The sequence below is a fragment of the Oncorhynchus keta genome, chromosome 14, assembly GCF_023373465.1.
Source record: "Oncorhynchus keta strain PuntledgeMale-10-30-2019 chromosome 14, Oket_V2, whole genome shotgun sequence".
Classification (NCBI taxonomy): domain Eukaryota; kingdom Metazoa; phylum Chordata; class Actinopteri; order Salmoniformes; family Salmonidae; genus Oncorhynchus; species Oncorhynchus keta.
The window spans coordinates 12,258,063-12,330,151 of NC_068434.1; the positions used below are offsets into that span (position 1 = coordinate 12,258,063).

The 72,089-nt window shown below is 45.0% G+C and overlaps 2 protein-coding genes across 7 annotated transcripts; one reads left to right on the plus strand and one right to left on the minus strand.

Moving 5' to 3' along the window:
* The first annotated feature begins 15,415 nt into the window (after window positions 1–15,415).
* LOC118371126 (hematopoietic prostaglandin D synthase-like) lies at window positions 15,416–26,120 on the plus strand. 3 transcript variants are annotated; one of them, XM_035756447.2, is made up of 5 exons: window positions 15,416–15,670; window positions 17,704–17,784; window positions 18,793–18,902; window positions 20,704–20,802; window positions 25,853–26,120. In XM_035756447.2, the coding sequence occupies exons 1-5, from the start codon at window positions 15,538–15,540 to the stop codon at window positions 26,015–26,017; spliced, it is 588 nt and encodes a 195-aa protein (XP_035612340.1). In that variant the 5' UTR covers window positions 15,416–15,537; the 3' UTR covers window positions 26,018–26,120. The 3 variants fall into 3 exon arrangements, with proteins under 3 accessions (XP_035612340.1, XP_035612341.1, XP_035612339.1); XM_035756446.2 differs by having other exon boundaries at window positions 15,426–15,670; window positions 17,692–17,784; XM_035756448.2 differs by lacking the exon at window positions 17,704–17,784 and having other exon boundaries at window positions 15,418–15,670.
* Window positions 26,121–26,248: 128 nt separating this feature from the next.
* LOC118371132 (SWI/SNF-related matrix-associated actin-dependent regulator of chromatin subfamily A containing DEAD/H box 1A-like) lies at window positions 26,249–51,640 on the minus strand. Of its 4 annotated transcripts, none has more exons than XM_052461116.1 (20): window positions 51,594–51,611; window positions 51,451–51,507; window positions 51,198–51,351; window positions 50,100–50,178; window positions 49,261–49,940; window positions 45,676–45,872; window positions 45,052–45,142; window positions 42,562–42,661; window positions 42,277–42,336; window positions 41,876–41,951; window positions 34,060–34,195; window positions 31,446–31,577; window positions 29,412–29,507; window positions 29,022–29,142; window positions 28,461–28,576; window positions 28,093–28,281; window positions 27,802–27,920; window positions 27,332–27,514; window positions 26,919–27,024; window positions 26,249–26,770 (listed from the first exon to the last, which is right to left on the minus strand). In XM_052461116.1, the coding sequence occupies exons 3-20, from the start codon at window positions 51,264–51,266 to the stop codon at window positions 26,660–26,662; spliced, it is 2,661 nt and encodes an 886-aa protein (XP_052317076.1). In that variant the 5' UTR covers window positions 51,267–51,351; window positions 51,451–51,507; window positions 51,594–51,611; the 3' UTR covers window positions 26,249–26,659. The 4 variants fall into 4 exon arrangements, with proteins under 4 accessions (XP_052317076.1, XP_052317075.1, XP_052317078.1 ...); XM_052461115.1 differs by lacking the exon at window positions 31,446–31,577 and adding an exon at window positions 31,739–31,870; XM_052461118.1 differs by lacking the exon at window positions 31,446–31,577 and adding an exon at window positions 31,739–31,870 and having other exon boundaries at window positions 26,915–27,024.
* Window positions 51,641–72,089: the final 20,449 nt, after the last annotated feature.

Sequence of the window (72,089 nt, forward strand, 5' to 3'; positions counted from 1 at the left end):
GAGGAGAAGGTGTGATGGTGTGGGGGTGCTTTGCTGGTGACACTGTTTGTGATTAACTTAGAATTTAAGACACACATAACCAGCATAGCTACCACAGCATTCTGCAGAGATACACAATCCCGTCTTGTTTAAGCTTAGTAGGACTTGTTGTTTTTTCAACAGGACAATGACCCAACACACCTCCAGGCTGTGTAAGGACTCTTTGACCAGGAAGGAGAGTGATGGAGTGCTGCATCAGATGACCTGGCCTATACTATCACCCGTCCTCAACCCAATTGAGATGGTTTGGGATGAGTTGGACCCGCAGAGTGAAAGAAAAGCAATCAATCAGCCAACAAGTGCTCAGCATATGTGGGAACTCCTTCAAGACTTTTGGAAAAGCATTCCAGGTGAAGCTGGTTGAGAGAATGCCAGGAGTGTGCAAAGCTGTCATCAAGGCAAAAGGTTGGCTCCTTTGAAGAATCTCAAATATAAAATATATTTTGATTTGTTTAACACTTTTTTGGTTAATACATGATTCCATATGTGTTATTTCATAGTTGATGTCTTCACTATTATTCTACAATGTAGAAAATAGTAAAAAATAAGGGAAAACCCTTGAATGAGTAGGTGTGTCAAGACTTTTGACTGGTACTGTATATATTTATATAAAATATTTTGACAACCCTGTTTGTAAGCTTTTAAATGATATCAACCTCAACCGTTTCTGTTTTCTAGTGATGAAGACATGCTATGGTAGGGTTTGCAAAATGGGTCAACTTTGAGCACCTCCTATCTCCTGAATGTTTTGGTATTAAGGTCCCAGAAAACAGTTTCTGACCACTTCTTCCATGGGCAAACATGTATGCAAAGTTTTGATTTAAATCAACATAGATTCTGTCAAAAAGTGATTGGATTCATGTGGATTTACCAATCAACTAAATCCACAGATCTCTATAGTTGTACTTTGACTGGTCACGATGTACTCTAGTGCAGGCCTACTAGCAAAGATGTTTTATAACTAACCCAAGATAGAACATAGCCTGTCGTTTTCAATGGGAGCAAATGAATCATTGTGTGCAGAACAAGCAAGGAAGTGGGCAGAGTCAAGCAGGAGCTCGTAAGATCCTATTGGCACGTTCTAGCATGTAGTTTTCCCATTAGGGAACGCCTAATCTGTGAAGTGCACATTTGCAATAGCTAAATTCACCCTTGCACTCCTTCTAAACAATGTAATTCTTTGAAACTTTTTGCAAAAGGTAAAGTCTAAAAAATGTTGCCGACTTTGTTTGTAACATGTTTTTGTTTTGGGAACAGAAAACTGTACTGAGATCTAATGTTTCATCAATGACAAAATGTGCAGAATGTCTGGGTGGAAATGCCAACCAGATGTTTCTGATTTATACATCCGGTTGGACATCGGGCTCATTGTTCTAGCTGAGCTACTAGTCCATTTCACCCATCTCCTGTTCAAAGGTATCATTTTAGCTCTTTCATTTCAGCTCTCTCATTTCCTGTCAAAGTAAAAAATATTATATAGTATATATTATATTAGTCTTTCACAAGATCACAATCTTTCACAATGAACAAGTAATTCACAATAATACTCAAATTAGGTATGGTAATCGAGACTAGTCTTTCAGGGTCAAATACTTAAGTAGGCATAGCAATAAACTCAACGTTTATTTGTTCTGTAGATACAGGACAGTTTACATAGCACAACTAAATAGTAGCCATACATTCAGTAATGGCAGTGTAGTGGAATACAGGGAATACTTGTACAGTGATGCAATAGAGGCAGCAGTGGTGTGGGTGTAGAAATGCAAAGAGTCATCCTGTGACAAGAACATGGACAGAATAGATACTTTATTGTCCATTGATTAGAACGGAAATGTGAATTCCGCTTTTCCCAACACCCTGCAGTGCAGCACCCCTGGGTGGAGAACAATTGTGGGGGGGTAAGTGTCTTGCTCAAGGGTACAAAGGCAGGAGATGATGCATGGGAGAGTTCCAGCTGCCAGTTCAGTGTTGTGTCGCCCTAGGTTTGAATCACTGTAGTCATGGCAGCAGACCCATTCATCACTCCTGTAAGAGTCCTAGAGCAGTGCTTCCTTATCCTGGTCCTCCTAGGAACCCAAAGAGGGGCACATTTTTGTTTTTGCCTTCACACTACACATCTGAATCAAATCATCAAAGCTTGATACATTGATCACTTGAATCAGCTGTGTAGTGTTACGACAAACATAAGAATGTGCCCCCCTTTGGATTCCCGGGACCAGAATGGAGAAACAAGAGGCTGGAGAGGCAGAACAGATGCTGGAAGGTTGCTGGTTAAAGCCCAGGGCCGGGCAACACAGAAATGGGAGTGAAACGGAACTGGCAGGTGGAAGGCTGCTGGTCATTGATCACATGTACCATCTCTTGACATTGTGCCCTTGAGCAAGGCACCTAAACCTCCTTGTTCTCCGTCCAGGGGATCTGCACTGCTGCTGACCCTGTGTCAACTTGCTTGTATTTCTTGCTGTTGGGAAAGGGAGAGGACACATTTTCCTTCCAACCAATGGGTTGTAAGGTGGTATTAAATTCCTCCTTGAAGTCCTCTACATCTCTATCCTGCAGATCTAGAGAGGGATAGACAGCCCTGAGAACGTAAGCCGGCTCCCCATGTAGTCCACTCCAGGAACAAATACGTCTATCATCAAAACAATTACAAATAAAACGAGAACCAATTACATTCCCCTGCACAGGCATTTGTTGAAATATATCAGCACAATGTTGGTGGGACACATTTCACTTTGTTAATGACCCACAAACCCCCAAGATGAATATAAATTGCTAGCCTAGGTAGCCGATAGTGGCTAATGAATTGCCAAATCGTCCTCTAAGTTACTTGACCTCATGCATGCCACTTTCCTCCCCCCAGATTTCAGTCCTGAATAGCTCGTAAATAAGATCTACATTTCAATTTAAAAAAGTGTGGTATTGTTCTCAATCCACCCTTGATTCAGAATAGACCATTTTCATAGTAATGGCGTGCTTGGTTCAATAGTTATTAATGAGAGAAAACTGAATATCCAATGTATACCATGGCATTGTTGAATATTAGTTTCTGATTGGCTTGAAGGACATTCTAGAGAGAGCATTATTTCCCTATAATGCATGGGATAATTCAATGGCTATGAAGTTCATTCTTGGTCCGTGTATGTTTTGTTATTTTGATTTCCGAATCAAAACAGAGAATTGAAAAACAGCTTGTTTTATGTGTTAGTGTCAAAATTGGACATGGAAATAATGGAAAACAAATATCAATGAAATGTATTACATTTTTTTCATACCCGGAAGTACACACCCCCTCATAGGATATTCAGAGTTTAGGGGGTGTGTCTACAGCCTAGGTTGGCAACACAAAGAAAGGATTAGACTGTGTGAGTGTGACAAGGAAGATAAAATACTCATGTTAACTAAGATGAAGAGCTTATTATGAAGTTAGCATGCCAATAAACTCAACTACAACTGAACAAAGTTGTCTTGAAATAGTTGGCTAGTTAGTACTAACTGGCTACTGACTCACTAGCAGGCTGGCTAGCTTGCCCTACCTGGTTACTGGCTATAGTCATGCAAGTTAGTAGAAGTTTTGAAACTGCAGTTGACTGTGGTATGTTGGATGCAGTGATTGTAGATTAAGAGTAGGTATACTGCACTCAAACTACAGTTACACTGCAAAGTACTGCAGTAAAAAAGTCATTTTGGACGCAGAAGTTGCAGCATACTGTAGTTATACTGCACTCTTTCTTAACGTAACAAAATGTGGAAAAAGTCAAGGGGTCTGAATACTTTCCAAATGCACTGTAGCTCTCGTCTAGCAATAGATAGTTGTTTTGGCTGTATAGCATCATTTAATAAGATTACCAACGGTTAGCTAGGATATATCAGTCAGCAAACCACTGTTTCTAGGCAGTCATTGAAAATAAGAATTTGTTCTTAATTAACTGACTTGCCTAGTTAAATAAAGGTAAAATAAAAATAAAATAAATAAATACAATTTACGGTAACAGCAGTTCATTAATAAGTCAACGCACACTAAATCTTATAATTGAGAAATCTTGCCCTTTCTTGGTACTGTGGCACGGTATGGGCAGCTTTAAATCAATTAATTAATGGATAATAGATTCATAAAATGGAGTTAGAAGGGTGGCCTACTTTGAAAGGACAGGAAGTGTTGGCTGTGCACTTCACTAGGCATTCCACATTTAACCCCACCCACATTTGAACATTCAAATATCATGTAGTTATGGGGTTTTATATTGAAAAACAACTCATTAAGCCATGTCCATGTTCCCCATTGCTCCATTTGAACTCGGAAAACAAAATATCAAAACATACATGGTCAGTAATCTTACCTCAGGAAACTTGATTTCATTTGTCCATGAAGAAGGCTAATTATCCTGACCGCTGTAACGACATTAGACACAAATGTTCTGTCAATCTTCAAGATCAACATAAATTCCTGCACTTTGGCTGTTAAGTCTCATGAATTATCACAAAAGCTCTTTATCACTTGACTGTCATTCAGAAAAGGATTTCCTTAATCAGACGCTGGTGCAGGATAATGTCTCCACATAACTAAACAGACGCTGGTGCGGGATAATGTCTCCACATAACTAAACAGACACTGGTGCGGGATAATGTCTCCACATAACTAAACAGACACTGGTGCATAACTAAACAGGGATAATGTCTCCACATAACTAAACAGACACTGGTGATAATGGGATAATGTCTCCACATAACTAAACAGACACTGGATAATGTCTCCACATAACTAAACAGACGCTGGTGCGGGATAATGTCTCCACATAACTGCTGGTGGGATAATGTCTCCACATAACTAAACAGACACTAAACAGACGCTGGTGCGGGATAATGTCTCCACATAACTAAACAGACGCTGGTGCGGGATAATGTCTCCACATAACTAAACAGACGCTGGTGCGGGATAATGTCTCCACATAACTAAACAGACACTGGTGCGGGATAATGTCTCCACATAACTAAACAGACACTGGTGCGGGATAATGTCATAACTAAACACATAACTAAAACAGACTGGTGCTGGTCTCCACATAACTAAACAGACGCTGGTGCGGGATAATGTCTCCACATAACTAAACAGACGCTGGTGCGGGATAATGTCTCCACATAACTAAACAGACGCTGGTGCGGGATAATGTCTCCACATAACTAAACAGACGCTGGTGCGGGATAATGTCTCCACATAACTAAACAGACACTGGTGCGGGATAATGTCTAAACACATAACTAAACAGACGCTGGTGCGGGATAATGTCTCCACATAACTAAACAGACGCTGGTGCTGGGATAATGTCTCCACATAACTAAACAGACGCTGGTGCGGGATAATGTCTCCACATAACTAAACAGACTGGTGCGGGATAATGTCTCCACATAACTAAACAGACGCTGGTGCGGGATAATGTCTCCACATAACTAAACAGATAATGCTGGTAAACAGACGCTGGTGTGGGATAATGTCTCCACATAACTAAACAGACTGGTGCGGGATAATGCTGGTGGGATAATGTCTCCACATAACTGGTGCGGGATAAACAGACAACTAAACAGACGCTGGTGCGGGATAATGTCTCCACATAACTAAACAGACGCTGCGGGATAATGTCTCCACATAACTAAACAGACGCTGGTGCGGGATAATGTCTCCACATAACTAAACAGACGCTGGTGCGGGATAATGTCTCCACATAACTAAACAGACGCTGGTGCGGGATAATGTCTCCACATAACTAAACAGACACTGGTGCGGGATAATGTCTCCACATAACTAAAACAGACACTGGTGCGGGATAATGTCTCCACATAACTAAACAGACACTGGTGCGGGATAATGTCTCCACATAACTAAACAGACACTGGTGCGGGATAATGTCTCCACATAACTAAACAGACACTAATGCGCTGGTGCGGGATAATGTCTCCACATAACTAAACAGACGCTGGTGCGGGATAATGTCTCCACATAACTGGTGCGGGATAATGTCTCCACATAACTAAACAGACAGCTGGTGCGGGATAATGTCTCCACACAGACGCTGGTGCGGGATAATGTCTCCACATAACTAAACAGACACTGGTGCGGGATAATGTCTCCACATAACTAAACAGACGCTGGTGCGGGATAATGTCTCCACATAACTAAACAGACACTGGTGCGGGATAATGTCTCCACATAACTAAACAGACGCTGGTGCGGGATAATGTCTCCACATAACTAAACAGACGCTGGTGCGGGATAATGTCTCCACATAACTAAACAGACGCTGGTGCGGGATAATGTCTCCACATAACTAAACAGACGCTGGTGCGGGATAATGTCTCCACATAACTAAACAGACGCTGGTGCGGGATAATGTCTCCACATAACTAAACAGACACTGGTGCGGGATAATGTCTCCACATAACTAAACAGACACTGGTGCGGGATAATGTCTCCACATAACTAAACAGACACTGGTGCGGGATAATGTCTCCACATAACTAAACAGACTGGTGCGGGATAATGTCTCCACATAACTAAACAGACGCTGGTGCGGGATAATGTCTCCACATAACTAAACAGACACTGGTGCGGGATAATGTCTCCACATAACTAAACAGACACTGGTGCGGGATAATGTCTCCACATAACTAAACAGACACTGGATAATGTCTCCACATAACGGGATGCGGGATAATGTCTCCACATAACTAAACAGACACTGGATAATGCGGGATAATGTAATGTCTCCACATAACTAAACAGACGCTGGTGCGGGATAATGTCTCCACATAACTAAACAGACGCTGGTGCGGGATAATGTCTCCACATAACTAAACAGACGGGATAATGTCTCCACATAACTGGTGCGGGATAATGTCTCCACATAACTAAACAGACTGGTGCTGGTGCTGGTGGATAATGTCTCCACATAACTAAACAGACTGGTGCTGGTGCTGGTGCGGGATAATGTCTCCACAGACGCTGGTGCGGGATAATGTCTCCACATAACTAAACAGACACTGGTGCGGGATAATGTCTCCACATAACTAAACAGGTGCGGGATAATGTCTCCACATAACTAAACAGACGCTGGTGCGGGATAATGATAAACAATGTCTCCACATAACTAAACAGACGCTGGTGCGGGATAATGTCTCCACATAACTAAACAGACACTGGTGCGGGATAATGTCTCCACATAACTAAACAGACACTAAACAGACGCTGGTGCGGGATAATGTCTCCACATAACTAAACAGACACTGGTGCGGGATAATGTCTCCACATAACTAAACAGACACTGGTGCGGGATAATGTCTCCACATAACTAAACAGACGCTGGTGCGGGATAATGTCTCCACATAACTAAACAGATAATGTCTCCACATAACTAAACAGACACTGGTGCGGGATAATGTCTCCACATAACTAAACAGACACTGGTGCGGGATAATGTCTCCACATAACTAAACAGACACTGGTGCGGGATAATGTCTCCACATAACTAAACAGACACTGGTGCAGGATAATGTCTCCACATAACTAAACAGACACTGGTGCAGGATAATGTCTCCACATAACTAAACAGACACTGGTGCAGGATAATGTCTCCACATAACTAAACAGACACTGGTGCAGGATAATGTCTCCACATAACTAAACAGACACTGGTGCAGGATAATGTCTCCACATAACTAAACAGACGCTGCGGGGTGCTGGTGGGATAACATAACTAAACAGACACTGGTGCGGGATAATGTCTCCACATAACTAAACAGACACTGGTGCGGGATAATGTCTAACTAAACACATAACTAAACAGACACTGGTGCGGGATAATGTCTCCACATAACTAAACAGACGCTGGTGCGGGATAATGTCTCCACATAACTAAACAGACGCTGGATAATGTCTCCACATAACTAAACAGACGCTGGTGCGGGATAATGTCTCCACATAACTAAACAGACACTGGTGCAGGATAATGTCTCCACATAACTAAACAGACACTGGTGCGGGATAATGTCTCCACATAACTAAACAGACGCTGGTGCGGGATAATGTCTCCACATAACTAAACAGACACTGGTGCGGGATAATGTCTCCACATAACTAAACAGACACTGGTGCAGGATAATGTCTCCACATAACTAAACAGACACTGGTGCGGGATAATGTCTCCACATAACTAAACAGACGCTGGTGCGGGATAATGTCTCCACATAACTAAACAGACACTGGTGCGGGATAATGTCTCCACATAACTAAACAGACACTGGTGCGGGATAATGTCTCCACATAACTAAACAGACACTGATAATGTCTCCACATAACTAAACAGACACTGGGGATAATGTCTCCACATAACTAAACAGACACTGGTGCGGGATAATGTCTCCACATAACTAAACAGACACTGGTGCTGGTGGATAATGTCTCCACATAACTAAACAGACACTGGTAAACAGACGGGATAATGTCTCCACATAACTAAACAGACACTGGTAAACAGACACTGGTGGGATAATGTCTCCACATAACTAAACAGACACTGGTGCGGGATAATGTCTCCACATAACTAAACAGACACTGGTGCGGGATAATGTCTCCACATAACTAAACAGCTGGTGGATAATGTCTCCACATAACTAAACAGACACTGATAATGTCTCCACATAACTGCGGGATAATGTAACTCCACATAACTAAACAGACGCTGGTGCGGGATAATGTCTCCACATAACTAAACAGACACTGGTGCGGGATAATGTCTCCACATAACTAAACAGACGCTGGTGCGGGATAATGTCTCCACATAACTAAACAGACGCTGGTGCGGGATAATGTCTCCACATAACTAAACAGACACTGGTGCGGGATAATGTCTCCACATAACTAAACAGACGCTGGTGCGGGATAATGTCTCCACATAACTAAACAGACGCTGGTGCGGGATAATGTCTCCACATAACTAAACAGACGCTGGTGCGGGATAATGTCTCCACATAACTAAACAGACACTGGTGCGGGATAATCTCCACATAACTAAACACGGGATAACTATAACTAAACACTGGTGCGGGATAATGTCTCCACATAACTAAACAGACACTGGTGCGGGATAATGTCTCCACATAACTAATAACTAAACAGACTAAACAGCTGGTGCGGGATAATGTCTCCACATAAACTACTGGTGCGGGACAGACACTAAACAGGCTGGTGGATAATGTAACTAAACAGACACCACATAATGTCTCCACATAACTAAACAGACACTGGTGCGGGATAATGTCTCCACGGGATAACTAAACAGACGCTGGTGCGGGATAATGTCTCCACATAACTAAACAGACACTGGTGCGGGATAATGTCTCCACATAACTAAACAGACACTGTCTCCACATAACTAAACAGACACTGGTGCGGGATAATGTCTCCACATAACTAAACAGACACTGGTGCGGGATAATGTCTCCACATAACTAAACAGACACTGGTGCGGGATAATGTCTCCACATAACTAAACAGACACTGGTGCGGGATAATGTCTCCACATAACTAAACAGACACTGGTGCGGGATAATGTCTCCACATAACTAAACAGACACTGGTGCGGGATAATGTCTCCACATAACTAAACAGACACTGGTGCGGGATAATGTCTCCACATAACTAAACAGACACTGGTGCGGGATAATGTCTCCACATAACTAAACAGACATGTCTCCACATAACTAAACAGACACTGGTGCGGGATAATGTCTCCACATAACTAAACAGACACTGGTGCGGGAAATGTCTCCACATAACTAAACAGACGCTGGTGCGGGATAATGTCTCCACATAACTAAACAGACAGACACTGGATAATGTCTCCACATAACTAAACAGCGGGATAATGTCTCCACATAACTAAACAGACACTGGTGCGGGATAATGTCTCCACATAACTAAACAGACACTGGTGCGGGATAATGTCTCCACATAACTGCTGGTGGGATAATGTCTCCACATAACTAAACAGACTGGTGCGGGATAATGTCTCCACATAACTGGTGCGGGGATAATGTCTCCACATAACTAAACAGACACTGGTGCGGGATAATGTCTCCACATAACTAAACAGACGCTGGTGCGGGATAATGTCTCCACATAACTAAACAGACACTGGTGCGGGGATAAACAGAACTGTCTCTCCACATAACTAAACAGACGCTGGTGAGGGATAATGTCTCCACATAACTAAACAGACGCTGATAATGTCTCCACATAACTAAAGAGACGCTGGTGAGAGATAATGTCTCCACATAACTAAACAGACGCTGGTGAGAGATAATGTCTCCGCATAACTAAACAGACACTGGTGCGGGATAATGTCTCCACATAACTAAACAGACACTGGTGCGGGATAATGTCTCCACATAACTAAACAGACACTGGTGCGGGATAATGTCTCCACATAACTAAACAGCTCGACATCAAATATGTATCAAACTATTGTGCACATTTATTAAAAGAACCCTGTAAACGACCGTATCAATATTTTTTTATTAATCGTATTGAAGTTACTCAATCATATACATTGTTTTGGATGTGTGTGCCCATGAAAACTGTTTTCACAGCGTAACATAGGGAGAGAGAAAATGTTACAGTTCACTTTAGAGATCTCCATACAAAACAGAGTCCAACAGCAATGTCCGGGAATCTGACGTGATTAAGGTCAGTGTGTAATTCAGTTGTTAAATGCTTAGTATATGATATAACAGCAGTATCATAAATGTAAGGAAAGAATAGTAGTGTTCATGTCACATGGTTTTTGCCAAATCTGCGAAGACCAAGCATGAGAAAGGGTTGATTCAACTCATACATTTTATTGAATGTATCTATAGTGAACAAAAATATAAATGCAATATGGAACCATTTCAAAGATTTACTCAGTTACAGTTTATGTAAGGAAATCAGTGAATTGAAATAAATTCATTTGGGCCTAATCCAGGGTTGCCCAACCCTCTTCCTGAAGATCCTCTGTCCTGTAGGTTCAGCCCAACCCTCTTCCTGAAGATCCTCTGTCCTGTAGGTTCAGCCCAACCCTCTTCCTGAAGATCCTCTGTCCTGTAGGTTCAGTCCAACCCTAATTTAGCATATCTGATTCAGCGAGTTAAGGTCTTGTTGAGCAGCTAATTAGTAGAATCAGGTGTGTTAAATTAGGGTTGGACTGAAAACCCACAGGACGGTAGATCTCCAGGAAGAGGGTTGGGCAGCCCTACCCTAATCTATGGATTTCACATGACTGGGAATACAGATATGCATCTATTGGTCACAGATACCTTAAAGAAAGGTAGGGGTGTGGATCAGAAAATCACCATTTGCCTCATGCAACGCGACACATCTCTTTCACATAGAGTCGATCAGGCTGTTGATTGTGGCCTGTGGAATGTTGTCCCCACTCCTCTTCAATGGCTGTGTGAAGTTGCTGGATATTGGCGGGAACTGGAACACGCTGTTGTACACGTCAATCCAAAGCATCCCTACATGCTCAATGGGTGACATGTCTGGTGAGTATGAAGGCCATGGAAGAACTGGGACATTTTCAGCTTCCAGGAATTGTGTACAGATCCTTGCGACATGGGGCCATTCATTATCATGCTGAAACATGAGGTGATGGCGGCGGACGAATGGAACGATAATCATGGCATCTCTGTGCATTCAAATTTCCATCTATAAAATGCATTTGTGTTCATAGCTTATGAATGTTCAATTCTCTGGCAACAGGTCTGGTGGATATTCCTGCAGTCAGCATGCCAATTACACACTCCCTCAAAATGTGAGACATCTGTGGCATTGTGTTGTGTGACAAAACTGCACATTTTAGAGTGGCCTTTTATTGTCCCCAGCACAAGGTGCACCTGTGTAATAATCATGTTTAAACAGCTTTTTGATATGCCACATATGTCAGATGGCAAAGGAGAAATGCTCTCTAACAGGGATGTAAACCAGTTTGTGCACAAAATTGAAGAGAAATATGCTTTTTTGTGCATATGGAACATTTCTGGGATCTTTTATTCCAGCTCATAAAAACATGGGACCAACACTTTACAGGTTGCATTTATATTTGTATTCTTTATCTTAATGAATTCACATGAAAATAAAAAGGCTAATTATTTTTAATGACTTTGTAGCAGCTCTATTATAAGAACTTGTATCCCAGTATATAGAAAGACCCATGCACAGAATACCCCTGTTGTCCACTTTTTAATCCACTAGATGGCAGTCATGTGCTACCACCACTACTGAATGTTGAAAGATGGATTTAGCAGTTTCAAAGGGTAACGGTGAGCATAAAGCCCATTTTCCTGTTGTTGTTTTTGTAGCCTAGAGTAAAACAAAGTGAAACACACCAATCCCATTCCTAATTTAAATGTAGTAAATCTCACTCGTTTGCCCCCGGTCACAAAAATAAGCCATACAGGTTGACCAATTTGCAACTTCAAATCAAATGTTATTCACATTTTTTAAATTGATTTTACCTTTATTTAACTAGGCAAGTCAGTTAAGAACAAATTCTTATTTTCAATGACTGCCTAGGAACATGCGCCGAATACAATAGGTGTTGTAGACCTTACAGTGAAATGCTTACTTACGAGCCCCTAACCAAAAATGCAGTTTCAAAAAATACAGATAAGAATAAGAGATAAAAGTAACAAGTAATTAAAGAGCAGCAGTGAAATAACAGTACCAAAATGTTCTTGCTGCTCCAACAGGATATCCTAACGATAAAAGTGTACACCGCTAAAAGTAGAGACTGGGTTAAAAATCTCTCGTAGGGTGTTTGACATATATTTGGTGGGTGCTACGGTGGCCCAAAGGTTCCATGGCCACAATAACACTAAATGAGGGAGTACAGGAGGGGGTTGAGCATGCACCCTTCTGGGTTCCCTGTATTGAGGATCAGCGTAGTGGAGGTGTTGTTTCCTACCTTCACCACCTGGGGGCAGCCAATCAGGAAGCCCGGGAAACCGTTGCAAAGGGGGCAGGGTTCAGACCCAGGGACTTATACTTAATGATGCGCTTGGATGGTACTATGGTGTTGAAGGCTGAGCTATAGTCAATGAATAGTATTCTTACATAGGTATTCCTTTTGTCCAGATGGAATAGAGCAGTGTGCAGTGTGATGGTGATTGCATCGTCTGTGGATCTATTGGGGGCGGTATGCAAATTGAAGTGGGTCTAGAGTGTCACGAAAGGTGGAGATGACATGATCCTTAACTAGCCTCCCAAAGCACTTCATGATGACAGAAGTGAGTGCTATGGGGATATAGTCATTTAGTTCAGTTACCTTTGCTTTCTTGGTTACAGGGTCAATGGTGGACATCTTGAAGTAAGTGGGGACAGCAGACTAGGATAGGGATAGATTGAATATGCCCGTAAACACTCCAGCCAGCTGGTCTGCACATGCTCTGAGGACACGGCTAGGGATGCCATCTGGGCCGGCAGCCTTGCGATGGTTAACACGCCTAAATGCCTTACTCACATTGGCCACAGAGAACAAGAGTCCTAAGTCCTAGGGAGCGGGCCGCGTCGGTAGCACTGTGTTATCCTCAAAGCGGGCGAAGAAGGTATTTAGCTTGTCCGGGAGAAAGATGGCTGGTTTCCCCTTCATAATCCGTGATTGTAGATCCTGCCACATACGTCTCGTGTCTGAGCCGTTGAATTGCGACTCCACTTTGTCTCTGTACTGACGTTTTGGCTGTTTGATTGCCTTATGGAATAACTACACTGTTTGTATTCAACCATATTCCCAGTCACCTTTCCGTGGTTAAATACGGTTGTTTGCGCTTTCAGTTTTGCTCAAATTCTGCCATCTATCCACGTTTTTGATTTTGTCTAGGTTTTAATAGTCACAGTGGGAACAACCTCCCCTATACACTTCCTGATAAACTCTGTCACTGTGTCCGTATATAAGTCAATGTTATTTTCAGAGGCAACCTGGAACATGGATTCCGATTGTCAGACCAGCGTTGAATATACCTTAGCACGGGTACTTCCTGTTTGAGTTTCTGACAATAGGAATGGAGGAGCAGGATGGAATCGTGATCTGATTTGCCGAAGGGAGGGCCTTGGAGCCATCCCGGAAGGGGAAGTAACAATGGTCGAGTTTAATGTGCAAGTACTCCAGGCAATGTGTTGATAGAACTTTGGTAGCTTTATCCTTATTTGTTTTGTTAAAATCCCCAGCCACAACAAATGCAGCCTCAGGATATGTGGTTAGAAGTTTGCACAAAGTTCAATGTAGTTCCTTGAGGGCCGTCGTGGTATCGGCTCGAGGGAGAATATTCACGGCTGTGATGATTACCGAAGATAATTCTCTTGGGAGGTAATATGGTCGGCAATTAATTGTGAGATATATTCTAGGTCTGGTGAAGAAAATGACTAGTACGTTATCACAATCACACCATGAGTAGTTAATCAACATACACACCCACCTTTCTTCTTCCCGGAGAGTTCTTTATTCCTGTCTGCATGATGTACCGAGAACCCAGCTGGCAGTACAGCCGGAAAGAGCCTTGATTCAGTGAAACAGAGTATTACAGTTCCTGATGTCTCTCTGGAAGGAGCTCCTCGCCCTGAGCTCGGCTCCTTTATTGGCCAGGGACTGAACATTAGCGAGTAATATACTCTGAAGTGGTGGCTGGTGTGCACGCCTCCTGAGTCGGACTAGTGGTCCACTCTGAATACCTCTTCTCCACCGGATACATCTTGGGGCAGCCTCTGGCATAAGTTCAATTGTCCTCAGGATGCAATTAGGGAAAGTCGTATTTCTGGTTGTAATGCTTGTGAGTTACCGTCGCTTTGAGTTATTTATGTTATGTAATAAAACAAAAAACGTTCTGAGCTAATAATGTAAGATATAATACACACAAAAACCTAAATACTGCAAAGTTGCTTAGGAGCTAAAAGCAGAGCTGCCATGTCTGTTGGCACCATTTTTATTCATGTGCAAGCCAACTTTGTTCAGTTGTAGTTGAGTTTGTTCTATTGGCATGCTACCTTCATGATAAGTTCTGCATCTTAGCTAACATGAGTATGTGTATCTTCCTGTCACACTCACATAGTCTAGTCCATTGTTGTTTCTGCCAACCTAGGCTTTTAATACACCTCCTAAACGCATTAATATTCTATGAAGGGGTGTGTACTTCAGGATATGAACAAAGCAAAAAAAGAAAATCAAAACATTGAATACATTGTGTTATTTGTTTTCTGTTATTCCATGTCCAATTTTGACACAATAAATGAGAAAACAAGTCGATTTAAGGGTTTTGTTTTTAAAATGCAGAAAACGAAAACGAGTTGTTTTTTTCGAAGTCGCCTTATTCATACACATATGGGTCACCAGGTCTCAGTTCGGGGGTGGATCACTTATCCTCACTCAAAATTGCACTGGATAACCTTTCAAACTGCATTCCAACTCCGCAGGAGCAATGACATCCTACAAGCTCACCTATTTCAACATGCGAGGTAGAGCAGAGCTGCCTCGGTATATCTTTGCCTATGCTGGAATAGCCTTCGAGGATCGACGGGTAGAGTGGAGTGACTGGCCATCGATTAAGAAGAGTGAGTAATGTTTTAGTAACCAGATCACTTCAAACACATTGACAAGACAATTAGCTACTGAGCAGTTATGAGCTAATAGAGGAGCTATAAGAAAAAAACGGTATGCGACTGTATGGATTTTATGATCCCGACCCCTATTTACCCTGGTATGGCCCCGATTTCCAGTGTTGTAGGTACCAACTCGGAGGAAAGTTTGAATCAACGTGGAAAAGTTACCAACGTAAGGGAAGTTAGTATTTTCACCCAACTTTTAACTTAAATGCAATAACATGGTGACATTTTTGTTGAATTCACGTTAGTTTACAACTCAACCAAATGTACATCAAAACTAAAACGTTTAACTGACGTCTGTGACCAGTGAGACTCGGTCTCAATCTCGTTGTCGGATACATTTTTACTCGGTCAGTAGGTTTTCATGAGAGTGAAGTCATATCGTATATATAAAAGAATCAAGACAGCAGTGATAGAAACATTAAGTTTCGTTACAATGTTATAATTTTCCTACGGATAATGTGTTCATTAGACATGGTGGGATATTTTTTGTGTTAGTAAATGTAACAAGCGAGAAATAGCGTTGGAAACAATTTTTTTGCGCAATTTTTAAAAATAATAACCATCATATCGAAGGAAAGCATATATGGTGTGTGGTCGGTCGTACACTACGACTCGGGAAACGATGCAGTTTATTAGGCTATAGATACACAGTACATTATGAATTTGACAGGGTGTTGAACGTGCACGCTTTGACTTTGATGCTGATTTCCAATAAATATCGAGGGACTTATTCTGGTGACATGATGGTCGATGCTTGACTGCCGCCGTTTGACAAATACAAATATTCTCGCTCTTATCCATAATCTCATCATGCAGACTCCCTTCCTGCACTGCGTCTGCGAGCTGTTGACTAGAGCGCATGTGCATAGACAGACCAGAGTCGGCATATTTGGTATTTAACGCAACCTTTTTGGAGGGACAGAACTATCCGTAGAGCTGAAAATGCGATGGAAACACATTGAACATTAGATTTGTATTCGGTACAAATCAATTTGGTGGAATCACACCACTGGAGGGAAATGTGCATATTTTCGTTATGCTGATTTTAGAATATTCGCATGAAAATCTGTCGTCAATTGGATGGAAACCTAGATACTGAGGACTCCTCCAATTTCTTCCAGAGACCAGCCCAGTAAAAAAAAACTCATTATCAGCTCCCAATTCAGCCAGTGCATAAAACCGTTAGTCAGTCAAATATCCTCACCCCTTAAATTACGAAAAAAGATTGCAGTATAACTGCAGTATGCGGCAAATACTGGTCCAAAATAATGTATTTTTACTGCAGTAATTTCAGTGTAACTGCAGTAAAGCTTCAGTTCAACTGCAGTAGTTCTGCATTTACTACGTCCACAATACCACAGTCAACTGCAGTTACTAAACGGCAATCTTTTTTTGTAAGGGTTTTATCACACAATATCTTATCGCCTATTGAAACCTGGACCTGGACTTTACTCATATAGCATTACTGCACCTGGGAAATAGTTTGAAAGTGCCACACTCACTATTATTAAGGGAGACCGGGGGAAGTTGTAACATGTTTGGTCTTTTTATCTTTATAGACCTGTTTGTGTCAGTGAGTATTTGTAAAGTGACTCTCTATTTGTCCCCAGCATGCATTTCTTTCACCATTCTGAATGCATAAAGAATCCATATATTCTTTTGAAATATGAACACAGAAATACCGGACATTTTTACCTCTTATGGCAGCGATTTTACAAAATTACAATCATGGTCTTGAATTGGACTCACATTCTTCTGGTCTTGAATTGGACTAACATTCTTCTGGTCTTGACTCTGTCTCGGTCCCCTTGCCCCCCTCACGATCTTTGGTTTTGACTCCGATTCGATTTGCTCCGGTCTCGAATCGGTCTCACTTTAGGTGGTCTCAAACACAACACTGATATTTTCCATCTTCTGGTTAGAAGTGTTGATGACGAACAACAGCATACTTATTAACACTCTCTCAGCCTTTCCATTAGGAAAGCTCCCAGTGCTAGAGGTGAATGGACTCCCTCTGACTCAGAGTCTGGCCATTGCACGGTTCCTGGCAAAGGAAGCAGGTAATAATAATAATATAGACTAATACATTTAAATTGTAAAGTGCTTTTCATTAGTGTTCCCAAAGCTCTACATAGGCAGAAATACAATAAAAACATTTTGAATCAAGGCAGGAAATAGCAAGAATAGGCTAGGTGCTAAAAAGATGAGGACTATAAGAAAGTCTAGAAATGTGTTTCATGGCCTGTTTTTAAAAGTTCAGATTGATGCAGTGACTCTCAGATGACCACGGAGAGCATTCCATAGACTCGGGGCAAGGGAGCAGAAGGCTCGGTCCTCCGTTGTGACGGAGATGTGTCTTATATTAGAATCCTATATTTGAAAGATAGCCAACTACTGTATGCTAGTAATGACTAGTATTCCCCAACATGCACAGCTCCGATCTTAAAGGCCCCCCACTGCACATTTTTATCTCGATATCAAATCATTTCTGGTCAACAATCAAGTACCTTACTGCGATTGTTTTCAATCAAAATTGTAAAAAAAAAGAAAGAAAAATAGCTTCTTAGCAAGAGCAATTTCTCAAGCAATAATTTAGCTTGGACTGGTCTGAGTGGGGAGGGGAAAACTAGCTGTTATTGGTAGAGAGGTTTGGATCTCTTTCTTATTGGTCTATTAAAATGATTTACCACCTGGGGATGTCTCCAGGCAGGCCACAACTACATCCCCCCCAAAACAGGCTGAAATGTCAGGCAGTCTTTTCAAACAGCTCTTACACTAAAAGGGCATTATCATTCATTTTCACAGTATTGCAGCCTCATAGTGTGGAAATATATACACACAACACAGGAAACTGCATTGTATCTTTTAACAATATATTGAATAATCTTGTTATGGTGAAACAGGGGAAGTAGCAAGAAGAGGATATTCCAGAACATTCTGTTCTCCTCTTGCATTTAATGAAATTTAAAAGGCAAGAGAGGAACATAAAACGCTTGGGAACTCAGTAGCCACTGTGCTTTTGTAACAACTGTTCATTCCCTTCCTGGCATAACTGTTTTTTCCCCCAGGGCTTGTGGGTAACAGCAGACTAGCCGAGGCCCAGGCAGATGCTCTGGTCGACACTCTCAACGACTTCACCCTCTTAATCCCATGGAGAGAGGACAACCCACAGATCAAAGTAGGAAAGGCACGGACACCCAATCCCAAATCGACACTTACAGTGCATTCGGAAAGTATTCAGACCCTGTGACCTTTTCCACATTTTGTTACGTTACAGCCTTATTCTAAAATATATCGTTTTTTTTACCTTATGCACAATACCCCATAATGACAAAGAAAAAAAATGCTTTGTATACATTTTTTTCTAATTTACAAAACTGGACATATCACACTTACATAAGTATTCAGACTCTTGACTCAGTACTTTGTTGAAGCGCCTTTGGCAGCTGTTACAGCCTCGAGTCTTCTTTGGTATGACGCTACAAGCTTGGCACACCTGTATTTGGAGAGTTTCTCCCATTCTTCTCTGCAGATCCTCTCAAGCTCTGTCATGTTGGATGGGGAGCATCGGTACACAGCAATTTTCAGGTCTCTCCAGAGATGTTAGATCGGGTTCAGTCCCTGCCGCTAAAACACATCCCCACAGCATGATGCTGCCACCACCACGCTTCACCGTAGGGATGGTGCCAGGTTTCCTCCAGATGTGACGCTTGGCATTCAGGCCAAATAGCTCAATCTTGGTTTCATCAGACCAGAGAATCTTGTTTCTCATGTTCAGAGTCCTTTAGGTGCCTTATGGCAAACTCCAAGCGGTCTGTCATGTGCCTTTTACTGAGGAGTGGCTTCCGTCTGGCCATTCTAACATAAAGGCCTGATTTGGTGGAGTGCTGCAGAGATAGTTGTCCTTCTGGAAGGTTCTTCATCTCCACAGAGGAACTCTGGAGCTCGGCTAGAATGACCATCGTGTTCTTTGTCACCTCCCTGACCGGGCGGCCAGCTCGAGGTAGAGTCTTGGTGGTTCCAAACTCCTTTCATTTAAGAATGATGGAGGCCATTGTGTTCTTTGGGACCTTCAATGCTGCAGAAATGTCTTGGTAGCCTTCCCCAGATCTGTGTCTCAATACAATCCTGTCTTTGAGCTCTACGGACAACCTCATAACTTGGGTTTTTGCTCAGACATGCACAACTGTGGGAGCTTATATAGACATGTGTGCCTTTCCAAATCATGTCCAATTAATTGAATTTACCACAGGTGGACTCCAATAAAGTTGTAGAAACATCAAGGATGATCAATGTTAACAGGATGCACCTGAGCTCAATGTCGAGTCTCATAGCAAACGGTCTGAATACTTACGTAAATAAGGTATTTCATTTTTATATAAATGTGCAAAAATGTATACAAGTTTTTTGCTTTGTCAATATGGGGTATTGTGTGTATATTGTTGAGGAAAATGTTCTATTTAATCCATTTTAAAATAAGTCTAACGTAACAAAATGAGGAAAAAGTCCAGGGGTTTGAATACCTTCCAAGTGCACAGTATGCCCAATGCAGTTATGAAGATCTGAGAGGATTTGATATTGGAAAACCTCCATCTAGTGCTAGCCTATCAGAAGGCAAGGTAGAGCTATTAGCTCATTCTCCCAGATCTCAACAAGTGCATAGGGTCTAGTGGTCCATTTAGGATTGGACCAGAGATATGTTCATGAAGTGTTTGACAATGCCTTGACAATCATTCATAACATAATCTGAGTCTAGGACACTGTACACTCATGACCACTCCTCGAATAAATAGCATTCTCAATGGAAAATCTCCATTTCCTTTTTTCCAGGACAGATGTTTTTTTGTTGTCAGGGAAACCCATCCCAAGAAATCAAGTCATTAATAGTGACTTTAGTTTAAACCACAGTAGGGCTCAACCTCTGCATGCTGAATGATTCACAATGCTCACCTGAGTGAGAACCCTGTTTTGTTCTGCAGACACAGAAGATTGACATGCTTTTCCAAAGCCACGCCCCCAAGTTACTGGACCATCTCCAGTGTCATTTGGGAGACAGGAAGTGGTTAGTGGGTGATTCGGTAAGTTGAAAGGAGGGGGGCTCTCCACTGTAATTCAGTCCCATAATTTTGGCCAATGACATCGGTTTGTTAACATGACTCATGAGACATCTAAATAGTGTGAGGAGCTATAGGACTATGGGCTCATTGTAACAGCATCAATGGAACAGAGTTATTCCCATGTGTTGGATGTTTGGTACCATTCCATAGATTCCATTCCAGCCATTTACAATGAACCTGTCCTCCTAAAGTTTGGACACACCTTCTCATTCAAGGGTTTCTCTTTATTTGACTATTGTCTACATTGTAGAATAATAGCGATGACATCAAAACTATGGAATCATGTAGTAACCAAAAAAAGCGTTAAATAAATCTAATTTGAGATTCTTCAAAGTAGCCACCCTTTGCCTTGATGACAGCTTTGCACACTTGGCAAGAACAGCTAAAATAAGCAAAGAGAAACAACAGCCCATCATTACTTTAAGACATGAAGGTCAGTCAATCCAAAAAATGTCAAGGACTTTGAAATGTAAAAAAAAATATACAAATAACCTGGAATGAGTAAGTGTCCAAACTTTTGACTGGTACTTTATACTCAACAGTGGATATTAAAATGTGTCTGTGAGATCTATATCCTCTTGAGACTAGGGGAGCAGTATTTAGATTTTTGGATGAAAACCATACCCAAAATGAAACTGCCTATTTCTCATGCCCAGAATCTAGAATATGCATATAATTGTCAGATTAGGATAGAAAACACTCTAAAGTTTCCAAAACTGTTAAAATATTGTCTGTGAGTATAACAGAACTGATATTGCAGGCAAAAACCTGAAGAAAATCAATGGGTGCACCAAGAGGATATCATATCGAGAGAGCGAGTTGAAGTCGGAAGTTTACATAAACTAGTTTTAATGACTCCAACCTAAGTGTTTCAACCACAACGACATATTGTACAGATATTGTTTTACGAGAATTCTGAAAAACTACACACCATTTATTATAACTTTACGGAGTAAAACTACACACCATTTATTATAACTTTACGGAGTAAAACTACACACCATTTATTATAACTTTACGGAGTAAAACTACACACCATTTATTATAACTTTACGGAGTAAAACTACACACCATTTATTATAACTTTACGGAGTAAAACTACACAAAACCATCAGATAATAATTGTATGATTCTAATAAATTTCATACAGTCATAAGGTTTCAGAGTGGAATTATTTCATCATTATCTTCCAACATTTAAATTACTTTAAACTCTCTGGGATATGTGGGGCGCTAGCACCAAATTCAAATAAATTACTTTAAAAATCAAACTTTCATGAAATCACACATGTAAGATACCAAATTAAAGCTACACGTGTTGTGAATCCAGCCAACATGTCAGATTTCAGAAAGGCTTTTCGGCGAAAGCAAACAATGCTATTATGAGGGTAGCACCTCTGTAAACAAAGAGAGAAAGCATATTTCAACCCCGCAGGCGCGACAAAACGCAGAAATAAAAATATAAATCATGCCTTACCTTTGACAAGCTTCTTTTGTTGGCACTCCAATATGTCCCATAAACATCAGAAATGGTCCTTTTGTTCGATTAATTCCATCGATATATATATCCAAAATGTCCATTTATTTGGCGCGTTTGATCCAGAAAAACACTGGTTCCAACTTGCGCAACTTGACTACTAAATATCTCAAAAGTTACCTGTAAACTTTGCCAAAACATTTCAAACTACTTTTGTAATACAACTTTGGGTATTTTTTAACGTAAATAATCGATAAAAGTGAAGATGGGATGATCTGTGTTCAATACAGGAGGAAAACAAACTGTAGTTAGCTTTCTGGTCACGCGCCTCTAACAGTACACTTGAAGTGACCCTCGTTTTGAACAGGGCTACTTCTTCATTCCACAAAGAAAAAACCTCAACCAATTTCTAAAGACTGTGGACATCCAGTGGAAGCGGTAGGAACTGCAAGAAGGACCCTTAGAAATCTGGATTCCCAATAAAAACCCATTGAAAAGAGTTACCTCCAAACAAACAAAAAAATCTGAATGTTTTTTCCTTGGGGTTTCGCCTGCTACAAACGTTCAGTTACTCACAGACATGATTCAAACAGTTTTAGAAACTTCAGCGTGTTTTCTATCCAAATCTAATAACATATCTACTAATAATATACATATCTTATCTTCTGGGGATGAGTACCAGGCAGTTGAATTTGAGCATGCATTTTATTTTTTTAAACCTTTATTTAAATAGGCAAGTCAGTTAAGAACAAATTCTTATTTTCAATGACGGCCTATGAACAGTGGGTTAACTGCCTGTTCAGGGGCAGAACAGTCATATATGACAGACAGATTTGTACCTTGTCAGCTCGGGGGTTTGAACTTGCAACATTCCGGTTACAAGTCCAACGCTCTAACCACTAGGCTACTCTGCCGCCCCGTCACATTTCATTCGGACGTGAAAATACTGCCCCGTCACCAAGAAGTTAACAGTGTGAGAATCTCCCTAACCCGGAACGACGTTGGGCCAAATGTGCGTCGCCCCATGGACCTCCCAGGATCTCTGGTGGCACAGCTAGCACTGCCTTAGACCACTGCGCCACCCAGGAGGCGCTAAAAATATAACTGTTTGGCCATAATGTATAAACATGTATACGCAGGGCCCCGCTGTAAAAGAGACCTTGGTCTCAGTCTGTGTTCCTTGTTGAAATACAGGTATAACGAAAAAGGGGGAGGCTTGCAAGCCGAAGAACATCAACCCAACCGTGAAGCACGGGGGTGCTTTGCTGCAGGAGGGACTGGTGCACTTCACAAAATAGATGGCATCATGAGGATGGAACATTATGTGGATATATTGACACAACATCAAGACATCTTCTTGATGTATATATACATCAGTCAGGAAGTTAAAGCTTGGTCAAAAATGGGTTTTCCAAATGGACAATGAACCCAAGCATACTTCCAAAGTTGTGGAAAATGGCTTAAGGACAACAAAGTCAAGGTATTGGAGTGGCCATCACAAAGCCCTGACCTCAATCCCATAGAATATTGTGGGCAGAACTGAAAAGGCGTGTGCGAGCAAGGAGGCCTACAAACCTGACTCAGTTACACCAGCTCTGTCAGGAGGAAGGGGCCAAAATTCACCCAACTTATTGTGGAAGGCTACCCAAAACATTTGACCCAAGTTAAACAATTTAAAGGCAATGATACCAAATACTAAGAGTTTTTGTAAACTTCTGACCCACTGGGAATGTGATGAGTGAAATAAAAGCTGAAATAAATCACACTATTATTCTGACATGTCACATTCTTAAAATAAAGTGGTGATCCTAACTGACCCAAGACAGGTAATTTTTACTGATTAAATGTCAGGAATTGGAAAAAAAAATGAGTTTAAATGTATTTGACTAACGTGTGAGTAAACTTGACTTCAACTGTGTGTGTGTGTGTATATATATATATATATATATATATATATACACACACACACACATACACGGTCAGGGTCGAATTGCTGCAAAAAAAACATGACCTTTCTTTGGCCAAGAAACAAGAGTAATGGACATTAGACCGGTGTTAATCAGTCCTTTGGTCTGAGTCCAAATTTAGATTTTTGGTTCCAACCGGCGTATCTTTGTGAGACACTGATTAGGTGAACGGATGATCTCCGCATGTGTGGTTCCCACCGTGAAGCATGGAAGAGGTGTGATGGTGCTTTGCTGGTGACACTCAGTGATTTATTTAGAATTCAGGGCACACTTAACCAGCATGGCTACCACAGCATTCTGCAGCAATACGCCATCCCATCTGGTTTGCGCTTAGTGGGACTATCATTTGTTTTTCAACAGGACAATGACCCAACGCACCTCCAGGCTGTGTCAGGGCTATTTGACCAAGAAGGAGAGTGATGGAGTGCTGCATCAAATGACCTGGCCTCAACCCAATTGAGATGCTTTGGGATGAGTTGTACCGCAAAGTTAAGGAAAAGCAGCCAACAAGTGCTCAGCATTTGTGGGAACTCCTTCAAGACTGTTGGAAAAGCATTCCAGGTGAAGCTGGTTGAGAATGCCAATTGTGCAAAGCTGTCAAGGCAAAAGTGTGGCTACTTTGAAGAATCTAAAATATATTTATATTTGTTTAACACTTTTTTGGAGAACAAAGAGAAACACAGAGACTGACAGAAAGCGTGACAGCAGAGACCGACTGCACAACAGGGAGGTAACAGAGGCTCAGTTAGTGGTGAGTTGTATTTGTCTTACTCAGCTGGTTAAAAAGAGAGGACTACGTTTCATAAGTTACTGGTAAAGTAAAAGTTGATAAATGCTGTAGTATAGTGTACTGGAAGGTGTGGGGGCGCGCAACTTACTGTATGATAGAGAAATGAACATTCTCTGGAAATAGTTCTGGTGGACATTCCTGCAGTCAGCATGCCAATTGCATGCTCCTGCAAAACTTGACCATCTGTGGCATTGTGTTGACAACTGTGCCTTTTATTGCACCCAGCACAAGGTGCACCTGTGTATCGATTCTGTTAACTCAGCTTCTTGATATGCCACACCTGTGAGGTGGATGGATTATTTTGGCAAAGGAGAAATACTCACAGGGATGCAAACAAATGTGCACAAAATTTGAGAATAAGCATTTTGTGCGTATGAATTTTTTTTAGGATGCATTTAAGCTCATGAAACATGGGACCAACACTTTACAGGTTACATTTATTGGTGTGTTTAGTTACAGGATTACCTCACACCCCTTAAACTATTCAGCAATCATTTGAAAATTAGTTTCCATAATTTGACTAAATAAAATAATCCACCTGTCGAACAGAAAAATTTAGATCTTTAGAAAATGTCTCATATCTGCAGTCATTTTGTTGTTGTTGCGACATTGCTTTTGTAGAATTAACCTGGGTGGGTCAATGGAAACCTGCCAATTGTCCTGTGAGTTGACAGGATAGCATACAGATCTGGGACCAAGCCATGTCAGTTTCCCCAACTGCCTCGCTCAATGTGGCCACCATAGTCTGACATACCTTACCTTATTCTATTTGGTGCAGGAGACCTGGGCTGATCTGTACTGCCACGTGTGCTTCACTACCTTCAGTGTGCTGAGCCCGGGCTTTGCTGATCACCATCCTGCCCTGTGTGGCCTGACTGACCGGGTGGAGGCCATCCCGAACATCGCTAAGTGGATCCAGTGCAGACCTACAACAGAGTTCTAAAACCTGAGCCCAGTTCAGTAGAGACAAAACACGATAAATGTTCTGAAGCTTAGAATTGGTCCAATAATTCTCATTTAAATGTTTCAGTTTCAAATGTGTTTGCATTTCCGTGCTTACTGAACACAAACCACAACTTACCCTGCAATGAGGAATGTGTATGCAGGAAGTACTGATGTGAGGCACATTACTGTAGCAGTATAGCCAGACATGACAAAATGAAGATTGCAAATGTACTTTAAAAATAAACCATTAAATATTAAAATCTTTATTTACTGTTTCGACAAACCCTGTTGATGTCGCAACAAGGACATACAAAAAAAAAAAAATACAAACGGCCAAGTAACAGCTTCGGCATGGGTTTTACGGTACAACCGCAACAAAAACGAGCATTTCTTAAATGGACAAGTTCAGGTTAGTCCTTCCCCGTTTTGGCCCTTTTGCTTTCGTTCCTAATGAATACATCCCTAGTTCTGCACAGAGCAGAGTGGCCTCAACGACACTGTCAACAGGGGCAAACAATCCATTCATATCATCTCTATTCCAGACTGTTGGAAGTGGACAGCTGTGTCTCATGGGTGGGTATGAGCAGGGAGACCCACAAAGTTCCAGGAGGAGGATTCAAGTATCCGTGGCAAGTTTCAGTCAATCGGTGGCGCCTGGGCGGTGACGCTCCAGGCTGGATCCCAGATCCTCACAGGCCCAGTGATGCTTTGAGCAGAGAGGCCATGTCCTCGGGTATGGTGCCCTCGTCACCTGGGTACGAACACAAAACGATTAAGTGATGATTCCATTTCTCAACATGTGATACTGATTTATTACATAAAGAAGAGACCATGGACACTGGACTTCCGGGTTGAGTGTGTCAAGCGCGCGTCTGTATGTGTGCTAGGTCCTTACCCACCTCGGCAGCAGTCATGTCCTGCTCCAGTTTGAGTTTCTTCTGACCCAGCTGCAGCATGCAGCCCTCTATGGTGTCCTTCTGGATCAGCTTGATCACCTGGACTGTCCTGTAGGAGGACATGGACAGACACTGACCACCAGTCATTCATCACAAGAGTATTGTAGTATTGTCTCATAACTTACCAGGTTTTTTTTGCGTGACCACATGGTAACTCTTATCATCACTACTTCTAGACTTGTCTCTAAGCAAGCCATCTCTCACAAGTGACCCTAACCCCATAATGCAGCCCAGCCCTCTCCGTCCGTCCACATTATGTGGTTTGGGTCAGTAGGGGGGGCCCCGTCTCACCTGGGCCCCCCCTTTCCTGTCTGTGTCTCACCTGGTCTGCCCCCATTTCTGTGTGTGTCTCTCACCTGGTCTGCCCTAGTCTGTGGCAACGGTCCTCAGCCTGTTTGTCGTTGTAAGGGTTGTAGTCGATGTCATGCATGATGACCACGTTGGCTGAGGTCAGGTTGATACCCAGGCCTCCGGCCCGCGTCGACAGCAGGAACACAAAGATTTCCGGGTCCGTGTTGTAGTCATCAATCAGCACGATCCTGCACCAAACACAGGTGGGTCCGGGGAAAACAATGGCTTTCTGCTGTTTCTGTACCGACACTACAACTACATACACTACTACTACTACTACTACTACTACTACAACATACACTACTACTACATACAACATACACTACTACTACATACAACACTACATACACTAACATCGGTCTCTGAATATAGGCCAGTGCCAGTTAAGAGCTTTTTGTGATGAATTACCTTGGCTCCAGTTGCACTCTGCCAAAAGACTTACAATGTTGGACGGAAGCCATTGAGTTGAACCCACCTGTCTGCTATGGGCGTGGAGCTGTCCAGTCTGATGTAGCGGTGGCCCAGGTGTTTGAGCAGAATCTCTAGGATGTCCAGCATCATGGTGAACTGACTGAAGAGCACTACTCGGTCTCCCTGCAGAGACAGCACGTTGAAGTCTTTGAAAAGCGCTATCATGTATTATTGTTATTAGAGCACAGTAAAGCACAGATCAGGACTGTATTCAGTGATGTGGAGACACCGTGACATTTAACCCGGCGCTAAAGCATGGCCCCTCTTCCTCGTCTCACCCTCTTCCTCTCATTACCTTGGTCTTGAGCGTGGCAAGTAGTGTCTGGAGCAGGTGAAACTTCCCAGAGTCCAGTACAAGGTCTCTGTCCAGCTGGTATTTGTCCAAGGACGAGTACTGCTGGCACAGCCTGTGGAGCTCAAAGTCAGACATCACAGCCATGTCCTCTTGGATCAGCACTGGGTCTGCATCAAAATGGGTCGGCTCCTAGGGGGTGGGTGGGGCATAAAGAACAATTATAGAGAGAAGAGCCAGGAGATGAATATAAACAGAGAGAGCAGCTTTAACAGGTACGGGTGGTAAACAGGGTTACGTAGGAGAGGGACTTTTATCTCTTTTATTTACTGAATAAACCAGAACAAACACAAAATGAATGAAGCAACAACCTTGATCATGAGGCTACTCATGGCCTCCAGTCTCTCTGTGGTGTAGTACTGCCGGTGGAGCAGAGGGTGGTTGGCCATCTTCCTCAGCTGCATCATCACGTTGCACAGCTCTCTCTCTACACACGTGAAAAGAATGAGAGCGAGTGGGTGGGTGAAAGATTTGATTGAATTGAACAGAATTAAATGTATAAATTAATGTAACTGATCTATTCAATTGCTTTACTGTACTACAATTGCATTGCTTTGGCAACACACAGTACCCATTGGTGTGTGTGAGTGAGAGAAACAGTTGAGTTAAATTGAGGACACAGGATGTAAGACACCGACCACACAAAGCGTTATCCCTGATATCTCATCTGCCATCACATTGTGCTAGTTACGAGGCACCAATGTGTCACGACACTGCTGGAACACACAGTAGGGTGAAACTGCCACTAGATCCTGACTTTGTGTCTATTTGACATTTTCCCCACTAATGGTTTGAGTTCGGAACAGGGAGGGGAAACCGATCTGTACCTAGGAGAATGTTCATCCCAGAGTTCCCTACAGTTCAGTACGTACTCTCTCCGATGGCAGACTTCTTGAACTTGCCCACCATGGTCTGGTAAAGCTGCTGCTGCTGCTTCTCACTCATCGGGCAGAATACCAACTTCCCCTCCTTCGCTGGCAGCAGCTTAAGAACCTGAGACACACAGACACATTTAAAGTTTAACGTTTATTTAACTAAGCAAGTCAGTTAAGAACAAATTATTATTTACAATGACGGCCTACCGGTTAACTGCCTTGTTCAGGGGCAGAACAGCACATTTTTACCTTGTCAGCTCGGGGATTCGAACCAGCAACCTTTCGCTCTAACCACTAGGCTACCTGCCACCCCACACAGATATCTTTAAAATGTAACATTGTGAACCATCCAACATTTCTAAGTTCCCCCAGTCACTGAGTCCTTACGTCACTCTTGACTCGTCTGAGCATGAAAGGTTTCATGATGAGTTTAGCCTGGGCGATGCGGCCCCTCTCGAAACGACTCTGCTCCTCATGGGATTTCTACAACAAAACAAAATATAAACACCATCAAAACACATCCTACAGTACGAGTTTGACTAAACATGAGGGGAGTGGGACCAAGGTCCGTATTCACAAATACCTCATTTAGACAGCATTGTTGGTATGTGGCCTGTGAAAGGGGATGACCCCCCCCCACACACACATTCTAAGCCTTTTATATCTCCCCGTATGCTGTATGCATTAATTAGTTTAAGCAGGTCTTCAGAACAATGAGACAACAGGACCGAGTCACCCTGGTCGACAGGAAACACCCTGGTCGACAGGAAACACCCTGGTCGACAGGAAACACCCTGGTCGACAGGAAACACCCTGGTCGACAGGAAACATGACAGCACCAAATTAACTCAATCGTTTGTTCAAACAAAAATTTACGACACACTTGCTGATCACAGTCAACACACATTTTATAGTAAGAATGGAATTTAATATTTTTCCCATCAACTTGAGTGTCATGGGAACCTGTCAAACAAAAAAAGTGCATTCAAAAAAAAAATATTTAAACTTTAAGCAGTTAAGAACAAATTCTTATTTACAATGACAGCCTACCGGGGAACAGTGGGTTAATTGCCTCTTTCAGGGTCAGAACGACAGAGTTTGACCGTGTCAGCTCGGGGACTCGATCTATCAACCTTTCGGTTACTGGCTCAGCGCTCTAACCACTAGGCCACCTGCCGCTCCAATTAGAAACAGAGCGCATGCCCTCTTCCTGAGAGTTTGTATGTGCGTTGGAAACAACAGGTTTCTAATCATGTAAAAAATGTCAATCTGACCTGGATGACCTCTGTAGGAGCATTTGAAAAAGTTGTGTCATCTTTGTTTCCTACCATCACTCTGCTTTGTTAGATACAGTGTCCGAGATACTGTAACCTATAGCTTCTGGCTCCAGGAGGAGAGGACTAGTGCAGCAGCTTGCATCTTTATTTCCTACCATCACACTGCTTTGTTAGATACAGTGTCCGAGATACTGTAACCTATAGCTTCTGGCTCCAGGAGGAGAGGACTAGTGCAGCAGCTTGCATAATTGCGCATTATTCCTTGGATAAATATTAGCTGTAATACTGAAGTAAATGTATCATCACCAGCCAATGTGATCACACCATCGCTCTCTCTCTTTTCAAAGTCCCCACCAGCTATTTTGGCCGAAGACCGATACACTACAAAATCGCATGCACATTACCCAGAATTTTAAAGCTAATTATAAGGGCCTTTAAATATTTATCTGTCAAAGTCGAGAAAACATTTAAAAAATGGTTAAAAGGCAAAGCATTACTGTGACAAGCATGAACAGACCAAAATACCTACATTTTAATGGAGAGTAAATGCATTCTAATGAATTGTGTCTGAGAACTTTGATGTCAGATAAGAATGTTCATGATTTTACGAGGGCCAAAGCCAGTAAGATGAAAGGAGACATTTTATACTGAGGCGTTGGTGGGACTTTTAAACATAATACCGCAATCATGATTACCTCAGTTGGAGGAAATAAAAAGTACCGTTTCAGATAAAGATAAGGTGGTAAAAAGCTGAAGTTGGCGGGTTTTTGTCTTGGCATGATAATGTCTCAGAGTAGGAGCACTGAGCAAGAGTTAGTTGTTACGATTTAAAAGGGCAAAACGGATCCTAGATCAGCACTCCTACTCTGAGACGCTTTGTGAAGACAGGCCATGGTCTGAGTTTGGTACAAGCTTGGTTTGAAACCCAGTTTTGATCTCCAATCCCCATCCGCTCGATCCAAGCTTCTGCCAGCCTGACTAGTGTTGTAAAATTCCAGTAAATTCCAGTTTGTCTATAAATCGTGGTTGGAAGAGATTTCCTGCTTATTCCCTCCAGATTACGAGAATATTGTGTCTTCAAATCTTCCAACCCTGGAAATTTGGGGAAAGTGACCAAAAATGTCAACCCTAAACCTGACCTTACCATGGAGAACATCTTGGCTATCTGCGTGGTGCTGCTGGAGAACATGGAGGGCATGATGAAGTTGAGCAGCGATATCAGCTGCAGCAGGTTGTTCTGCACAGGGGTGCCGGTCAGGAGCAGCCGGTGCTCAGCCTGAGGACACAGAGAGAGAAACACACAGGCAGTGAAATCGTGGTTGGAAGAGATTTCCTGCTTATTCCCTCCAGATTACGAGAATATTGTGTCTTCAAATCTTCCAACCCTGGAAATTTGGGGAAAGTGACCAAAAATGTCAACCCTAAACCTGACCTTACCATGGAGAACATCTTGGCTATCTGCGTGGTGCTGCTGGAGAACATGGAGGGCATGATGAAGTTGAGCAGCGATATCAGCTGCAGCAGGTTGTTCTGCACAGGGGTGCCGGTCAGGAGCAGCCGGTGCTCAGCCTGAGGACACAGAGAGAGAAACACACAGGCAGTGAGAGAGAAACACACAGGCAGGGAGAGAGAGAAACACACAGGCAGGGAGAGAGAGAAACACACAGGCAGGGAGAGAGAGAAACACACAGGCAGGGAGAGAGAGAAACACACAGGCAGGGAGAGAGAGAAACACACAGGCAGGGAGAGAGAGAAACACACAGGCAGGGAGAGAGAGAAACACACAGGCAGGGAGAGAGAGAAACACACAGGCAGGGAGAGAGAGAAACACACAGGCAGGGAGAGAGAGAAACACACAGGCAGGGAGAGAGAGAAACACACAGGCAGGGAGAGAGAGAAACACACAGGCAGGGAGAGAGAGAAACACACAGGCAGGGAGAGAGAGAAACACACAGGCAGGGAGAGAGAGAAACACACAGGCAGGGAGAGAGAGAAACACACAGGCAGGGAGAGAGAGAAACACACAGGCAGGGAGAGAGAGAAACACACAGGCAGGGAGAGAGAGAAACACACAGGCTGGGAGAGAGAGAAACACACAGGCAGGGAGAGAGAGAAACACACAGGCAGGGAGAGAGAGAAACACACAGGCAGGGAGAGAGAGAAACACACAGGCAGGGAGAGAGAGAAACACACAGGCAGGGAGAGAGAGAAACACACAGGCAGGGAGAGAGAGAAACACACAGGCAGGGAGAGAGAAACACACAGGCGGGGAGAGGAGAAACACACAGGCAGGGAGATCAGAAACACACAGGCAGGGAGAGAGAGAAACACACAGGCAGGGAGAGAGAGAAACACACAGGCAGGGAGAGAGAGAAACACACAGGCAGGGAGAGAGAGAAACACACAGGCAGGGAGAGAGAGAAACACAGGCAGGGAGAGAGAGAAACACAGGCAGGGAGAGAGAGAAACACAGGCAGGGAGAGAGAGAAACACAGGCAGGGAGAGAGAGAAACACAGGCAGGGAGAGAGAGAAACACAGGCAGGGAGAGAGAGAGGAACACAGGCAGGGAGAGAGAGGAACACAGGCAGGGAGAGAGAGGAACACAGGCAGGGAGAGAGAGGAACACAGGCAGGGAGAGAGAGGAACACAGGCAGGGAGAGAGAGGAACACACAGGCAGGGGAGAGAGGAACACAGGCAGGGAGAGAGAGGAACACAGGCAGGGGAGAGAGAGGAACACAGGCAGGGAGAGAGAGGAAACAGGCTGAGGAACACAGGCAGGGAGAGAGAGGAACACAGGCAGGGAGAGAGAGGAACACAGGCAGGGAGAGAGAGGAACACAGGCAGGGAGAGAGAGGAACACAGGCAGGGAGAGAGAGGAACACAGGCAGGGAGAGAGAGGAACACAGGCAGGGAGGGAGAGGAACACAGGCAGGGAGGGAGAGGAACACAGGCAGGGAGAGAGAGGAACACAGGCAGGGAGAGAGAGGAACACAGGCAGGGAGAGAGAGGAACACAGGCAGGGAGAGAGAGGAACACAGGCAGGGAGGGAGAGGAACACAGGCAGGGAGGGAGAGGAACACAGGCAGGGAGGGAGAGGAACACAGGCAGGGAGGGAGAGGAACACAGGCAGGGAGGGAGAGGAACACAGGCAGGGAGGGAGAGGAACACAGGCAGGGAGGGAGAGGAACACAGGCAGGGAGGGAGAGGAACACAGGCAGGGAGAGAGAGGAACACAGGCAGGGAGAGAGAGGAACACAGGCAGGGAGAGAGAGGAACACAGGCAGGGAGAGAGAGGAACACAGGCAGGGAGAGAGAGGAACACAGGCAGGGAGAGAGAGGAACACAGGCAGGGAGAGAGAGGAACACAGGCAGGGAGAGAGAGGAACACAGGCAGGGAGAGAGAGGAACACAGGCAGGGAGAGAGAGGAACACAGGCAGGGAGAGAGAGGAACACAGGCAGGGAGAGAGAGGAACACAGGCAGGGAGAGAGAGGAACACAGGCAGGGAGAGAGAGGAACACAGGCAGGGAGAGAGAGGAACACAGGCAGGGAGGGAGAGGAACACAGGCAGGGAGAGAGAGGAACACAGGCAGGGAGAGAGAGGAACACAGGCAGGGAGAGAGAGGAACACAGGCAGGGAGAGGAACACAGGCAGGGAGAGGAACACAGAGTTAGGAGCAACCGGTGCTCAGCCTGGGTACACAGAGACAGTCAGTGAGAGCGTCAGACAGAGCCAGGCAGTGTTGGGTACACTAACATTGATGGCCACGAGGTGGCGGTAACGGAGGGACGTCATGTTCTTCAGCATGTGGCCCTCGTCAAACACGGCGTACTTCAGTTTGAGCTTGCGGAAGAGACTGCGGTCGCTGTAGTTGCCGATGGCCAGGGTGTATCTGCAGAGAGGAATGACAGACATCAGCATCTATAGTTGAACGTTCATTCCCCACGTCGGGCCTACATCAAAGTGGAAGGGCTTCAGGCATGCAAGCACACACTATGACCACTAGGGGGGGACAATGAATTTCTATCTATTTTACAATCAGATACTGTCGGCTTTTGTGTGAAGCTGTCTAATGTCTGTTGTTGGGGGCCTGCGCTGCTGCCAGCAACGGTTTGTGCCTCCGTGGGTTTCTTTCACATGGCTAGGCATTGGACCTGTACTATCATCACTGTACCTCACCTCGCAATGTTAGCATTTCACCACCATCTCATTTAACATCTCAAAGTACTGCCATATTGGACTTCACAGCTGTTGCTTGCCATTCTCTGCCATTTTCCCAACTTAACAACGATGGCATGGTGAGCATGATGATGATGATGATGATGATGATGATGATCAGGAGCGGTTATTTTAGAATTTACATATTAGGTGAAGAAAAAATATTCTTTCAGTTTGCGATTTTTCCTGTTAGGGATCATGCGAATTTTCGCAGCTTTTTGTTAAAAATTGCGCAACATTTCAAAGTCCTGCTACTCATGCCAGGAATATAGTATATGCAAATGATAAGTATGTGTGTATAGAAAACACTCTGAAGTCTCTAAAACTGGTTAAATCGTGTCTGTGGCTATAACATAACGTGTTTAGGAGTAAAAATCCCTCGAAAAACTGTTCACCAAAAACACAAAAAATATATTAATCCGCCAGTCAATGTATTGTTTAAGGCGACAGAAAATAAACGAGGATGCCCTGTAAACGCCTACAGCTTCCACACGATGTCGCCAGTACTGGCATTTCCAGTCTACTTAATCCTTGGTTATATGACGTTTTGGCCTTTCCTGTTTTAGTCTCACCACAGGATGTTGTGAAATTGAAAACAATGGAGGATGATTTCAAGACTTGCTGCTATCGAATACAGATCGCCCCGTGATCAATTTGATAGATTATTAACGTTTATTAATAACTAAAGTTGGTTTAGAAAAGTAGTTTGAAGTGATTTGTAAAAGTTTATAGGCAACGTTTGTAATTTTAAAAAGTGATGTTGCGTCTTGTAAAATGGAATATTCCTGGATCAGACCGGTCTAAGGAAAACAACATTTTGGCTATACAATGACGGATTTAAATCGGCAAAAAGACCCAATTGTGATGTTTAAGGGATATATAGGAGTGCCAAGAAAGAAGCTCGTCAAAGGTAATGAATGTTTTATATTTTATTTCTGCGTTTTGGGTAGCGCCGGCTACCGCAAAATCTGTTGTTTTGGGGGGTGCATGCTATCAGATAATAGCTTCATGCTTTCGCCGAAAAGCATTTTACAAATCTGACTTGGTGGCTAGATTCACAACGAGTGTAGCTTTAATTCAGTACCTTGCATGTGTGTTTTAATGAAAGTTTGAGTTTTATCGAAAACTATGGGTGGCGCTCTAAAATTTCCGCTGATTTGATCCCGCCACAGGAACCAAGTCCCTAACGTTTAAACATTCACGCCCCTAGCACGCGCACACTAAGCAAAGTCAAGATGTCAGGGCCTTTAAGTTCCAGTGAATTCCTGGTACTTATCGAATTGACTCATCATGTGTGGAGGCTTAATGTCAGCTAACAGGATTGGAGAAGACCGTACCAAGGGTGTACTCAGTGCCTTCATTTCCCATATGGCCGCCTCGTACACTGGAACCATCCCAAATAGCACCCTTTTCCCTTTATCGTGCACTACTTTTCACCACAGCTCATAGGGCTCTGGTCAAAATATGTGCACTATAAAAGGGAAGAGGATGCCACTTGGGACAGCCACAGCATGTAAAGCTCTTTAATATCATCCGGTTCTGTACTGGTGGTGCCCCGATCGCGCAGCTGAATCAACTTTAGGACACGGTCCTGACGCTTGCTCGACTTTCTTGGGCACCCTGAAGCCTTCTTCACAACAATTGAACCGCTCTCCTTGAAGTTCTTGATGATCCGATAAATGGTTGATTTTAGGTGCAATCTTACTGGCAACAACATCTGTGTAGCCCTTTTTGTGCAAAGCAACGATGACAGCACGTGTTTCCTTGCAGGTAACCATGGTTGACAGAGGAAGAACAATGATTCCAAGCACCACCCTACTTTTGAAGCTTCCAGTCTGTTATTCAAACTCAATCAGCATGACAGAGTGATCTCCAGCCTTGTCCTCGTCAACACTCACACCTGTGTTAACGAGAGAATCACTGACATGTCAGCTGGTCCTTTTGTGGCAGGGCTGAAATGCAGTGGAAATGCTTTTTTTTGTGATTCAGTTCATTTGCATGGCAAAGAGGGACTTTGCAATTAAATCGCAATTCATCTGATCATTCTTCACAACATTCTGGAGTATATTCAAATTGCCATCTCATACAAACTGAGGCAGCAGACTTTCCACCAGACACACAACTGGAGCTTATCTACATCCAGTGTGACAGTGCTTTGAAGGGGAAGTACAACCACAAAAAGTTTCCAAACATGAAAAAGCATGCTCGGAGTATGCTGGTTATATTCAGGTCGTGTGTGTGAATAAACTTTCTCAGTCATTTAAAGCATGGGCAGGGCCACTACAACAAATTTAACAAAACACTTGTCAGCTGTTCTGAGGATCTCTATTTCAGAAATGACACCAGACTTTAACACCCTTTCCAAGAGAGCTGACCAGACCCATTGCTCACATTAAGACTGAAATCACCAAGAGTGGGATAGGCCAGGCCAGGGTATTCTTTCCAAAACAGTCTTTAAAAAAATATGTGATGGTTATTGCAGTGAGAATTATCCAGCAATGCACTCGGATACTGGATTTGTCCCCATTCATTTTACATTACAACGGTTCAGATTGTACTTTATTTGGGCTGAGATTTGACAACTGTTCAGTAATCTGCTTTAATATTGATTTATTTTTTATTTAACCAGGTAGGCAAGTTGAGAACAAGTTCTCATTTACAATTGCGACCTGGCCAAGATAAAGCAAAGCAGTTCGACACAAACAACAATACAGAGTTACACATGGAGAAAACAAACATACAGTCAATAATACAGTAGAAACAAGTCTATAAATGATGTGAGCAAATGAGGTGAGATAAGGGAGGTAAAGGCAAAAAAAGGCCATGGTGGCAAAGTAAATACAATATAGCAAGTAAAACACTGGAATGGTAGATTTGCAGTGGAAGAATGTGCAAAGTAGAAATAAAAATAATGGGGTGCAAAGGAGCTAAATAAATAAATAAATAAATAAAATAAAGTACAGTAGGGAAAGTAGGGCTAAATTATAGGTGGGCTATGTACAGGTGCAGTAATCTGTGAGCTGCTCTGACAGTTGGTGCTTAAAGCTAGTGAGGGAGATAAGTGTTTCCAGTTTCAGAGATTTTTGTAGTTCGTTCCAGTCATTGGCAGCAGAGAACTGGAAGGAGAGGCGGCCAAAGAAAGAATTGGTTTGGGGGTGACTAGAGAGATATACCTGCTGGAGCGTGTGCTACAGGCGGGAGAAGCTATGGTGACCATATAAAGAGTTATAGACCATCTACATATCAACATGAAGCCAAATGTTGTGTATGTGATTTACAATGTTCTTTATTTAGGGTGGAATTCCATAATATACTGTCATAAACAGGCCATTCAATATGAACTCAAATACTTTACATTTTTTGCTCTTATTTGCGGCACTCAGATTGTACATCAGGATCAGAGACGATCTTTATCAGATGTTTGCTGTTTCCAGTCATAAACATGAGTCTGATTGTGGGTAGAGATAATACAGTGAAATAGTTGTTCTGCAATCTTAGCAGCATACGTACACCTATATATAGTACACTACTACTTGTGTGTCAACGTGAACAAAAGGCTTCATATGTTTTGTCTCACATATAGTATGTGTCCCTTCACTTTGTTTCAAAAGCTGAATGTGGCCCCTTGAGCCAAAAAAAAGTTGGCCCACCCCTGCCCTAGACATTGATCTTGGGTCAGTACACCCCTTGCAAGCTGTAGAGTGAAGTAGGCCCTAGATGCTGATCTTGGGTCATTTTGAAAATAAATAAATAACACACATTAAAAAGGTTTTGTTCAGAGAAATGGGGGCAAATAAAACCACCCGCAGGGAAAATTCTGCCTGCAGTCCACCAGATGGGGAACCCTGCACTAGGGGTTATTGTGGTTCCACTGACAGACAGACTGAAACCTATCTGACAACATGGTGTGCATGTGTCTGTTATATACAACTCTAGTTCCCAAAAGTTATTTAAAGAAAGCATGGGCGGCGCCATTAAGTACTTTGACCATTTTGAAGTAGTCAACTGGGTGGGACTTCATATGGGTTAAGGAAGGATCACATGACTCCATCCAGGTCCTCAGGAGGGATCAGCCAATGATTTATACTTGTTCGCAAACATTCCATAACGGCAGGTGGCAGTAAATCGCCAACCTCGTCTTTATACCTGTTCAAACAACACACTCCAGGTGGACGACTTCAAAATGGAGATGGCCTCATTGGCACTATCCGAACATTCACAGACGCCATAATCGGACAGACAAAGATGAGTCGTCTAAGTCTATGGTGTGTACATTTGAAGTCTGAAGTTTACATACACTTAGGTTGGAGTCATTAAAACTTGTATTCAAGCACTCCCCAATCCACAATCTTGTTAACAAACTCTAGTTTTGGCAAGTCGCTTAGGACATCTACTTTGTGCATGACAAGTAATTTTTCCAACAATTGTTTACAGACAGATTTCACTTATAATTCACTGTATCACAATTCCAGTGGGTCAGAAGTTTACATACACTAAGTTGACTGTGCCTTTAAACAGCTTGGAAAATTCCAGAAAATTATGTCATGGCTTTAGAAGCTTCTGATAGGCTAATTGACATCATTTGAGTCAATTGGAGGTGTACCTGTGGATGTATTTCAAGGCCTACGTTCAACCTCACTGCCTCTTTGCTTGACATCATGGGAAAATCAGAAGACATCAACCAACAAAACGTAATTGTAGACCTCTACAAGTCTGGTTCATCCTTGGGAGCAATTTTCAAATGCCTGAAGGTACCATGTTCATCTGTACAAACATTAGTACGCAAGTATAAACACCATGGGACCACTCAGCCGCCATTACGCTCAGGAAGGAGACGCATTCTGTGTCCTAGAGATGAACGTACTTTGGTGCGAAAAGTGCAACTAAATCCCAGAACAACAGCGAAGGACCTTGAAGATGCTGGAGGAAACCGGTACAAAAGTATCTATATCCACAGTAAAACGAGTCCTAAATCGACATAACCTGAAAGGCCGCTCAGCAAGGAAGAAGCCACTGCTCCAAAACTGCCATAAAAAAGCCAGACTACGGATTGCAACTGCACATGGGGGAAAAATATTTTACTTTTTGAAGAAATGTCCTCTGGTTTGATGAGACAAAAAAGAACTGTTGTGCGCCACTCAAACCCAGAAGCTCTGGTGATGCAGTGCCTTAGACCACTGTGATACAGCCTGGAATCAAACCAGGGTCTGTAGTGACACCTCTATCACTGTGATGCAGTGCATTAGACCACTGTGATACAGCCTGGAATCAAACCAGGGTCTGTAGTGACACCTCTATCACTGTGATGCAGTGCCTTAGACCACTGTGATACAGCCTGGAATCAAACCAGGGTCTGTAGTGACACCTCTATCACTGTGATGCAGTGCCTTAGACCACTGTGATACAGCCTGGAATCAAACCAGGGTCTGTAGTGACACCTCTATCACTGTGATGCAGTGCCTTAGACCACTGTGATACAGCCTGGAATCAAACCAGGGTCTGTAGTGACACCTCTATCACTGTGATGCAGTGCCTTAGACCACTGTGATACAGCCTGGAATCAAACCAGGGTCTGTAGTGACACCTATCACTGTGATGCAGTGCCTTAGACCACTGTGATACAGCCTGGAATCAAACCAGGGTCTGTAGTGACACCTCTATCACTGTGATGCAGTGCCTTAGACCACTGTGATACAGCCTGGAATCAAACCAGGGTCTGTAGTGACACCTCTATGTGATGCAGTGCCTTAGACCACTGTGATACAGCCTGGAATCAAACCAGGGTCTGTAGTGACACTCTATCACTGTGATGCAGTGCCTTAGACCACTGTGATACAGCCTGGAATCAAACCAGGGTCTGTAGTGACACCTCTATCACTGTGATGCAGTGCCTTAGACCACTGTGAGCCTGGAATCAAACCAGGGTCTGTAGTGCTATCACTGTGATGCAGACCACTGTGATACAGCCTGGAATCAAACCAGGGTCTGTAGTGACACCTCTATCACTGTGATGCAGTGCCTTAGACCACTGTGATACAGCCTGGAATCAAACCAGGGTCTGTAGTGACACCTATCACTGTGATGCAGTGCCTTAGACCACTGTGATACAGCCTGGAATCAAACCAGGGTCTGTAGTGACACCTATCACTGTGATGCAGTGCCTTAGACCACTGTGATACAGCCTGGAATCAAACCAGGGTCTGTAGTGACACCTATCACTGTGATGCAGTGCCTTAGACCACTGTGATACAGCCTGGAATCAAACCAGGGTCTGTAGTGACACCTATCACTGTGATGCAGTGCCTTAGACCACTGCGCCACCCGGGAGGCACTAAAAATAGAACTGTTTGGCCATAATGTGTAAACATGTATACGCAGGGCCCCGCTGTAAAAGAGACCGTGGTCTCAGTCGGTGTTCCTTGTTGAAATAAAGGTATAATAATAATAATAATAATAATAAAATAACCATCGTTATGTTTGGAGGAAAAAGGGGGAGACTTGCAAGCCGAAGAACATCATCCCAACCATGAATCATGGGGGTGGCAGCATCATGTTGTGGAGGTGCTTTGCTGCAGAAGGGACTGGTGCACTTCACAAAATAGATGGCATCAAGAGGAAGGTAAATTACGTGGATATATTGGAGCAATATCGCAAGACATCAGTCAGGAAGTTAAAGCTTGGTCAAAAATGGGTCTTTCAAATGGACAATGACCCCAGGCATACTTCCAAATGGACAATGACCCCAGGCATACTTCCAAATGGACAATGACCCCAGGCATACTTCCAAAGTTGTGTAAAATAGCTTAAGGACAACAAAGTTAAGGTATTGGAGTGGCCATCACAAAGCCCTGACCTCAATCCTATAGAACATTTGTGGGCAGAACTGAAAAGGCGTGTGCGAGCAAGGAGGCCTACAAACCTGACTCAGTTACACCACCTCTGTCAGGAGGAATGGGCCAAAATTCACCCAACTTATTGTGGGAAGCTTGTGGAAGGCTACCCGAAACGATTGACCCAAGTTAAACAATTTAAAGGCAATGCTACCAAATACAAATTGAGTGTATGTAAACTTCTGACCCACTGGGAATGTGATGAAAGAAATAAAAAGCTGAAATAAACCACTGCTATTATTCTGACATTTCACATTCTTAAAATAAAAGTGGTGATCCTAACTGCCATAAGACAGGGAATTTGTACTAGGATTAAATGTCAGGAATTGTGAAAACTATGTACAAATCAAATTTGACATGTCACATGTGTTTAGCAGATGTTATTGCGGGTGTAGCGAAATGCTTGTGTTTCTAGCTCCAACAGTGCAGTGATATCTGACAAGCATGTGTGTTAAACGACTCACGTGGCCACGATGACGTTGAAGTCCACCCGATTATTCAGAATGTCATGTCGCAGATACTGACGGTCCTTCACACAGCCTGAAAACAAACCAGGGGTTTATGCCATAGAAATATAATGACCATCCAATATGGCCTCATTGATTACAATGGGGACGCCCTTTCTAGTAATAGACTCAAAGCTAACAACGCAAAGCTAACAACCGATCACTCAATGCTAACAACCGAAGCTAACAAGAATCAAAGCTAACAGCCGATCACTTTATCCTGGACCTGAAGAGATAAAAGCTAAGGAAGAGATGGGACCGCAACCAAAATAAGTGAGATGTTATTGTGCCAGTCGTGTTAAAAAAAGAATATATATTTTTAAATTGACAATTAAAATCAACCAATCAAAATGTCTCACCGTGATAGACTAGCACCTTGAGACTGGGGCACCACAGCTTTAGCTCCCGAACCCAGTTATCTGGAGCCAAGGGAACACATTTCAGACCACTTTAATACATTTTAGTACAATTGACTCAGACAAAACCTGATATTTATGCTACACATATATTATTAAAAGGCCAGTCATTTTTAAGTAAAATGATCATACAATACTCCCTTGTTTGTGTCATGTTTTCTATAAGTGGTTATAAAACACACTTAATTGGTTATAAAGTGAGTGGATTGACATGAGCAGAGCCCTTACCCATGGTGGAGGTGGGCACAGTGATGAGGTGGGGGCCTTTGATGCCATCCTGGTACAGCCTGGCCAGGAAGGCTATGGTCTGGATGGTCTTTCCCAAACCCTGTCGAGTAGATGACCAAGTAAAAAGAGAGATGAGAGAGAGAGTGAGAAAGAGAGAAAATAGAGATCAATATCTGCTCTTCAAAACAAGTATGAGTTAAAAACAGCATCACCGAGTCCCAGGTCTCTTGTCAGGACTTGAATCACCTCCTGGAAACGTAACAGTATTTCAACCAAACAAGACAGCCTTTCCTTCTGTTATTTTTAACATTCTGATCTGTCCCACATTCCTTTAGTTCTCTCTGTGTTGTCACCTGCCGTTGCTCCACCCACACCATTAGTCAAACACTCACTTATCTAGAGCCTTTGTAAAAACTGTTGGTAGCTAAATCCATCGAGAAGGGCCACGTAAAAACGATTGGCTGTGAGTGCCCTCACCCGTCTGAGCGGTCGGCTGTGAGTGCCCTCACCCGTCTGAGCGGTCGGCTGTGAGTGCCCTCACCCGTCTGAGCGGTCGGCTGTGAGTGCCCTCACCCGTCTGAGCGGTCGGCTGTGAGTGCCCTCACCCGTCTGAGCGGTCGGCTGTGAGTGCCCTCACCCGTCTGAGCGGTCGGCTGTGAGTGCCCTCACCCGTCTGAGCGGTCGGCTGTGAGTGCCCTCACCCGTCTGAGCGGTCGGCTGTGAGAGCCCTCACCCGTCTGAGCGGTCGGCTGTGAGAGCCCTCACCCGTCTGAGCGGTCGGCTGTGAGAGCCCTCACCCGTCTGAGCGGTCGGCTGTGAGAGCCCTCACCCGTCTGAGCGGTCGGCTGTGAGAGCCCTCACCCGTCTGAGCGGTCGGCTGTGAGAGCCCTCACCCGTCTGAGCGGTCGGCTGTGAGTGCCCTCACCCGTCTGAGCGGTCGGCTGTGAATGCCCTCACCCGTCTGAGCGGTCGGCTGTGAATGCCCTCACCCGTCTGAGCGGTCGGCTGTGAATGCCCTCACCCGTCTGAGCGGTCGGCTGTGAATGCCCTCACCCGTCTGAGCGGTCGGCTGTGAATGCCCTCACCCGTCGTATACTTCTAACTTATTGGTTTGGTTCTGCCCTCTATAGTACTGTCTCTTGTACTGCCCTCTACATCACTGTACTCTTGGCAGTCACCATTACACACACACACACACACACACACACACGTTTCCATTTGAGGATGTTTATATGGTTCTGGTAATTCAAATTACTTGGAATGTTATCGTTGTGGTTGTAGAAGACAAGGATACGAACACATGTAAACAGTACTGGTTAAGGGTTGTAACTATGCAATATATGTACATTAAGGGCATAAATGGCATCAATATAGACATAAACATTCACCTCTTGGAGAGAAAGAGAGAAACAAATTACTTGGATTGAAAAAGGGGTCAAGATTTACGGCCCCATCTCGCTCCAGCCTTGAGATCAGATGTGTCCTGGTGCCACAGAGTCGTAAATGACTCGGCATGAGCAATCTCCAAGAACTGTCTGGGATGACGCTAGAAGCTCGCTCATGGCAGCACAATAAAACCCCGTAATAAAACTTTGGAAAACGATGTGGAAGCGTGTGTAGACATAACACTATGTTTATCAATACGACAATTAAACCACTTCTGCACAAGTACAACCAATGCAAAGACACTTCCGGCAGTACGCAATAATACTACATAGGAAAAACAATCCGTCAAGTAGTATTGGCAACTCTAACATTAAAGAATAGTAACAGCCATACAGTAGAACACATATGGCTGAAACGTAGCAACGTAACATGAAGTAATTATCTATTATTACCCAGCATGTGAAAACCCAGATAAAACCCCTCTTCCAACTTCCATTCTGACATTCCTGTTAATGTTGACAGTAAAAACATGCGTCTTCTCCCGTCAGATGATCATAACGCTCTGACCGGAGCTGAGCGGGTGCAGTGTACAGATGCGCATTTTCAAGTGCTCCGATTGGTTAGGAATGAAAGTGCTATGATGAGAGAGGGATAACGAAGGTAGGCTGAGCAGCCAAACTGAAGGGACTGCGAGTGAAAGTTGGGTCGACAGGAGGAGGACGGCCTTTACAGGGCATTTTATACTTGCCATTATCTGTTTTTGGTTGGTAACAGTTCTACAACACAGGGAGGGGTAATCCACATAATTAAGGAACACCATAGTATGTGGTAAGGTCCCAAATGGCACCCTATTCCCTATGAGCCCTGGCCAATAGTACACTAGAGATAATAGGGTGGCATTTGGGAAACAGAATGTAATAATAATAATAATATATGCCATTTAGCTGACGCTTTTATCCAAAGCGACTTACAGTCATGTGTGCATACATTCTACGTATGGGTGGTCCCGGGAATCGAACCCACTACCCTGGCGTTACAAGCGCCATGCTCTACCAACTGAGCCACAGTTGGTAGAGCATGTATTGTATTGTGTAGTCAGCTCACCATCTCATCAGCCAGGATTCCACTCAGCTTGTGTTGGTGCAGCAGGAGAAGCCACTTCAGCCCAATCAACTGGTAGGGTTTCAATTTTAACCTGCATGGCAACCAATCATGATGTAAGACACAAACCAATCACAATACAATATATTTAGATGCAAAAAATAAGACATTCCAGTATCTGACAGACATGTAGCACAACATTTATGATGCGATACATATTTGTTTAATGGGGTCAAAAAGGTTTATCCATTTATTATTTCCAGACAATAAGTCATAGCCGATGTGGGGACAACCGTTTTCAGAATACATCCATTATGCCATGGTAAATGGATGAATGAATTACCATGGCATTCACTTAGCATTTGGGATTTTTATTTTTGTTACCAGTGAGGATTTGTACTCTTAATAAAGGGTCTATTGGTCGGTCCTTCCAATACCTTTTAATTCCCCTGCTGGAATATAAAATGACTACAGCAGATTAGATGTAATCTATGTTCAGCAGGCAAACGTTGAACGTTTAAGATAGAAATGCCATTACTCCTTGTCAGAGACGCATATTTGTTCTACACAACATATTTCTATGTGAACGGTTCCAAAACGAATGGAGTCTCTGGACATATCACTTACTTTCTGTTGAGGATGGAGGGCTGGGTCATGGAGCCCATGCCGTTGTCGATGACCTGGATGACTCCCTTCACCATCCTGCCCGAGATGTTCTGGCACTTGGACATGAGACCCCGGAGCACGGCTCTCTCCCTCAGCACCACCCTGCAGCCCAGCAGCAGCTCCACAGACAGGCCGCTCTCCTTGCAGAACTGCTCCTTCTGAGAAACGGACACACACATTAAAAAAAGTGTGTCACCAACCAGTCATAATGCCTCATCTTTTTCATCTGACATGATATCAGTTATGCAATTGTACGGTTGCACAACGAAGCCCAAGACGTGATTTAAAGAGGAGGCCATGTCATGGTCGTTGAGGACTACCATACAGTGGGCCAGCTGAATCTATGTCATGGTCGTTGAGGACTACCATACAGTGGGCCAGCTGAATCTATGTCATGGTCGTTGAGGACTACCATACAGTGGGCCAGCTGAATCTATGTCATGGTCGTTGAGGACTACCATACAGTGGGCCAGCTGAATCCATGTCATGGTCGTTGAGGACTACCATACAGTGGGCCAGCTGAATCTGTCATGTTCGTTGAGGACTACCATACAGTGGGCCAGCTGAATCCATGTCATGGTCGTTGAGGACTACCATACAGTGGGCCAGCTGAATCTATGTCATGGTCGTTGAGGACTACCATACAGTGGGCCAGCTGAATCTATGTCATGGTCGTTGAGGACTACCATACAGTGGGCCAGCTGAATCTATGTCATGGTCGTTGAGGACTACCATACAGTGGGCCAGCTGAATCTATGTCATGTTCGTTGAGGACTACCATACAGTGGGCCAGCTGAATCTATGTCATGGTCGTTGAGGACTACCATACAGTGGGCCAGCTGAATCTATGTCATGGTCGTTGAGGACTACCATACAGTGGGCCAGCTGAATCTATGTCATGGTCGTTGAGGACTACCATACAGTGGGCCAGCTGAATCTATGTCATGGTCGTTGAGGACTACCATACAGTGGGCCAGCTGAATCTATGTCATGGTCGTTGAGGACTACCATACAGTGGGCCAGCTGAATCTATGTCATGGTCGTTGAGGACTACCATACAGTGGGCCAGCTGAATCTATGTCATGGTCGTTGAGGACTACCATACAGTGGGCCAGCTGAATTCACACCACATTCACACAACATCTTTCAGCTGGTGGTTCATGGTGGTGAGGCAGCCAGGTTTAAAGTGCCTTGTGGCTCTTCAATTCACACCTGCATATCCAATGGTCCTGCTTAGAGCTGTGTGGGAGTGACAACCCTGATGATGATGATGATGTCGATGAGCAAACCACCACTGGCTTCATTAGAAAATACATCAGCGGCGTTGTGCCCATGGCGAGGGTTCGAATCTTCCCCAATCAAAAGCCTTGGATTAACACAGAGGTTGGCGCTAAACTAAAGAACAGGGCTACCACACACAGGGCTACCACACACAGGGCTACCACACACAGGGCTACCACAGACAACCCTGAGGCTATGGCTGAGGACAGGAACAAGTACAAGAAGTCCCACTATGACCTCCAGTCATCAAACGAGAAAAGGGACAATATAGGAATAAGGTGGAGTCATACTACACAGGGTCTGACGCCCACGGCATGTGGTAGGGGCTACAGTCCATTAAAGATTACAACAGAAGAACTAACCTTGATCTGCCCAACGATGCCTCTCTACCAGACAAACTCAATGCATTTGATGCACACATTGAAAACAAAAACAGCTTGGGCTCCGCGTGCGAGTGGCTTGGGCTCCGCGTGCGAGTGGCTTGGGCTCCGCGTGCGAGTGGCTTGGGCTCCGCGTGCGAGTGGCTGGGGCTCCGCGTGCGAGTGGCTGGGGCTCCGCGTGCGAGTGGCTGGGGCTTGGGCTCCGTGCGAGAGAGGCAGGGGCTTGGGCTCCGTGTGCGAGAGGGAAGTGGCAGGGGCTCCGTGCCCATAAAAGTGGCAGGGGCTCCGTGTGCGAGTGGCAGGGGCTCCGTGTGCGAGTGGCAGGGGCTCCGTGTGCGGGTGGCAGGGAGCTCCGTGTGCGGGTGGCAGGGGCTCCGTGTGCGGGTGGCAGGGGCTCCGTGTGCGGGTGGCAGGGGCTTGGGCTCCGTGTGCGAGTGGCAGGGGCTCCGTGTGCGAGAGTGGCAGGGGCTCCGTGTGCGAGAGTGGCAGGGGCTCCGTGTGCGAGAGAAAGTGGCAGAGGCTCCGTGTGCGAGAGTGGCAGCGAGAGCTCCGTGTGCGAGAGAAAGTGGCAGGGCTCCGTGTGCGAGAGAGTGGCAGGGGCTCCGTGTGAGAGAGTGGCAGGGGCTTGGGCTCCGTGTGCGAGTGGCAGGGGCTTGGGCTCCGTGTGCGAGTGGCAGGGGCTTGGGCTCCGTGTGCGAGTGGCAGGGGCTTGGGCTCCGTGTGCGAGTGGCAGGGGCTTGGGCTCCGTGTGCGAGTGGCAGGGGCTTGGGCTCCGTGTGCGAGTGGCAGGGGCTTGGGCTCGGGCTCCGTGTGCGAGTGGCAGGGGCTTGGGCTCCGTGTGCGAGTGGCAGGGGCTTGGGCTCCGTGTGCGAGAGTGGCAGGGGCTTGGGCTCCGTGTGCGAGTGGCAGGGGCTTGGGCTCCGTGTGCGAGTGGCAGGGGCTTGGGCTCCGTGTGCGAGAGTGGAAAGGGGCTTGGGCTCCGTGTGCGAGTGGCAGGGGCTTGAGGCTCCGTGTGAGAGTGGCAGGGGCTTGGGCTCCGTGTGCGAGAGGCAGGGGCTTGGGAGAGAGTGTGCGAGAGAGCAGGGGCTTGGGCTCCGTGTGCGAGAGGCAGGGGCTTGGGCTCCGAGTGCGAGAGAGCAGGGGCTTGGGCTCCGTGCGAGAGAGGCAGGGGCTTGGGCTCCGTGTGCGAGAGGGAAGGTCCACAGCACAGAAGGAGACTAATAAGCCAGAAGTGGCCCATAAAAAGTTTTTTTTTTTCGGGATAGAGCTTCTGAACACCCCCCATATGGAAAATAAAAAGGAGATCTTTAGTTTACATCAGTGTTTCCCTGTTGTCGCTCACTTTGTGACTAACAGGCACCTGTCCTATGAATAAATCGCAAGAAGATGCATATTGTTCATTCTAGGGGAGAGAGAAATCGGGTGACTGTTTTTCTGACTAGCAAATTGTAAAAAAGTAGCCTTTTTAATTTAAGTGGAAAAAGTACCCTGCTGAAAGTGTGTGTAACCGGCTGTATAGCGGATGCTAGTGGAAAACACTGCTAGCTTATATTTCTCTGCTGCCAACATGAGTGACATTTGCAGCAACCAATGAGCTGGGGTTTCCATCATTCCACAAGAGAAATCACATGGTTTGTCATAGTAGGCCATTGGAAGAGAGCGAGAGAGAGAAGAAACCTAACATGGCTAAGGAGGCCAGGCCACGAGATGTAGACTGAGTAGAACACACCTTCACCTAAAACCAAAATCAGTGTACATTGCAAAAAGAACAAGAGACGCAAATGGAAGATAATGGGACAGAACTGCAGGGCCTTAGTTGGAGAGAGCATTGAGGCTCAGTGACACAAGAGCATGCAGATAGGAGGGGTGGTGGGCAATCTCTTACCAGCTTGTGCCAAAAAGCAAAAGGGCGCAGCTCCACGATCTTCTTGGCCTTCTTCAACGAACATCCAGTGATGAGGGACAGCTCGTCCAGCGAGGCCTCCTGGAAGAAGAGCAGGATCTGGCCTTGTAGCGTGGATGTGCCCTCGTCTTCCGCCCCAGAGTCCAGCTCCTCGTCCTCGCCCTCAAACTCGCTGCTGGTCGCCTCCTCGCCCTCCGAGCTGCTGGCCCTCTCGCCCTCCTTTCTAGCCATGCTGGTCCTCTCGCCCTCCGAGCTGCTGGCCCTCTCGCCCTCCTTTCTAGCCATGCTGGTCCTCTCGCCCTCCGAGCTGCTGGCCCTCTCGCCCTCCTTTCTAGCCATGCTGGTCCTCTCGCCCTCCTTTCTAGCCATGCTGGTCCTCTCGCCCTCCTCTCTAGCCATGCTTGTCCTCTCGCCCTCCGAGCTGCTGGCCCTCTCGCCCTCCTTTCTAGCCATGCTGGTCCCGTTGGACATCTTCAGGCTCTGCAAATTTGAAGAGGAGGTAGGTTTGGATTCAGGGGCAAATTTCTTGAACATCCATTTCCGAGGGGAAGCTTTGCTTGGCTTGGCTTCCTCCATGCCGTCCTTGGACTCTCTGCTTGGCTTGGCGTCACTCTTGGCTTTAGGTTCCTTTTGCTTGACTTCAGGAGAGCTGGTGTATTCCTCTTCAGGAGAAGAAATCAGTAAAAAAAGGGCACATTGATAAATATAACGAGTACAGTAGTAATAAACACACTAGATGGTAAGAATAGGTGAAACAGTCACATGATTGTAGCAACACTATCAGTGATGTTTCATCTGGACGAGGACAGTGTCATGATCACCTGGGTCAGAGAACATGCGAAGCGCCTCCAAGGCGTCTGCTACGTTCCACTCATGTTCCTGCAGCACAGCCCTGAGTTCCTGTAGGATGTGACAGACAGGGGTCGAAGAGATTAATTGTCACACTCCAGTCACCTTTTCACCTCTTTATATTTATATATATTTAAATATTACAAAAAAATAAATAAAATATTACAAAAAATAAATAAATAATAATTTGCGAACTCTGCGAGGTATGCGTGGCAACGGCTGACCATAGAATTACATCACAGGAGGTTGGTGGCACCTTAATTGGAGAGGACGAGCTAATTGTAATGGCTGGAGCAGAATAAGTGGAATGGTATCAAATACATCAGACACATTGGGGCGATTCTCAATATGAATACTACCGTGATCAACACTCATGCTCCATGTACACTCTCAGAGGACGTTCTATTGAGTACGTTCTTGTGAGGACGAGTGTGGAGACACTGGCTCTCCCCCAACTGTAATACCTCACTCTGCACCTCCCCATTCCCTGACCCTTCTTCCTGCCAGGATAATGGCAATAAAGTCCAAACAAGATACACACAAAGCAAAACATTTTACTTTATAACTATCAGCTAGCTATATGTGAATCTTAATAATGTACCTAACCAGATAGGATAACAGGCAAAAAATTATCTAAAACCAATGTTATCCAACGTAGATGTCAATTCTTCATGGATAGCTAGATAAGTTATTTGTGGCTATATGACTAGCTAACAGTACTAGCTAGCCAGTTAGATCTATTAACTTACTATGGGCTTGCTACCTACTTTGTAGGCAGGTAACCATGCCAAAATTAACATAGCACGTATTAATTAATACATCAAGATAAAATATTGTAGTCAGGAAACATGAGGCAACATTTCATTCTGAAGTCGGAGTGAATTCTCTCTCGATTCAGCTCTAACAATGGCTGCCATTCATTGAGATTGAATTTTTAATTTTTTTATGTTACATGTTTGAGTCATTTCTTGGAATTACTTTCCATTGAAGTTTGCATTGACGCATGCTTCAAAATATGTACAAACTGAGTACACAATTGAGTAGTGCCCTCCGTGCCCCATTTCGCATACTTTGATTTGGACTCGCGCCGACCCTCCCGTGCGGTAGTATGAATTTTGAGAACCACCCATGGTTTCCATGCGTTTGATGCCACTCCAGTCGCTCCGTTCAGGCCATTATTATGAGCCGTACTCCCCACAGCAGCCTCCTGTGATACATCTAGAACTGATACGTACAGAAAGTGATTTGTAGGATTTCTTTGTGGCTGACACTCTCACTCACTTCCTTATCCTGGTCAGGGAATTTCCTCTGCAGTTTCCTAACCATGGTCTCCTGTCTTTCCCAGCTGGGCTCTGCGCCCTCCTCTTCAGAGTCTTCAGCCTGGTGAATCAGACAGCGTGTATTCATTAGTGTACACCGTAGCAAAACATTTTGCACAAAATAATAATAATAGTGAACACACGCACAGTGAAGGTTAGTACTGCTGAGGAGAAGCAGCAACAGCACAATGCATGCCTTTTCTGACTCTGGACTTACGGAACCGGTGTATTTGTCCTGGTTTGACGTTGTTTTATTATTGTCAAAACGAAACCGGTCCAAATTAAATAAACTCATTTTCAAAACGACAAGTATTAAAACGTTACACAACTAGCTAGCAAGCAATAGAGGTGAGCTCTTTGTCTCCGTACAAAAGATTGCTTATTCTGGCTACGATTAACCAATGAATTGGTGCCAATAACGCCAAACATCGCAGCAAGCCTTTGAATGTGGGACTTTCAAGTTGTACTGAAGCAAAGTTCAACTCTTGGAATTGAAGTTAAATTCAGCTGACCCCTGTAATTACATGTGATCATTTGAGTCTTCTAATATCATTTCAGTGGTGCATCTGTACTTGAAAATAACTTACAACCACTGAATTTAAAGACAATACTTCTTAATTATGCGATTGTTGCTAGCTACCAGTTCAACACACACACACACACACACACACACACTTCCACCCATTCTACTGTTTAGGACATTTGTCTGAGAACTCATAGGCCATACTGCATGTCTTGGTTAGATCCTTTTTCCCATTAAGATGGGGTTTAAGCCATTGAAATTGTCTGATAGGAGTTTAATTGTCAACAGTATAGTTGATCAGCAGCAATTATGTGGTCCAAATTATACTTTATATTTCGAAACCGGCCCTTATGCTTTAGACAAGCGTTTAGATCAAACAGCTGGCAAAGTCTGTCTTCATGCTCTGCTTATTTGCCTTAAAAGGACTCTGGCCAATAAGCTTTAAGTCGAATAGGAGTTTAACTCAAACTATCCAACGATAAACTCATCAAAAGTATTTAACTGTGAGAATCCGTTTACTTTCCCGCGAATTCATAAGGACGCTTTCGATTGGACAAGATTTCTCCACGGTAAGAGCAATGGACCAATAGCAAAACCACACACTAAAGCAGAGAACCGACTGGCTTTTCACATCCGGCACCAGTATGTAACCATATACATGTTGTAACGTAAGCTAACATGCAGCTTGTTACATTTTAACGAATACATTTGTGTAGCCAGAAACTTTGTATGTTTTATGTATTCCAGCACAACATAAATGAATTGCAGTTTATAGTCAAACGTTTTTCATGATTATGGTATTCTGTCTTGGTTATTTCAATATTTGCTAATTTCCTTAAGGTTTCAATCTGATCCATAATAGTAATTACATAATAAGAAATTACTTATATTGTTGTAACAGGATAAAATTATAAAATAAGATTATCGATTAAATAAACAATGATCTTTGCAGGCCAGCCGGTAAGGTTTGAAGCTGTGGTTAGAGGTGTATGCGATACGAATGTCCACTAGGTGACACTATAACAGAGCTGCTATTTCATCCACCCTCATACATGTCGTGTCCACAGGGGGAAACACATACAAATACTCTCTTCTGGAGCTGAGGATGGAGCTGGGTGGTGTGTAGGGGCTGGGTGGTGAGTAATGGCTGGGGTTGGAGCTGGGTAGTGAGTAGGTGCTGGGTAGTGGGTAGAGGTTGGAGCTGGGTAGTGAGTATGGGCTGAAGCTGGGTAGTGAGTAGAGGCTGGAACTGGGTAGTGAGTATAGGCTGGAACTGGGTAGTGAGTAGAGGCTGGAACTGGGTAGTGAGTATAGGCTGGAACTGGGTAGTGAGTAGAGGCTGGAACTGGGTAGTGAGTAGAGGCTGGAACTGGGTAGTGAGTAGAGGCTGGAACTGGGTAGTGAGTAGAGGTTGGAGCTGGGTAGTGAGTATGGGCTGGAACTGGGTAGTGAGTAGAGGTTGGAGCTGGGTAGTGAGTATGGGCTGGAACTGGGTAGTGAGTAGGGGCTGTGGATGGAACTGGGTAGTGAGTAGGGGCTTCGGATGGAGCTGGATAGTGAGTAGGGGCTGGAGCTGGGTAGTGAGTAGGGGCTGGGGATGGAACTGGATAGTGAGAAGGGGCTGGGGATGGAGCTGGATAGTGAGTAGGGGCTGGGGATGGAACTGGATAGTGAGTAGGAGCTGGGGATGGAGCTGGATAGTGAGTAGGGGCTGGGGATGGAGCTGGATAGTGAGTAGGGGCTGTGGATGGAGCTGGATAGTGAGTAGGGGCTGGGGATGGAGCTGGATAGTGAGTAGGGGCTGGGGATGGAACTGGGTAGTGAGTAGGGGCTGTGGATGGAGCTGGATAGTGAGTAGGGGCTGGGGATTGAGCTGGATAGTGAGTAGGGGCTGTGGATGGAACTGGATAGTGAGTAGGGGCTGGGGATGGAGCTGGATAGTGAGTAGGGGCTGGGGATGGAGCTGGGTAGTGAGTAGGGGCTGGGGATGGAGCTGGATCGTGAGTAGGGGCTGTGGATGGAGCTGGATAGTGAGTAGGGGCTGTGGATGGGGCTGGATAGTGAGTAGTGGCTGGGGATGGAGCTGGATAGTGAGCAGGGGCTGGGGATGTAGCTGGATAGTGAGTAGGGGCTGGGGATGGAGCTGGATAGTGAGTAGGGGCTGGGGGTGGAGCTGGGTAGTGAGTAGGGGCTGGGGATGGAGCTGGATAGTGAGTAGGGGCTGTGGATGGAGCTGGATAGTGAGTAGGGGCTGTGGATGGGGCTGGATAGTGAGTAGGGGCTGGGGATGGAGCTGGATAGTGAGTAGGGGCTGGGGATGGAGCTGGGTAGTGAGTAGGGGCTGGGGATGGAGCTGGGTAGTGAGTAGGGGCTGTGGATGGGGCTGGGTAGTGAGTAGGGGCGGTGGATGGAGCTGGATAGTGAGTAGGGGCTGTGGATGGAGCTGGATAGTGAGTAGGCGCTGTGGATGGAGCTGGGTAGTGAGTAGGGGCTGTGGATGGAGCTGGGTAGTGAGTAGGGGCTGTGGATGGAGCTGGATAGTGAGTAGGGGCTGTGGATGGAACTGGGTAGTGAGTAGGGGCTGGGGATGGAGCTGGGTAGTGAGTAGGGGCTGGAGATGGAGCTGGGTAGTGAGTAGGGGCTGGGGATGGAGCTGGGTAGTGAGTAGGGGCTGGGGATGGAGCTGGATAGTGAGTAGGGGCTGTGGATGGAGCTGGGTAGTGAGTAGGGGCTGGGGATGGAGCTGGGTAGTGAGTAGGGGCTGGGGATGGGGCTGGGTAGTGAGTAGGGGCTGGGGATGGAGCTGGATAGTGAGTAGGGGCTGGGGATGGAGCTGGGTAGTGAGTAGGGGCTGGGGATGGAGCTGGGTAGTGAGTAGGGGCTGGGGAGGGAGCTGGGTAGTGAGTAGGGGCTGGGGATGGAGCTGGGTAGTGAGTAGGGGCTGTGGATGGAGCTGGATAGTGAGTAGGGGCTGGGGATGGAGCTGGGTAGTGAGTAGGGGCGGTGGATGGAGCTGGATAGTGAGTAGGGGCTGTGGATGGAGCTGGATAGTGAGTAGGGGCTGTGGATGGGGCTGGGTAGTGAGTAGGGGCTGTGGATGGAGCTGGATAGTGAGTAGGGGCTGTGGATGGAGCTGGATAGTGAGTAGGCGCTGTGGATGGAGCTGGGTAGTGAGTAGGGGCTGTGGATGGAGCTGGATAGTGAGTAGGGGCTGTGGATGGAACTGGGTAGTGAGTAGGGGCTGGGGATGGAGCTGGGTAGTGAGTAGGGGCTGGAGATGGAGCTGGGTAGTGAGTAGGGGCTGGGGATGGAGCTGGGTAGTGAGTAGGGGCTGGGGATGGAGCTGGATAGTGAGTAGGGGCTGTGGATGGAGCTGGGTAGTGAGTAGGGGCTGGGGATGGAGCTGGGTAGTGAGTAGGGGCTGTGGATGGGGCTGGGTAGTGAGTAGGGGCTGGGGATGGAACTGGATAGTGAGTAGGGGCTGGGGATGGAACTGGGTAGTGAGTAGGGGCTGGGGATGGAGCTGGATAGTGAGTAGGGGCTGGGGATGGAGCTGGGTAGTGAGTAGGGGCTGGGGATGGAGCTGGGTAGTGAGTAGGGGCTGGGGATGGAGCTGGGTAGTGAGTAGGGGCTGTGGATGGAGCTGGATAGTGAGTAGGGGCTGGGGATGGAGCTGGGTAGTGAGTAGGGGCGGTGGATGGAGCTGGGTAGTGAGTAGGGGCGGTGGATGGAGCTGGATAGTGAGTAGGGGCTGTGGATGGAGCTGGATAGTGAGTAGGGGCTGTGGATGGGGCTGGGTAGTGAGTAGGGGCTGGGGATGGAGCTGGATAGTGAGTAGGGGCTGGAGCTGGGTAGTGAGTAGGGGCTGGGGATGGAGCTGGGTAGTGAGTAGGGGCTGGGTAGTAGGAGCTGGGGATGGAACTGGGTAGTGAGTAGGGGCTGGGTAGTAGGAGCTGGGGATGGAGCTGGATAATGAGTAGGGGCTGGGGATGGAACTGGATAGTGAGAAGGGGCTGTGGATGGAGCTGGATAGTGAGTAGAGGCTGGGGATGGAGCTGGATAGTGAGTAGGGGCTGTGGATGGAGCTGGGTAGTGAGTAGGGGCTGTGGATGGAGCTGGGTGGTGAGTAGGGGCTGGGTAGTAGGAGCTGGGGATGGAACTGGGTAGTGAGTAGGGGCTGTGGATGGAGCTGGGTAGTGAGTAGGGGCTGGGTAGTAGGAGCTGGGGATGGAACTGGGTAGTGAGTAGGGGCTGGGTAGTAGGAGCTGGGGATGGAACTGGGTAGTGAGTAGGGGCTGTGGGTGGAGCTGGGTAGTGAGTAGGGGATGGGGATGGAGCTGGGTAGTGAGTAGGGGCTGGGGATGGAGCTGGATAGTGAGTAGGGGCTGGAGCTGGGGCTGGGGTTCTCATGATATCCATTTGACAACTACAGGTGTGAACCACTCTTTTTAATATCATCAACACTACTCACAAAAAAACTGCCCAATTTGTGTGAAAGTAGCCGACTAGATGCATTACAGCACAGCACATCTAGACTATAGCTCTAAGGACCAAACTAATAACCATTCATCAACATCCTTCTAGTATCTTGTTTGGAAAACAACATTGGCATTGAGTTGAAATTAGGTGGTTTGAGCTGGCTGAACCTAAACACGTACTCATCTTGCAGTACGTGACTCCTTGCTATATGGAAGAAAAAAAGGGATTTAATTCATGCTAAATTTAGAACATATTCCAGCATCACTTTTTTTGGAATGAGTGATGTCACTATGGAACAAACATGATCTTAAAACATACGTTTATTTACTTTAACTTTCTTGTATACCTTTCAGTGTATAATACTTGCATTATGTGCCCCTGCTCACCTGTATTCAATGAATTTGCTCTTCAAACTCTTAGACCTTAATGGGTTGAAATGCTACCAATCCACCAACAATAGGAGAGAAAAAAACAATGTATGCATTGCTTTGCCACATACATTCATCACACTATTTAAACCAGGTTGATCGTGTTCATAGGTTATATGTTATACTGTACAGATGCAAAAAAATACTAACCTGCTGTGATGGGTATGCAATTCTGTTTAAAATGCATTTACCCCTATAGCATAACGTTGACTGGATGCGTTATAGTGTACAGTCCTGGCTTGTGTCAGCACTGCAGCTCCCATCTGCCGTCCGCCACCCTGTCTCCTCTCCCCATCACCATGGAGACCCAATAACTTACACTACTGCCACGAAGACAATGGGCACACTGACATGGAGTCTGATCAGGGCCTTGACCCCACACAGCGGGAAGCCAAACCATGGCTCCTGGTCAAGTTTTCCTGCAGTCTCGGCTCGCCCATGAACTTTTCGCACACCCAGTCTTTCACTCTCTCTCTCTCTCTCTCTCTCTCTCTCTCTCTCTCTCTCTCTCTCTCTCTCTCTCTCTCTCTCTCTCTCTCTCTCTCTCTCTCTCTCTCTCTCTCTCTCTCTCTCTCTCTCTCTCTCTGTGTGTGTGTTTACAATTTTTACTCAGTAAAATAACTCTTGTCTGGCTCTTAAAAAGAGGTGAATGCCCCATTGCTACCTGTCACCTCAAACTGTACATGGGAAGCACAACAACCAGTTTACTTACGTGAGCTGGCAGCCGCTGTGTGCTAACAGGTATGAATACTTTATGTATGCCCTTGGATTTACCTTTGACCTCCTTGTTGCCGACGCTTTTCAGTAGAGACGAACAGAGGTGTGGGCTAGACATTAAGAGTAATCAGGGGAGTCAGAATATAGGTGGTTGATGAAAATGAATATGAGGGTTTGGATTAGTGACTGGGTACAAGATAAGACCCCATCTATAGATGATGTACACATGGAGATGGGGTATCCCGTTGAGAGAGCACTTTTCAAGCTTGTCCCGATATCCCAGTGGACTTGTCACTGTGTCTGTCTCTATCCGGTTGCCATGACATCCAACTTGGCCGAGACCCGACGGCGTCAGGGAGCACCTTATCTCTATGGCAACACGTCTGGTATTTGACCCCCCCCTTCTGAAAATACATATCATCTCCTTCAACCTCCTTACTTGATATGGGGGCTCGAGAGTTGACACAGTGATGATGATATTCATGATTGGAATGATCATAATACTGATTATGGTAATGAGATGTGTCAGCATTTAATTTGCATCAACAGTTTTAGATATGTTCATCATGTGATGGATAATGCACATAAATGTGAAGTAAACATACCTCTGTACTGGCTGAGAAACAATCCCTGTTATAATTTTGATAAAGTACTGTATTTTCTATTTAGAGTCGTCATGTCAGCATTTGAATGCTTGTATGCCATGTGCAATTCACAGGAGGCTGCTGAGGGGAGAATGGCTCATAATAATGTGCGGAATGGAGCAAATGGGATTGTATCAAACACATGGAAATCATGTATTTGTTGTATTTGATATCATTCCACCTATTCCACTCCAGTCACTACCAAGAGCCCATTCTCCCCAATTAAGGTGCCACCAACCTCCTGTGGTGCAATTAATAATTGACTTGAAAGTGCCTCTAAACAAGTGTTTTATCAAAACAAAGTCAGTAGGATATGAATGAGTAGTATTAGAGGAGGGAAACCCCACCTATCAACAAGGGCTGTGGCTGTCTTGTGAATTTCACTCCATCTCTCCCTCTCTCGTTCTGTCTCCATAGCCAGTAGATGTGGGAAAGGGAGGTGGGCTTTCCGTCTCCCTCAGTGGCATGCTAGGGTTGAACCCTGGCGAGTCCAGGTCCGGGGTGGTGCTGCCTGGAGACTTTAATTAAAATGGTAGGGTGGAAGTGCATGGAGTGGATCGAGTACTGGGGTACTATTGGGGCACTACTGGGGCACTACTGGGACACTACTGGGGTACTACTGGGGCACTACTGGGACACTACTGGGACACTACTGGGGCACTACTGGGGTACTACTGGGGCACTACTGGGGTACTACTGGGGTACTACTGGGGCACTACTGGGGTACTACTGGGACACTACTGGGGTACTACTGGGCCACTACTTGGGCACTACTGGGGTACTACTGGGGTACTACTGGGACACTACTGGGGTACTACTGGGGTACTACTGGGACACTACTGGGGTACTACTGGGGAACTGCTGGGCCACTACTGGGGCACTACTGGGGCACTACTGGGGTACTACTGGGACTACTGGGGCACTACTGGGGTACTACTGGGCCACTACTTGGGCACTACTGGGGTACTACTGGGGTACTACTGGGACACTACTGGGGTACTACTGGGGTACTACTGGGACACTACTGGGGTACTACTGGGGCACTACTGGGCCACTACTGGGGCACTACTGGGGCACTACTGGGGTACTACTGGGACACTACTGGGGCACTACTGGGGTACTACTGGGGTACTACTGGGACACTACTGGGGCACTACTGGGGTACTACTGGGACACTACTGGGGTACTACTGGGCCACTGACGTACTACTGGGACACTACTGGGGTACTACTGGGGTACTACTGGGCCAGTACTGGGGCACTACTGGGGTACTACTGGGGTACTACTGGGCCACTGGCGTACTGCTGGGGCACTACTGGGCACACTGGGATACTACTGGGGCACTACTGGGGTACTACTGGGGCACTACTGGGGTACTACTGGGGTACTACTGGGGCACTACTGGGGTACACTACTGGGGTACTACTGGGGTACTACTGGGGCACTACTGGGGTACTACTGGGACACTACTGGGGCACTACTGGGGTACTACTGGGCCACTACTGGGGTACAACTGGGGTACTAATGGGACACTACTGGGGTACTACTGGGGTACTACTGGGCCACTGACGTACTACTGGGACACTACTGGGGTACTACTGGGGTACTACTGGGACACTACTGGGGTACTACTGGGGTACTACTGGGGTACTACTGGGCCAGTACTGGGGTACTACTGGGGTACTACTGGGGTACTACTGGGGTACTACTGGGCCACTGGCGTACTGCTGGGGCACTACTGGGCCACTGGCGTACTACTGGGGCACTACTGTGGTACTACTGGGGCACTACTGGGGTACTACTGGGGTACTACTGGGACTCTACTGGGGTACTACTGGGGCACTACTGGGGTACTACTGGGGCACTACTGGGGTACTACTGGGACACTACTGGGGCACTACTGGGGTACTACTGGGGTACTACTGGGCCACTACTGGGGTACAACTGGGGTACTACTGGGACACTACTGGGGTACTACTGGGGTACTACTGGGCCACTGACGTACTACTGGGACACTACTGGGGTACTACTGGGGTAATACTGGGACACTACTGGGGTACTACTGGGGTACTACTGGGGTACTACTGGGCCAGTACTGGGGTACTACTTAGGTACTACTGGGGTACTACTGGGCCACTGGCGTACTTCTGGGGCACCACTGGGGTACTACTGGGCCACTGGCGTACTGCTGGGGTACTACTGGGCCACTGGCGTACAGCTGGGGTACTCCTGGTGTACTACTAGGGCACTACTGGGGTACTACTGGGACACTGACGTACTACTGGGGTACTACTGGGGTACTACTGTGGTACTACTGGGGTACTACTGGGGTACTACTGGGACACTGACGTACTACTGGGGTACTACTGGGGTACTACTGGGGTACTACTGGGGTACTACTGGGGTACTACTGGGGTACTACTGGGACACTGACGTACTACTGGGGTACTACTGGGGTACTACTGGGGTACTACGGAGCCAGGACTGGGGTACTACTTAGGTACTACTAGGGTACTACTGGGCCATTGGAATACTCCTGGGGTACTACTGGGGCAGTACTGGGGTACAGCTGGGCCACTGGGGCACTATTGGGGCACTACTGGGCCAAACAGTTGGGTTGGAGAGCATGGAGTGGAGGGGGCACTGGGGTACTACTGGGGTACTACTGGGGCACTACTGGGGACCTACTGGGCCTCTGGGGTACTACTGGGCCACTGGGGTACTACTGGGCCACTAGTGCAGCCAGTGAGAGGAGATGAAACCAACCCATCTCCAGGGTAAAGGCAGTGTGGGAAGAGAATGTGACGCTCCTCACCGTGTCTCCTGTTGGTTGTCACCACTGTTACTAATACACAATGGGAATACCCAGGGGGGAGAGGGGGTGGGTGGGTGTGTCTAATGGGAGAGGGGGGTGGAGTAGAGGTGGGGGGGTGTGTCTAATGGGGGGGGGCATCTTACGCCTCGATCACACTGACAGCGTCGTTGCGTTTTGGTACACCAGAAGTACATTAATTTCCATTGGAACGCTGCGTTTAAATTGCAGCAGTTGAAGTGCATTGAATTTAATGTTTGCATGAAATTGTACAGTAGATGGGGTACTAGATACATGCATTGATTATAGTTGCGTAGTTATGCAAAATTGTATGCAATGACGCTGTCGTTGTGACCAAGGCGTTAGGCTTATTACCATACTAACTATAGTAATCATAACAAACATAGATATGCAAGCACTTATCTGGTAGATATTCAATGTGTGCTGGTACACCCTATACTGTATATAGCCTCGCTACTGTTGTTTTTTTGTTGCTCCTTAATTATTTGTTACTTTTCTTCTTTTTATTTATTTTTTACATCAGTTTATTTGAGTAAATACTTTCTCAACAATTTTTTCTTAAAACTGCATTGTTGGTTAAGAGCTTGTAAGTCAGCATTTCACTGTAAGGTCTACCTACACCTGTTGTATTCAGCATTTCACTGTGAGGTCTACTACACCTGTTGTATTCAGCATTTCACAATCGTCTGTGATAGGGTATGGTCTGTGATAGGGTATGGTCTGTGATAGGGTATGGTCTGTGATAGGGTATGGTCTGTGATAGGGTATGGTCTGTGATCGGGTATGGTCTGTAATAGGGTATGGTCTGTGATTGTTCAATTGTCTGTGATTGGGTACGGTCTGTGATAGGGTATGGTCTGTAATAGGGTATGGTCTGTGATAGGGTATGGTCTGTGATCGGGTATGGTCTGTGATAGGGTATGGTCTGTGATTGTTCAATTGTCTGTGATTGGGTACGGTCTTGAATGGACTGGTCTGTGATTGGGAATGGACTTGAATGTAGTGCCAGGAGATATCATGCTCTTTCCCCCATCCTGTCACTATTATAACTATCACACATATCTCAGAACTATCCTGACACTATTATAACTACCACACATATCTAAGAACTATCCTGTCACTATTATAACTATCACACATATCTCAGAACTATCCTGTCACTATTATAACTATCACACATATCTCAGAACTATCCTGTCACTATTATAACTACCACACATATCTCAGAACTATCCTGTCACTATTATAACTATCACACATATCTCAGAACTATCCTGTCACTATTATAACTACCACACATATCTAAGAACTATCCTGTCACTATTATAACTATCACACATATCTCAGAACTATCCTGTCACTATTATAACTATCACACATATCTAAGAACTATCCTGTCACTATTATAACTACCACACATATCTCAGAACTATCCTGTCACTATTATAACTACCACACATATCTCAGAACTATCCTGTCACTATTATAACTATCACACATATCTCAGAACTATCCTGTCACTATTATAACTATCACACATATCTAAGAACTATCCTGTCACTATTATAACTACCACACATATCTCAGAACTATCCTGTCACTATTATAACTACCACACATATCTAAGAACTATCCTGTCACTATTATAACTACCACACATATCTCAGAACTATCCTGTCACTATTATAACTACCACACATATCTCAGAACTATCCTGTCACTATTATAACTATCACACATATCTCAGAACTATCCTGTCACTATTATAACTATCACACATATCTCAGAACTATCCTGTCACTATTATAACTATCACACATATCTCAGAACTATCCTGTCACTATTATAACTATCACACATATCTCAGAACTATCCTGTCACTATTATAACCACCACACATATCTCAGAACTATCCTGTCACTATTATAACTATCACACATATCTAAGAACTATCCTGTCACTATTATAACTATCACACATATCTAAGAACTATCCTGTCACTATTATAACTATCACACATATCTCAGAACTATCCTGTCACTATTATAACTATCACACATATCTCAGAACTATCCTGTCACTATTATAACTATCACACATATCTCAGAACTATCCTGTCACTATTATAACCACCACACATATCTCAGAACTATCCTGTCACTATTATAACTATCACACATATCTAAGAACTATCCTGTCACTATTATAACTATCACACATATCTAAGAACTATCCTGTCACTATTATAACTACCACACATATCTCAGAACTATCCTGTCACTATTATAACTACCACACATATCTCAGAACTATCCTGTCACTATTATAACTACCACATATCTCAGAACTATCCTGTCACTATTATAACTATCACACATATCTCACAACTATCCTGTCACTATTATAACTACCACACATATCTCAGAACTATCCTGTCACTATTATAACTACAGAGTCACACATATCTCAGAACTATCCTGTCACTATTATAACTACCACACATATCTCAGAACTATCCTGTCACTATTATAACTATCACACATATCTCAGAACTATCCTGTCACTATTATAACCACCACACATATCTCAGAACTATCCTGTCACTATTATAACTATCACACATATCTAAGAACTATCCTGTCACTATTATAACTATCACACATATCTAAGAACTATCCTGTCACTATTATAACTATCACACATATCTAAGAACTATCCTGTCACTATTATAACTACCACTCATATCTCAGAACTATCCTGTCACTATTATAACCACCACACATATCTCAGAACTAACTTCAAATCCAATTGTATTTGTCACATGCGCCGAATACAACAGGTGTAGGTAGACCTTACAGTGAAATGCTTACTTACAAGCCCTTAACTAACAATGCTTAATAAGTTTTAATAAAAGTACAAATAAAATAAGTGTTAAGTAAAAAATGGATAAGTAAAAAATAGAAAAGAAGAGTAACAAATAATTAAACAGCAGCAGTAAAATAACAAGCAAGGCTGTATACAGGAGGTACCGGTACAGAGTCAATGTGGAGGCTATATACAGGGGGTACCAGTACAGAGTCAATGTGGAGACTATATACAGGTGGTACCGGTACAGAGTCAATGTGGAGGCTATATACAGGGGGTACCGGTACAGAGTCAATGTGGAGGCTATATACAGGGGATACCGGTACAGAGTCAATGTGGAGACTATATACAGGGGGTACCGGTACAGAGTCAATGTGGAGGCTATATACAGGGGGAACCGGTACAGTCAATGTGGAGGCTATATACAGGGGGAACCAGTACAGAGTCAATGTGGAGGCTATATACAGGGGGAACCGGTACAGAGTCAATGTGGAGGCTATATACAGGGGGAACCGGTACAGAGTCAGTGTGGAGGCCATATACTGGGGGGTACCGGTACAGAGTCAGTGTGGAGGCTATATACAGGGGGTACCGGTACAGAGTCAATGTGGAGGCTATATACAGGGGGAACCGGTACAGAGTCAATGTGGAGGCTATATACTATATATATAGCTCTCAATCTGTTTCACTACAGCCTTGTCAATGAGAATTTGGGGCGTGCTCTGTCCTCCTTTTCCTGGAGTCCACAATCATTTCCTTTGTTTTGATCACGTTGAGGGAGAGGATATTGTCCTGGAACTACATGGCTAGGTCTATGACAGACAGGAGAGGAGAGAGGGTGACAGGGGGCAGACAGACAGGAGAGGAGAGAGGGGGGAAGTGGGCAGACAGACAGACAGACAGACAGACAGACAGACAGACAGACAGACAGACAGACAGACAGACAGACAGACGAGAGAGCGGGGAAGGGGGCAGACAGTCTCTGTCATTTCCGGTCACAACTTCTGGACTTGTTTACGTGCTGCTGTGTGGTTTGTTGCTAACGTTACTTTGCTATCTGCCAACTTGAAGGTTTTTACTTTTTAATTAATGTTTTATAGTATATTGTTTTTTTTCCACTCTACTTTTTTCATTGAATTTTTTCACCCCTGATGCTTTATCTGGACATGGTTCTACACAACCTCCACCAGCCGAAGCTAAATAGTAACATTAACATGTTGTCTTCTAATTGCAACCGCTGTACTCATAATATACAGGAGAACGATCGCCTTACGGTGAGGATAGCCGTGCTGCAAGCCCAACTTCAGACACAATCGTTAGGCAAGGGTCATTTCAGTGTAGGAAAGGATGAAACAGCATCTGTGCCACCAGTAAGTACAGATAGTAGTTTAAATCCCCTCTCACAGTCCCCGCAGCCAGACAATTCTCTCATGGCTTCTGGAAGGAAATGCTGTAGGAATGCTCAACCGGTGTCGCTCATTCAGCTGACAGAAACTTTCAACCGGTTTTCCCCATTAAGCAATGAGTCGGAGTCAGAGGCCAAGCCTTGCCCTGTCTCTCCTCCACCCATAACGGGGTCTAAGACCCGAAAGCCTCCCACAATTAGCTCAAATTGAAACCCAAATCATTGGCGACTCCATTACCCGCAGTATTAGAATCAGTGATCATACACTGTTTACCAGGGGGCAGGGCTATCGACGTTAAGGCTAATCTGAAGATGGTGCTGGCTAAGGCTAAAACTGGCAAGTGTAGACAGTATGGGGATATTGTTATACACGTCGGCACCAACGATGTTAGGATGAAACAGTTAAAGGTCACCAAAGCTTCAGCGTGTAAATCAGCAAGAAAGATGTGTCGGCATTGAGTAATTGTCTCTGGCCCCCTCCCAGTAAGGGGGAGTGATGAGCTCTACAGCAGTGTCTCACAACTCAATCGCTGATTGAAAACTGCTTTCTGCCCCTCCCAAAACATGTAATTTGTAGTTAATCGGCCCTCTTTCTGGGACTCACCCACAAAGGACCAAGCCTGGCCTGCTGAGGAGTGACGGACTGCATCCTAGCTGGAGGGGTGCTCTCATCTTATCTATGAACACAGACAGGGCTCTAACTCCACAATGAGATACGGTGCAGGCCAGGCAGCAGGCTGTTAGCCAGCCTGCCAGCTTAGTGGAGTCTGCCACTAGCACAGTCAGTGTAGTCAGCTCAGCTATCCCCATTGAGACCGTGTCTGTGCCTCGACTAGGTTGGTCAAAACTAAACATGACGGTGTTCGCTCTAGCAATCTCACTGGAATAAAGACAGACCTCCTCCATTCCTGCCATTATTATCTCAAAATAGTGCTACTTTTTTATTTATTTATTTATTTTTACCTTTATTTAACCAGGCAAGTCAGTTAAGAACTTTATTTTATTTATTTTCAATGACAGCCTGGGAACAGTGGGTTAACTGCCTGTTCAGGGGCAGAACGACAGCTCGGGGGTTTGAACTCGCAACCTTCCGGTTACTAGTCCAACACTCTAACCACTCGGCTACGCTGCCGCCCCCCCTCTAATTTAATGTTAGAACCCTCACTTCCAAGGCAGTTATAGTCAATGAACTAATCAAATCAAATCAAAGTTTATTTGTCACGTGCGCCGAATACAACATTACAGTGAAATGCTTCCTTACAGATTCTAACCAATGGCGTGGGAAAAAAGAAGAAAAAAAAGGTGTGTGTAGGTAAGTAAAGAAATAAAACAATAGTAAAAAGACATTTGAAAATAAGAGTAGCAAGACTATATACAGACACCTGTTAGTCAGGCTGATTGAGGTAGTATGTACATGTAGGTATCGTTAAAGTGACTATGCATATAAGATAAACAGAGAGTAGCAGCAGCGTAAAAGAGGGGTTGGGGGAGGCACACAATGCAAATAGTCCGGGTAACCATTTTGTTACTTGTTCAGGAATCTTATGGCTTGGGGGTAAAAACATGTTTTTTTGTCCACTCTGGTACCGTTTGCCATGCGGTAGTAGAAAGAACAGTCTATGACTGGGGTGGCTGGGGTCTTTGACAATTTTTAGGGCCTTCCTCTGACACCGCCTGGTGCAGAGGTCCTGGATGGCAGGTAGCTTTGCCCCAGTGACGCACTACCCTCTGTAGTGCCTTGCGGTTGAAGACCGAGCAATTGCCGTACCAGGCAGTGATGCAACCGGTCAAGATGCTCTCGATGTTGCAGCTGTAGAACCTTTTGAGGATCTCAGGACCCATGCCAAATCTTTTTGGTTTCCTGGGGGGGAATAGGCTTTGTTGTGCCCTGTTCATGACTGTCTTGGTGTGTTTGGACCATTCTAGTTTGTTGTTGATGTGGACACCAAGGAATTTGAAGCTCTCAACTTGCTCCACTACAGCCCCGTCGATGAAAATGGGGACATGCTCCGTGCTCCTTTTCCTGTAGTCCACAATCATCTCCTTAGTATTGGTTGAGGGATAGGTTGTTATTCTGGCACCACCCGGCCTGGTCTCTGACCTCCTCCCTATAGGCTGTCTCGTCGTTGTCAGTGATCAGGCCTGTCAGGAAGTCCAGGATCCAGTTGCAGAGGGAGGTGATTAGTCCCAGGATCCTTAGCTTGGTGATGAGCTTTGAGGGTACTATGGTATTGAACGCTGAGCTGTAGTCAATGAACAGCATTCTCACATAGGTGTTCCTTTTGTCCAGGTGGGAAAGGGCACTGTGGAGTCCAATAGAGATTACATCATCTGTGGATCTGTGATTGGCCTGACTGAAACATGGCTGAAGCCTGATGAATTTACTGTGTTAAATTAGGCCTCTCCTCCCGGTTACACTAGTGACCATATCCCTTGCGCATCCTGCAAAGGCGGAGGTGTTGCTAACATTTACGATAGCAAATTTCAATTTACAAAAAAACTGTATTTTTGTCTTTTGAGCTTCTCGTCATGAAATCTATGCAGCCTACTCAATCACTTTTTATAGCTACTGTTTACAGGCCTCCTGGGCCATATACAGTTCCCTGAATTCCTATCAGACCTTGTAGTCATAGCAGATAATATTTCAATTTTTGATTACTTTAATATCCACATGGAAAAGTCCACAGACCCACTCCAAAAGGCTTTCGGAACCATCATCGACTCAATGGGATTTGTCCAACATGTCTCTGGACCTACTCACTGCCACAGTCTTACCCTGGACCTAGTTTTGTCTTGTGGAATAAATATTGTGTTTAATGTTTTTCCTCATAATTCTGGACTATCGGACCACCATTTTATTACGTTTGCAATCACAACAAATAATCTGCTCAGACCCCAACTAATGATCATCAAAAGCCGTGCTATAAATTCTCGGACAACCCAAGATTCCTAGATGCCCTTCCAGACTCCCTCCATCTACCCAAGGATGACAAAAATCGGTTAACCACCTTCACTGAGGAACTCAATTTAACCTTGAGTAATACCCTAGATGCAGTCGCACAAAATGTGTCATAAGAAACTAGCTCCCTGGTATACAGAAAATACCCCAGTCCTGAAGCAAGATTTGAGAAAATTGGAACGGAAATGGCGCTGCACCAAACTGGAAGTCTTCCGATTAGCTTGGGAATACAGTACCGTGCAGTATCGTCCTATTTTTCCAACTTAATTGAGGAGAATAAGAAAAATCCCAAATGTATTTAGGATATTGTCACAAAAAGCAGCATTCTCCAAGAGATGATGGCTTTCACTTCAGCAGTGATAAATTCATTAACTTCTTTGACAAAAAGATCATGATCATTAGAAAGCTAATTACGGACTCCTCTTTAATTCTGGGTATTTCTCCAAAGATCAGTTGTCCTGAGTCTGCACAACACTGCCATGACCTAGGATCAAGAGAGACACTCAAGGTTTTTAATACTATATCTCTTAACACATTAATGAAAATAGTCATGGCCTCTAAACTTTGAAGATCCATACTGGACCCTATTCCAACTAAACTAAAGAGCTACTTCCTGTGCTTGGCCCTCTTATATTGAACATAATAATAAGTTCCATTTTAGGACCAATATTGTTTTCACTATATATTTTAACTCTTGGTGATGTAATTCAGAAACATAACGTTAACTTTCACTGGTTTGCGAATGACACACAGCTGTACATTTCGATGATACATGTGGAAGCCCCTAAATCGCCCTCCCTGGAAACCTGTGTTTCAGACATAAGGAAGTGGATGGCGGCAAATGTTTTACTTTTAAACTCAGACAAAACAGAGATGCTAGTTCTTGATCCCAAGAAACAGAGAGATATTCTGTTGGATCTGACAATTAATCTTGATGGTTGTACAGTTGTCTCAAATAAATCTGTGAATGAGCTCAGCGTTACTCTGGACCCTGGATCTCTCTTTTGACGAACATATAAAGACTGTTTCAAGGACAGCTTTTTTTCTATCTTCGTAACATTGCAAAAAACAGAAATCTTCTGTCCAAAAACGATGCATAAAAAGTAATCCATGCTTTTGTCACTTCTAGGTTAGACTACTGCAATGCTATAGTTTCCGGCTACTCGGATAAAGCACTAAATAAACTTCAGTTAGTGCCAAACACGGCTAATAGAATCCAACCTCTCTACACTGGCTTACTTTTAAGGCAAGGGCTTATTTCAAGGTCTACTGCTAACCTACAAAGCATTACATGGGCTTGCTCCTACCTATCTCTACGATTTGGTCCTGCCGACCATACGTATGTTATGGTCACAAGACACAGGCCTTCTTGATGTCCCTAGAATTTCTAAGCAAACAGCTGGAGGCAGGGCTTTCTCCTATAGATCTCAATTTTTATGGAATGATCTGCCTACCCATATGAGATGCACACTCGTTCTCGAAGTTTAAGTCTTTATTTAAGACTCATCTCTTTAGTAGGTCAAATGATTGAGTTTAGTCTGGCCCAGGGGTGTGAAGGTGAACGGAAAGGCACTGGAGCGACGAATCGCCCTTGCTGTCTCTGCCTGGCCGGTTCCCCTCTCTCCACTGGGATTCTCTGCCTCTAACCCTATTATGAATAAGAGTCAATGGCTTACTGGTGCTCTTCCATGCCGTCCCTAGGAGGGGTGCGTCATTTGATTGGATTGAGTCACTGATATGATGTTCCTGTCTGGGTTGGCTCCCCTCTTGGGTTGTGCCGTGGGGAAGATGGTTCATGGGCTATACTCGGCCTTGTCTCAGGGTACTAAGTTGGTGGTTTGAAGATATCCCTCTAGTGGTGTGGGGGCTGTGCTTTGGCAAAGTGGGTGGAGTTATATCCTGCCTGTTTGGCCCTGTTTGGGGGTATCGTTGGACAGAGTCACAGTGTCTCCTGACCCCTCCTGTCCCAGCCTCCAGTATTTATGCTTCAGTAGTTTATGTGTCGGGGGGCTAGGATCAGTCTGTTATATTTGGAGTATTTCTCCTTTCTTATCCGGTGTCCTGTGTGAATTTAAGTATGCTCCCTCTAACTCTCACTCTCTCACTCTCTTTCTCTCAGAGGACATGAGCCCTGGGACAATGCCCCAGGACTACCTGGCCTGATGACTCCTTGCTGACCCCAGTCAACCTGGTCGTGCTGCTGCTCCAGTTTCAACTGCCTGCGGCTATGGAACCCTGACCTGTTCACCGGACGTGCTACCTTGCCTGCTGTTTTAGACTCTCCTCTCTACCGCAAATGCTGTCTCTAACTCTGAATGATCAGCTATGAAAAGCCAACTGACATTTACTCCTGAGGTGCTGACCTGTTGTTCCCTCGACAACCACTGTGGTTATTATTATTTGATCCCGCTGGTCATCTATGAACATTTGAACATCTTGGCCACGTTCCGTTATAATCTCTGGCACAGCCAGAAGAGGACTGGCCACCCCTCATAGCCTGGTTTCTTCCTAGGTTCCTGCCTTTCTAGGGAGTTGTTCCGAGCCACTGTGCTTCTACATCTGCATTGCTTGTTGTTTGGGGTTTTAGGCTGGGTTTCTGTATAACACTTTGTGACATCAGCTGATGTAAAAAAGGCTTAAAAAATACATTTGATTGATAAACAGGAGAGGAGAGGGGGAAGTGGACAGACAGACAAACAGACAGACAGACAGACAGACAGACAGACAGACAGACAGACAGACAGACAGACAGACAGACAGACAGACAGACAGACGGAGAGAGCGGGGAAATGGGCAGAGAGAATTAAAAACTCGTTAGTGGTGTCTCTTGCCTTCTTTACTTCATGGATTGCAGAGATTGTGAGATGGCTGAAATGGGAAAATGAAGATGGGAGCAACCCCCTACCGGCAAGGGCTGGTGGGCTTGTGTCTGCTTTAGGACAAGCTAGCAGGGAGGCCTGGTGACAGCAGCAGAAGAGATGTGAGAGAGGGGGGCTGACGCCACGGGGGTCGATGTCTGACATGACCCCCTCAGCATGGCCCCAGCAGGCCACTGGGAGGCTATAGCCCAAGCCAGTTGCCATGGAGCACTCTCCCCCCTGTCCCAGTGTATGTCTGTGTCTGTCTGTCTCACCAAACTGCTTGAATATGAATATGATTGAATACTAAGGGGTCCCACTGTGCATGTGCACACATCACAAAGGTTTGCTTCATGTTTCTCGTACATAAACCAAATACTAAATACACCACAGTCTGACACAGCATTGTATTATTTTCCATGACTAGATGCAACCGATTGATCGTTCGTGATGCCCGTCAGGCTGCGTTTACACAGGCAGCTCAATTCTGATCTTTTTGTACAATTATTGGCAAAAGAGCTGATCTGATTGGTCAAAAGAGTTGGGCTGCCTGTGTAAACCATTGTCTTAGATCAGATTCCATCTGATCTGCTCTGCTTGATAACTCCTAAACATTAATGGTACAGATCAAAGTAGTTTGGCAATTTGGGCATTTTGCTGTCATAACATTCTATAAAACTATTAAACAACCCAATTCTACATCTAGCTAAGGAATTTCGAAGTTGAACAGGCAGCCTAGCGATTAAAGAGTTAGGCCAATAACTGAAAGGTTGCTGGTTCGAATATCTGGCCCGCCTATGTGAAAATCTGTTGCTGTGCCCTTGAGCAAGGTACTTAACCCTCATTTGCTCTATGTACTACTATGGCTGACCCTGTAAAACATACACAAATAGTCCAAATTGGTGAAGTGAAATAAAATAATTAAATTATTA

Coding starts and splice junctions, on each gene's coding strand:
- LOC118371132 (XM_052461116.1), bottom strand. CDS start 51,266: ATGGAAACCATGGGTGGTTCTCAAAATTCATACTACCGCACGGGAGGG. Junction 34,196..41,875: donor TTCAACGTCATCGTGGCCAC/GTGAGTCGTTTA, acceptor TCCTCTCTGCAG/ATACACCCTGGCCATCGGCA. Junction 29,508..31,445: donor TAGCCAAGATGTTCTCCATG/GTAAGGTCAGGT, acceptor GTTTTGTTGTAG/AAATCCCATGAGGAGCAGAG.
- LOC118371126 (XM_035756446.2), top strand. CDS start 15,538: ATGACATCCTACAAGCTCACCTATTTCAACATGCGAGGTAGAGCAGAG. Junction 15,671..17,691: donor CTGGCCATCGATTAAGAAGA/GTGAGTAATGTT, acceptor ACACTCTCTCAG/CCTTTCCATTAGGAAAGCTC. Junction 17,785..18,792: donor GTTCCTGGCAAAGGAAGCAG/GTAATAATAATA, acceptor TTTTTCCCCCAG/GGCTTGTGGGTAACAGCAGA.